The sequence below is a fragment of the Lampris incognitus genome, chromosome 10 (assembly GCF_029633865.1).
Source record: "Lampris incognitus isolate fLamInc1 chromosome 10, fLamInc1.hap2, whole genome shotgun sequence".
Taxonomy (NCBI): domain Eukaryota; kingdom Metazoa; phylum Chordata; class Actinopteri; order Lampriformes; family Lampridae; genus Lampris; species Lampris incognitus.
In genome coordinates, this window is record NC_079220.1 from 29,860,772 (window position 1) to 29,921,719 (window position 60,948).

The following is a 60,948-nucleotide window of genomic DNA, read 5'->3' on the forward strand; positions in this document are numbered from 1 at the left end:
GAAAATCCGCGCCAATAATAGGAACAGTAATGGCGGCCACTACAAAGTCCCACTCAAAATGACGCCCGTGGAAACAAACAGTCACCAACCTTGTGCCAAACGTCGCAATGGACGAAGCTGCACTTAACTGTGGGCCGCCGCCTTCGGTCGACCTGTCTGTCTTAGCAGGAGGGAGTAGGCTCTTTTGCGAGCCTGAGTCCACCAGAAACCGTCTTCCTGACATCGTGTCCTTAATGAAGAGCAGCTCACTACGTCCGCCAGCGCCCACAGCTGCTACTGAGCGCTGGCCCTGGAGTTTCCCGCCGCCTCAAACGTGCACGGAGGGACGCAGCGCCTCGCCTTGCCGCCGAACCGCTGGTGGAAGAAACAGATGCCTCTCCCGCGCCGTCTCCGGGCAGTTACTCCAGCCACCAGCGCCGGGTCCGCGTCCTCCGACGCCGGCTGCAGAGGCTCAGATGCCACACTCTGCACAGAGAACCGTCTGGTAGCCAGCAGGACCCGATCGGCCTCCTCAGCCAAACCTCGGCAGTCACCAGCGGCCAGACACGGGGAGTTAGCCAAAGCCGCGCGCACAGGAGACGGGAGCTGACGCAGGAAAATGCGCGGGAAAAGGAACCCACCTTCGTCCGAGCCTAGCAGCGACAGCATATTGTCAATGAGATTCACAGCCGTCCCGTCGCCCAAACCGGATAGGGAAAGGATTCTATCTGCCCTCTCTGCGGTAGATAGGCTGTACCTCCGGAGCAGAAGATGTTTGAGGGCGACATATTTACCGTGTTGCGGAGGGGCGCGCAACAGCTGCATGGCCCGGCGTGTGGACTGCTGGTCCAGCGCAGCGACGACCAGATAGTATCTGGAGTCGTCCGCGGAGATTCCACGCAGGTGGAGCAGCGCCTCGACATACTGGAACCACGAAGCCGGGTCGCTCTGCCAGAACTCTGGGAGTTTCACAGCCGGGGCGAGAACGGCTCGCTGTCAGAGTTGGGGCGGCGTGGCCGAAGTGGATTCACCCTCATCTTCTGCTCCAAACATGTTCAATTCGGGGGCACCAATGTGGCAGGATGAGGAAAAAACACAGGAGACGAAGGCGAGTTTGCTGTTTATTCCTCAGCTCCAAAACCGAAACTAAAGCAGGAACAACCCTGCACCAGCAAGCCCGGGAACGTAAACCACGCCACCAGCTCACAGTCCTGCTGGGTGAGAGGCATAGCCCCTAGTGTCCGCCACAACATGGTAAAAAAAAGAAGCCATAAAATATAAGAACCATTTGTAAAGGTAAACCCAAGACAATACATAGAGTAAACACAATAAAATAACAAAGGAACAAAGAACAAATCAGTGTCTTACAAGGAGACAGCTACAGTGCTGCTTGAAAGTATCTGAACCCCTTGAGCAGTTTAGATGTTTCTGTTGTTTTACCGTGATTTTCTTATTTTATCATCACCAGTTTTTATGTATGAAATGTCAGATATATGTTTATCAATTGCATGTACTTCTTTAGTGGGACTTGTTTAAGTAGCCCAAAAACTACATGAAACATGGAATTAGTGTATGTGCAAAAGTAAGTGAACCCCCAGCTGCATTGGTTAAGTCAAGCAGGTAACACTCAGGTGAAACACATTTGGGTGCTTAATTAATCATTTAAGCAGACCAATGAAATGAGAAATCCTTGGGAAAGGGTTTGGCCTGCACTAATTAAAAGAGAGAGGAAACCAACCAAACCACTGTGGTCCCATACAAATCAACAATGCCAAGAGCAAAGGAGATATCCGAGGACATGAAGAAGAGGGTAGTGACAGCCCATCAGTCTGGGGAGGGCTATAAGACCATCTCCAAAAGATTCCAGCTCCATCCATCCACTGTAAGACGAATAATTTACAAATGGAGGGCCTTCAACATGACAGCAACTCTGCCTAGAAGTGGACGCCCATCAAAACTATCACCCAGAAGCACCAGAAAAATAATAAATCAGGTAGAGGCCAACCCACATATCACCTCTATAGAGAGTTGCAGACCTCTCTGGTAGCATCTGGGACAAATGTGCATGCGTCTACAATCAGACGAAAATTGAATAGCCATGACATTCATGGGAGGGTTGCTAGAAGGAAGCCTCTGCTCTCAAAAAAGAACAAAGCTGCCCATTTCAACTTTGCCAGAGAGCACTTGGACAAACCAGAGACCTTCTGGAAGTCCATTCTCTGAACAGACGAGTCCAAAATATAATTATTTGGTCACAATCAAAACTAACATGTATGGAGAAAAGCCAACACTGCATATGAAGAAAAGAACCTCCTCCCAACAGTGAAGCATGGTGGTGGAAATGTGAAGGTCTGGGGCTGCTTTTCTGCTTCTGGACCTGGACGACTCCATATTATCCAAGGAACCATGAATTCTCCGGCATATCAACAAATTATTGACCAGAATCTCCTGCCATCAGTCAGGGAGTTGAAGCTGGGATGAAAATGGATTATGCAACAAGACAATTACCCAAAGCATTCCAGAAAAACTACAAAGGAATGGCTTCAGAGAAAGAGGATTCGTACTCTGGATTGGCCCAGTCAAAGTCCGGACCTTAATCCAATTGAAATGTTGTGGCGAGACCTGAAGAAGTTGGTACATACCAGATGTCCCTCCAACCTCTCTCAGTTGGCTGAGTTCTGCAAGGAGGAGTGGGCAAAAATCCCCATAAGCAGATGCGAGAGACTGGTTAGTGGTTACAGAAGACGTTTGGTTGAAGTAATGGCTGCAAAAGGAGGAGCCACAAGCTACTAATACAAGGGTTCACATATTTTTGCACATGTTAAATTTTCAGTTTTTGTGAAATAAACCACCTTTGTTGAATTAAATAATGAAAATATATCTATTTTTGTGTGTGTGTCCATTATTTGGAAGGTGTGCTTTACAAATTGGGATTTGGATGTATGTGTAATAAGCTTATTTTACTGTTTTTTACAAAAACAGTGACCATGTCTAGAGGGTTCACAAACATTCAAGCAGCACTGAGAGCTATACCAGTGGTCCCACTGCCAGGACTGGTAGCATGTGGCGCACCTCATATTTGTTAGATTCATGATGATTACATTATCAGAGTCATTGAGCTGGCAATAAATGTATACATTAGATTTCTTAGAACAGCCTGGAAAGTACTGACTCCTGCAGCCACAAACATGTCACTTGCATGACACCATCTAGGTCTTTTTAGTAGTATTCTCATAGCATCATTATAAGCTACTGTAAACTTGCTTTTTCATAGTTTGAACACAGGTGTGCAGTATAAAGGTGTACAATATGTAATCTGACCACAGGTGGGCAGTATAAAGAGGTGTACAATATGCTCTGAACAGAGACATCTTCCCACTAACTGAGCACATACCAAACTTGCGTAAGAGTGTTTGTGCATACATCATAAGGTATTGCCTATAAATATAGTCTGTCATTTGTACAGTAATGTAATGTCCAGGATATTTCACGTTATTACATACCCCAAGATTATTATCAGTCAATTTAAAATCAGGAAATTTTAGATAACTGACTTCTTTGGTTCTGCAGATCATGACAGCACTCTTACTCGCACTGTATCTGATATCATGCTCCACACCATACACACAACATATATCAAGGAGCTGCTGGAGACCAGCGCAACAGGGACTAAGAAGGTATCATCAGGGTATTACCCATTATGCACCCAGTGTTACAGGCTTTCAGCTGCTTGGACAAATCATCGATATATAGACTGTAGAGAACTGGAGACAGAATCCCTCCTTGTCTGACACTATTGCCAACCACTTACGGGGTGACACAATACCACAGCTGGCAATAACAACATGAAGAACTGCTAGAAGTTTCAAAAGTTCAGTTGGAAGTTTTGAAAACACCTATTTTGCTGTCGTCTGTGACTTCCCTGAAAACCCAGTCAGTGTTGTGTCTGAAAGGGCCATTGTGTGTCGGGTCCTGATTCATAATCTGCCCAAGAGGAACATGAAAATCGGTAGCTGGTTTCACAGCCATTTTGTGACACGTAGAAAAGCCTTTAAATCATGTAAAACAGACAAGAGATATCACTCTACGCGTTTTTACAGTCAGGAACATCAGATACAGACTTGAACAACCATATTTTTCAATTTTTAGTGGAGAAAAGTGATAATAGCGACAGGCATTGGCGTAAGTCCATGAATACAATGGCACCCCGCGCTTTACTTGTGTGCCCGTCCATAGGTTAATGGTTGTGTCAGGAAGGGCATCCGACGTAAAATTTTGCCAAATCAGTATGCGGACTGACAAGACCATACCGGATCAGTCGAGGCTCCATCTGGGATTGCTGAGGCCCGGGTTAGCGACGACCACCATTGGTGCTGTGTGTTCACAAGGTGCCGATGGAAACTGTACAATCCGCTGTGGTGACCCCTGCGTCCTGAATGTCGATACAGTCCAACGCACGGTCCGGTCGTAAATTTCCCCAATGGAGGGTGGCCTGGAAAGACTCCTTTTTTAAGATTTTTAATTGTAAAATTCGTATATCTTTTACCTTTGTAATTTTGTCACTCTGTAAAACACTTTGAATTGCCCTAGTATATGAAATGTGCTGTACAAATAAAATTGCCTTGCCTTGGCCTTGGCCTTGGCCTTGCCCTTGCCTTGCCTTTTCCTCCTCCTTCTTCTTCTTCATCGTCATCTGCTTCTTCTTCTGCTTCTGCTGCTTCCTCTGCATTTGAACAATTTAAAGTAATATAACCCCTGGAATATTGTATTGTCCTATTTTATTTTATTTTCTATTGATTTTATCACTTTTTAATTCACTGTTTCTGTTTCCTTGTTTTGTTCTCATTGTCTTTGACATGTTTGATGTACTGTTCTTAGCTTAATCTGTTGTTAGTTTTTTTGAAATCTGCGTTTTCTGCTTCTTCTCCTTCTTCCTTACATTTATGGCAGTTGTAATGCCAACTATATGGTGCACACCCTACAATACCAGAGTATGTAGAACAGGATTAGTTTACATGTGTAAAAAAACAAAAACAACAAAAAAAGCTGTATTAAACAATCCGGTATTTATTAAAAAAAATTATTACCCCTCTCTGTGTTTCGCACACCTTATCTCAATTTGTTCCTAATATCCCTTCCAAATCCCATTCTCGTCCGTTCTCCCTCTCTCTCCTTCCTTACCATCTCTTCATTATATGTTGTCAGAGTGCATTGTTACGTGTTCTGCTCTGTCAGTCATACTACAGTGTGTGCACATGTGAACTTCTCTCAATAGAAATAGAGTCTTGTTTAACACTAGAACGACCAAGACGGGCATTATGACCGTTTTGGATTTTAAAAGTTTAATAAATTTGTGTGTGTGTGTGTGGGGGGGGGGGGATACAGACCTGCCGCTCCCCGAATTCTCCTAAAATTTCATATATTTGAATTAAAATGAGTTTTAGATCAATTGCACAAAAAAAGTTACAATAAGATCTACCTAAAACAATCCCGGACTGTCAACATGACCGTCTCGTAATTTGTGTGTGATCGTGCGCATAATGTCACTATTTATGACGTGTTTTGGTCGCATCATTTCCTTCGCGAAGTTCATTGCTCTAGAATGACCGTCGTTGCTCTAGGAAAAAAACACAAAAAACTACCATTCCCCAGTACAGAGAAATAGTCTAAATTTGATTTTTGATTATTGCCAACATTTTTTTTCTTTAATGACTAACTGACAAGTAGTACACGTTACATTTTTACAACATGAATGACTACAGTATCAATCAATGAAGTTACATTTTTACAGCGCTTTTCTAGCTGCAGCAGCTACTCAAGGCGCTTTACTTCACACTATTGACTGATCACAAGGCCCTTGAGATCATCTGGAACAATCCCAGATCAAAACTACCTGCCAGAATCGAGAGATGGGGACTGAGGCTTCAGCCATACAACTACAAAGAGGTGTATAGAAAAGGAGCTGACAACCCGGCCGACTACATGTCCCGTCATCCCATACCCACACAGACAGGTGACAGCACAAGGGCAGCAAAAGTAGCAGAGGAATATGTCAACTTCATGACATATCACGCTACACCCAAAGAAATGACTCTCACTGAGATTCAAGAGGAGACTGAAAGACCCGATCCTACAAAAGATCAGTGCACATATCAGAAACAATACGTGGTACAAGGTCACACATGACACACATGACACACTGCCATTCTGAAGCAGTTCAAACAAATTAGCAGTGAACTAAGTGTCACCCACGGACGATATCATATTAAGAAACACAAGAATCGTCATCCCCACAGCCCTACAGAACAAAGTCCTACAGCTCACCCATGAGGGACACCAGGGCATTGTTAAGACAAAAACACTCATCAGGACAAAAGTTTGGTTTCCAAACATGGACCAGCAAGCAGAAGCTACAGTCGAAAACTGTATAGCATGCCAGGTGAATACACCAGTCAAACACTCAGAGACACTGCAGATGTCTGAGATAGCAGAAGCCCCCTGGCATAGCACAAGTGCAGACTTCTATATGGACCTCTCCCCACTGGAGAGTATCTACTTGTCATTGTGGATGAATACACACAGTACCCAGTAGTTGAGGCTGTTAAGTCAACTTCAGCTGACACAGGCATACCAGTTGGTATTCTCCATGTCTGGAATCCCCAGAGTGCTCAAAACAGACAATGGCCCCCCGTTTAACGGTGACCAGTTTATCCAGTTCGCAACCTACCTTGGGTTTCACCACCGCAAAATCACACCCCAGTGGCCCCAGGCTAACGCCACACTATGCACACACTAAGCAAGACCATCCGTGTTGCAGGAATACAAGGCATACCATGGAATCAGCATCTCAACATCTTCCTTAGAGAGTATCGTTCCACACCACACAGCACCACAGATGCTTCGCCAGCAGAGTTTCTGTTCCAACGGAAGATCTACACAAAGATTCCCACAGTCAACCATGCCACTTCCAACAGCTCAGATCATGGAATCCGAGCAAAAGATCTAGAAGCTAAAGCTAAGATGAACGCTCACGTTGTCACACAACACCAAGTACTCTCACCCCAGGAGACACCGTGCTCCGTCGCCAGCCTAAGCAGAACAAGCTCACCACACCCTACAACAGTGAACCATACACTGTGTCAAAGATCAAAGGCTCAATGGTCACAGCAACAAAGGATAGACACTCCATCATGAGGAACTCATCCTTTTTCAAGAAAATCCCTACTGAGCTCCAGAGCATTCCACCAGAGCCAGATGACGATAGCAACGAGACTGCTGTCAACACACCACCTCCAAGATCCTCCCAGCTCTTGTGGGAGCTGTGCTCCCGAACCTGGATGCTGTCTGTGTATGCTGGCCGCCTACAGAGGAAAGCCAGGAACATCCATAAAGACACAACACACCCAGGTCACTGTCTGTTTGTTCCCTTGCCACCATCGGGGAAAAGATACCGCACCATCAAAACCCTGACTAACAGGCTGAGGAACAGCTTCTTCCCCAGAGCTGTAGCCTCCATCGCCCCCCCCCCCACACACACACACACACACAGACAGACACACACCTGCCTATAGCTGCTGAGGACTAACTGGTACTAAAGCCGCTGCAATATGGACAACTATGTGCAATAATAATTTTGAACTTTAAAAGCCGCTGCTATCTTTTATTGTCTCATTATAATTTTTGCTACCTCACTTATTTTTACTACCTCACTTGTTATACTATATGTTGTTTGTCCTTGTTTCTATCTTGTTTTTAATCATTAACCTTGTTTAGTGTTGCTGGTCTGACAGTCTCCAAACGAAAATTCGTTGCGTGCACACAATGACAATAAAGTATCTTCTCTTATCTTATATTATCTTAAGATATCCTGTTCGGCACAACAGATGTCCCCCTCCCTACCTCTGTGAGTATGAGTAGTCTCACGAACCAATATGGACTGTTATGGACTGAGAGATTAGTTTATCTCATGGACTGACAATGTTGTTGTTCTTTGAGACTGTTTACAGAGTATTGTAAGATAGGAGGACACATGGTAGCCAGCTAGGTAGTAAGGCACTTATGTGCAGTCAGGAAGCCACCTGCCATGTGTAAATGTATCCAGTGAGACTTCACTAAAATCGTTAACTCCAATCGTTGTCTGACCATTTATTGATGTTATGAGAAGCACAAAACATCACAGTATGCATGCAGGGCCAGTAGTTGGCGGTGAAACTTTGTAGTAGAGAGCCTTTCCGGTGGACCCCAATACACCACGCGCCTGCGCACAAACGCGTTCTTCTCAGAGCGGCGAGTAAACAAACAGACGATAGCGAGTGTACGCTCGAAAACACATGATTTTGTCTGGACGGACGATGAAGCGGAGTTGTTACTCCGAGTGAACCTGAACTTTAAAGCATCACAATTCCAGAAAAACGTTGATCTTGTCCAAAATCGTCTTTTGGTTGCCCTCCGTCGACGTATAGGTGGATTGAGAATTTGGCACATGTAAATAATGCGTCTGTCTCCCCTGATCACAGTAATGGTGCAGCAAATCTACACTTTGCTGGAGGAGCGATAATAAATTTACCAGGGATAACAGCACAAACACAGCTCGGTAATCCGCCATTAATACGGTCTTACTCGCGCATGGATATTTGACTGAAAACGTAATACGCATGTGCGAAGTGGAGCCGTGACGTCACCAAGTTTGCGTTTTCAGGCCCCCAAAACGCCGTTGTCGTGCGAACGAACGGCCAAAACGCAACAATAATTTACCGTTTTATGTTGAAAACGTCGCCGTGTAAATGGCTCTTCAATCAGTAAAATGGTCGTCTACCCAGTCCAAGTCGAACCCCCAAACAAACAACCACAATCACCAAAATATGAACACTTTGAACACGAAGGTTAACAGTCCCAGTCCCATTCACAGTGACCGCCCTCTCCGGTCACTACAATATTTTGTGCATGCACATGATACCTTTCGGGTCATATCAGCTAATACTAGTGTAAACTACTAAAAAGACTCATTAGCCCATTGGCCAGGTGCTCGGGTTCAGCCTCCCTATACGAGCGGTTAGCGATATCGCCTCGTGGTGCAGTACAACTCTCGTTCGGTTCCCGCATTGGGCGGAAATATGCTCGGTTACATTGGTGACAGCGGTGGGATCCGGAAGCGTCCAGAACGTGCAGATTGTTAAATTTTGTTATTTGATGGCGCCCTTACCCATTGTATTACGGTACATTGGGATGTGACGTCGCCACGTTCTCAGTGTGCGACAGCGTGTGTTGTAAGAGTCGGTAGTAGAGAGCTAAAACCTGCTGTATTTGCCTAAATAAATATGCCTAACGTTAAAGGCTACAGAGAAAACAGTCTAACTTTGCTTATCCTCCATATGCAAAGAAGAAGATTGCGCACCCAGCTCAACACAGATCTTCGTAAATCTCTCCAGAGCTCCCTCCCCGGAGCGCGGGAATAAAGAAGCACGAAGGCGCGCTTCCGGGAGAGGGTGACTGCTGTAAACCACTGGCCGATCGTCAAGGGGTCGGCACCTTTGGTCCAGCGTTTCGCGATGTCGCCTCTGGTCCGAATCCCGCAGCGGGCGGAAATATTCTCGGTTACACTAGCATAGCTATGTGGTAATGTACATGCCATGTGTATGTGATGATTGGATGTTGTTACACGTTCTGCCCACCAGGTGGAACTAACTGTTAGTACTTACCTGAGAGAACGAGATATGAAAAAGACGCACTAAGAATGCACACGGATGTAACTGAATGAGTTGTTTAATAAATGAGTTAAGAGTGAAATAAAACAAGCCTCATCCTTCTAAACCCGAACATAACATCGTACCAGGAGTAAACTGAGCAAGACGACATGGTTTTGAAACCACCGGAGAGTTTGAAACTAACGGGGAATGTCGATGAGAAGAGGCGCGCCTTCAAACAGCAGTTCAATCTGTACGTCGCGGCCATGGGACTGGAGACGAAGCCGGATGGTAGGAAGGTAGCGGTGCTGCTAACAATAGCGGGGCCACAGGCCATAGACTTATTTAACACGTTCGTCTTTGACAGCCCGGGTGATAGTGAAAAGTTGGATGTAGTGCTTGGTAAATTTGACGCTCACTGTGTAGTAGACCAAAAGCGCTACCTAGTGGTGGTTAAGCTAGGCTCTCATATACCCCGGATGTTGACTGCTGCGACAGTCGGTGAGCTACAATAAAGAGGACAAGACGTTGGGAATTTGTCTTCGGCTCAAATCACTGTTATGGATATATTAGCAGTATAGGATACATTGCGGTGACCCACATCTATATATCGAGAGACATTCACCTAAGAGGACGGTGTACCTTTAAGGGAAGAGGCGAGGGGTCAGATAATGCACTTCCGCTTCCGGTTCACAGTCAGTTCAGTGTCGTTGTCGAACGTATGACATGCAAAGTTGGAGCTAGTAAACTACCTCGACTACGTCTACTCTCACGTCTCCTGTCTCGTTGTTTTCTAACTCCACATTGGTGACCCCGACGTGATCGAACTACTAATACGAGTATGTCTGACAACGACGACGCCGGTGCTAACAACATGGCTATTGCTAACGCTAGCATTTACACCGCTACTGTGAAGCTACCCGACTTTTGGCAGCATAATCCACGGCCGTGGTTTCAACATGTGGAAGCCCAGTTCCAGCTGAGAGGGATAACGCAGGATGCAACGCAGTACTTCTACGTAGTGGCGGCGTTAGACGCATCGACAACGGCGCGAGCAATGACGCTGTTGGAAGCTCCGCCAGCTGCTGGCAAGTACGATGCTATAAAGACATTCCTCCTGAAACTATTTGAACTGTCGGAGCTGGAGAAGGCAGACCGTTTACTGTCCCCGAATGGCCTCGGCGACGGCAAACCGTCTGAGTTAATGGAAAAAATGCTGTCTGTGCTGGGATCGGCTGATCCGGCCTTTCTTTTCACACACATTTTTCTGAGGCAGCTCCCCGCACCTGTACGCACAGCACTGGCCAGTTCTCCTCTCGCCGCCTCCAAGGACTACCGTTCTCTGGCTGCTGAAGCAGACAGGGTTTTCCTGGCCAACCGGCAACAGTTTGTGCATGCCCTGCTACCCCACCAGACCACCCCACCACCACCTGTGTACGACTATATGGACACCGCGGCTGCGGTGACAGCCCGCCGCCAACCTGACGACGGGCTCTGTTATTACCATGCCAGGTTTGGGGCAAAAGCAAAACAGTGTCGCAAACCCTGCAGTTACAGGGTTCAGGGAAACGCCAAGGCCGGCGCTCGTTAACGGCTATGGGCGCCGGCCGTGACTGCAAGCTGTTGTTCATCAGAGACTCCTTGTCGGGCCGACGGCTGCTGGTTGACTCTGGCGCTCAACGCAGCATACTACCAGCACAAGCTGTGGACACGATGACCGACAGTCACGGCCCCCAGATGGACGCCGCCAACGGCACGTCCATTCGGACGTACGGTATCAGACATGTGGACGTGTGTTTTGGCGGCCGACGTTTCGGCTGGGACTTTGTGATGGCTGCTGTATCCACCCCGCTCCTAGGTGCGGATTTCCTCTGTGCTTTCAACCTGCTGGTGGATGTTAAAAACTGTCGCGTGATTGATGCCGTCTCTTTTGCGTCATACCCCTGCACGCTTGGGGGCGCTGGAGCGCTGTGCCTCGCTAACACACTCTCCACCGGGGATCCATACCAACGCCTGCTCGCAAATTTCCCCGAGCTCACCACACCCACCTTCTCCTCGGCGGTGGCCAAGCACGGCGTGGAACATCATATCACCACAGTGGGCCCCCCAGTTTACGCCCGGGCCAGACGCCTCGACTCGGCCAAGCTCGCAATAGCCAGGGAGGAGTTTTCGACTATGGAGCGCCTCGGCATTGTCCGCCGTTCTGACAGCCCGTGGGCTTCCCCTCTTCACATGGTTACTAAGGCCGACGGGGGTTGGCGCCCGTGCGGGGACTACCGTCGCCTAAACAATGCCACGACCCCCGACCGGTACCCCATACCGCACATACAAGATTTCTCTACCCACCTGGCGGGCGCTGCCATCTATTCCAAAATCGACTTAGTGCGGGGATATCACCAAGTGCTGGTCCACCCACTGGATGTCCCAAAAACGGCTGTCATCACACCCTTTGGGCTCTTTGAGTTTTTACGTATGCCTTTCGGCCTTAAAGGGGCGGCGCAGACGTTTCAGCGCCTTATGGATTCTGTGCTCCGCGACATGCCATTTTTGTTTGTGTACTTAGACGACATCCTCGTGGCCAGCGCGTCGGCGGAGGAACACATGACGCACCTCACACAGCTGTTCGACAGGCTCAGCGAACACGGCCTCATCATCAACCCAGCTAAGTGTCAGTTCGGGGAGTCGTCCATCACCTTCCTCGGGCACCACATCACTCCACAGGGGGCCGTTCCCCTCCCTGCCAGGGTTGAGGCTGTCACCATGTTCCCCCGCCCCCGCACTGTACAGTCGCTGCAGGAATTCCTGGGCATGGTGAACTTTTATAACCGTTTCCTGCCCCGTGCCGCCCACATCATGCGTCCCCTGTATGAGGCCCTGCGGGGTAAGAAGTCTAAGGACGAGCTGGACTGGTCTTCGGGGATGGACGAGGCTTTTGTGGCCGCCAAGACCGCGCTGGCCAACGCTGTTCTGCTAGCTCACCCGTCGCCTGCCGCCCCCATAGCCCTTACAACGGATGCCTCCGACTACGCCGTGGGGGCCGTGTGTGAGCAGTGGGTGGAGGGGGGCTGGCAGCCGTTGGCGTTCTTCAGTAAACAACTCCGTGAGAGCGAGCGCAAATACAGCACCTTTGATAGGGAACTACTGGGTCTCTTCCTCGCAACCAGACACTTTAGGTTCCTATTGGAGGGCCGACAGTTCACCGCTTTCGTGGACCACAAACCGCTGACGTTCTGTATGGCCAAAACCTCAGAACCGTGGTCTGGGCGTCAGCAGCGCCATCTCGCGGCGGTTTCCGAGTTTACCACGGACATACAACACGTGTCGGGCAAGGATAACTTCGTCGCCGACTGCCTTTCACGGGCAGTTGTTAACGCCGTTCACTTGGGACTCGACTACGCCGCTATGGCAGCGGACCAAGCCAAGGACGCGACCGTTCAAGACTACCGGTCGACCCCTACGGCGCTACGGCTGGAGGAAGTGACGTTCGACGCGGCCAACACCACCCTCCTCTGTGACATCTCCACCGGTCAACCGCGCCCCCTGGTGCCTACTTCCTGGCGGCGCCGAGTTTTCGACACCGTCCATGGCCTTTCCCACCCGGGAGTGAAGGCCTCGACCAAGCTGGTGAGCGTCAAGTTCGTTTGGCCTGGGCTCCGTAAGGATGTTAGAGCCTGGGCCGGCTCGTGTGTGGCGTGCCAACGCGCCAAGGTGCACCGCCATACCAAGGCCCCTTTGGCGCCGTTTGTGGTTCCAGAGAGGCGGTTTGACCACGTCAATGTTGACCTGGTGGGTCCCCTGCCCCCCTCCCGTGGTTATACGTTCCTCCTCACTATTGTGGACAGGGCCACCAGGTGGCCAGAGGCTATTCCCTTGTCCTCCACGACGGCAGCAGAGGTAGCGCGGGCGTTCATCGGCTGCTGGGTGGCCCGTTTCAGCACGCCTGGTGACATCACGAGCGACCGGGGCTCCCAGTTTACCTCGGAGCTCTGGACGGCGGTCTCTGAGCACCTGGGGATGAAGATCCACCGCACTACGGCGTACAACCCGCAGAGCAACGGACTTTGTGAGCGGTTCCATCGGGACATGAAAGCCGCTCTGCGGGCAAGCCTCACTGGCTGCGACTGGATGGACCGGCTCCCGTGGGTCATGCTCGGCCTGCGTTCGGCCCCGAAGGAAGACCTCCAGACCTCCTCCGCTGAGCTGGTGTATGGCCAGCCCCTGCGGGTTCCGGGGGAGTTTCTTCCGGATGCTACGGCTCCCTGGTCGGCCGCCTCTCACCTCAGTGCGTCCCGGAGCGCTGCCGGTGCCTTCGCTCCCGTTCCGATGTCTCAACACTGCCTCCCCCGGTCCTACGTCCCCAAGGATCTGCCATCGGCGAGGTACGTCTTCATTAGGCACGACAGCCATCGGTCCCCGCTGCAGCCCCCATACGACGGGCCCTTCCGCGTCCTGGAGGCGGGGGATAAGAACTTTGTGGTGGACATGGGGGGCAGGCCGGAGCGGGTCGCTATAGACCGTCTCAAGCCAGCTCACTTGGACATTGGGGAGCCAATGCAATTGGCCCTACCCCCGCGGCGGGGGCGCCCTCCTAGGTCGGCCCCGGCACCTGCCTCTGTTCCTGCTTCGGCCCCGCCTATGGCCCGGGTTTCGGCCCCATCCGTTTCCCCTCCTGTGAAGCGCAGCCGTTATGGCCGCAGGGTCCGCCCTCCGACTCGTCACCTGTTTTCCCCGTGACTTTGCACTATGTCATTGACTGTTCTGTTGTAGAGTCTATTTTTATGTTCATGACTTGCACTTTTGCTGTTTTGCATTGTTTTGTTTAGGTGAATTCTGGGGGGGCCTGTGTGGTGACCCACATCTATATATCGAGAGACATTCACCTAAGAGGACGGTGTACCTTTAAGGGAAGAGGCGAGGGGTCAGATAATGCACTTCCGCTTCCGGTTCACAGTCAGTTCAGTGTCGTTGTCGAACGTATGACATGCAAAGTTGGAGCTAGTAAACTACCTCGACTACGTCTACTCTCACGTCTCCTGTCTCGTTGTTTTCTAACTCCACAACATCCAGATAATATAGCGAATATGTTACACACTGTTCCACAAAGAAGAACCAGACGTACGAGAGATATGTGTTTCGGTCTCGTACGCAGCATCAGCGTGAGCCCTTTGATAGCTTTCTAACGGACTTGCGGCTAAAAGATCAGTCGTGCAACTTCGCGCCGCTGAAAGACTCCATGATCAGAGACCAGATCGTCAGAGAAAGGCTACTACGGGAAACGGAGCTGACGCTGCAGGCAGCCATCAAGACCTGCCAGGCGAGTGAGCTCTCCCACAAGTAAGTGAAAACGTTCAGCGAGATGGCGGCAGGCACTGCTGCGCACGTGGGCGACAGTGCAGCGGCGGTTGGTGCGGTGTCGTGTCAGAGGAGACGGCGCTCGCAGACCCGGCCTGCACAGCGGACGGAGGATGTGATGGTCGACTGCAAGCACTGCGGCTCGCGGCACAAGCCAAGACAGTGCCCAGCCTTTAGTAAGCATTGCTCAAATTGCCAAGGGATGAACAACTTAGCTAAACAGTGCTTCTCTAACAGGAAAGAGGGGAAGAAAGGAAGATCTGTAAACTTAGTGGAGGATCCTGACCTCAGTGACACGTTTTTTGTTGGCGTTGTGAATTGTGTCAATGAACCAAAAAATAAGTCAGAAAAAGAAAAAACGTCACTAGATGATAAATGGATAGCCCCACTGGTGATAAATGGGACTGTAGTCATGAGATTAGACACTGTGACAAAAGCAAATCTCATAAGCATGTCGGATATCAAAGAAATGAAAAATAAGCCACCGATAAGGAGGAAATCGTCTGGACTGAAAGACTGCAATGGGCAAGTGTTTAGGCACATGCAAGCTGATTGTCACAGTGAAAGAAAAAATGCATCACCTACTCTTCTCTGTCGTGAATGAAGGACGTGAATCACTTCTGGGTGATAAATCCTGTGAAGACTTGGGGCTGGTGAAAAGAGTGTATCGCCTCAGCACAGCCGTGAACACACCTAATGACACTGCTGACTCACTAGCACAGAATTTTGCAGGTGTTTTCAGGGGTTTTGGTGCACTGCCCTTCACATATAAAATCCAGCTGAAAGAAGGCGCACAGCCCGTTGTGCATGTTGCACGCAGAGTTCCGGCACCACTGAGAGACTGTCTAAAGAAAGAGCTGGATAGAATGACCATGTTGGGTGTGATTAAAAAGGTTGAGGAGCCTACAGACTGGGTCAACTCGATGGTAGTCACAAAGAAAAATAATGGAGAGTTGAGAATATGCATGGACCCAAAAGATCTGAATGAGAACCTGAAACGTGAGCACTATCAAATACCCACACGGGAAGAAATCATCAGTGAAATGGCAGGTGTCTGTTACTTCATGAAGCTCGACGCATTACAAGGCGTCTGGCAGCTAAAACTGGACGAAAGCAGCACCAAGTACTGTACCTTTAACACGCCCTTCGGCAGATATTGCTTTCTCTGACTGCCTTTCAGAATAAAGTCAGCGCCTGAAATATTTCACCGAGCAATGGAGCAGATCATCGAGGGCTTGGATGGAGTTCGAGTCTACATCGATGACATCATCATATGGGGCACTACTGCCCAAGAGCACAACGACAGGTTGAACAGAGTAATGGAGCGCATACAAAAGTATGGACTGAAACTCAACCAGAGTAAATCTGAATTTGGAGTTAAGGAAATGCTTTTCCTCGGAGACAAGCTCTCTGCTCAAGGCGTACAACCCGACCAAGAGAAAATAAATGCAATACAGAACATGCCAAGGCCCACGGACAAGACAGGTGTGCTATGCATCATGGGGATGGTCAACTTCATAGGCAAAGTCATTCCCAATCTGACTGCAAAAACATCATGCATCCTTGAGCTCTTACACAAGGACGGTGAGTTCAAATGGACAGACAAACATGAGCATGAGTGGCAAAAGCTAAGAAACACACTGACCACTTCACCTGTGTTGATATTTTATTACCACACAAAGAGGATAAAATAGTCGACTGATGCCTCAAAAGATGGTATTGGCGCAGTTCTCCTCCAGGCTGAGGGCGAGCACTGGAAGCCAGTGGCTTATGCATCCAGAGCCATGACAAAATCTGAATGCTGATACGCCCAGATCGAAAAAGAAAGCTTGGGACTGACTTATGGCTTAGAGCGGTTTCACAGCTGACATCTTTCACAGTAGAGACAGATCATCGCCCGTTGGTCGCTATCATCAAGAAGAATCTAAATGAGATGTTTCCATGATGATGAAGTTGCAGAGGTATGACTTCGAACTAGTTTACACTCCAGGAAAGCACCTGGTACTCGCCGACGCCCCCTACAACAGGTGAGGGTATTCAATGCCATGTGAGCATGGTGTCTGCTGCGCTGCCTGTGTCAGATGCAAAGTCGAGGCAGATAGCAGAGGCAACAGCAAAGGACACAGCTGCAGCATGTAATTCGAAACATGGATGAGGGATGGCCAGTGGGTTCATGTCCACAGTTTTACCATGTCAGAAGTGAACATAGTATTGTGGATGGAATGTTGCTAAAAAAGGGCAGGATTGTTATCCCACAAGCTTTGAGAATGGACATACTACACAGGATAAATGAACGCCACCTCAGCATTGAAAAGTGCAAAAGGAGGGCGAGAGGGTCAGTCTTCTGGCCCGGAATTAACAAAGCCATTGAAACAATGGTAAGCAAATTTGACATATGCCAGAAACATAGAAACAAGCAGAGCAAAGAGTCCATGGTGGTAGCTGATGTGCTAACTGTACCATGGCACAAAGTGGGAATGGACTTATTTCACCTCAGAGGTAAAGACTATTTAGTGGTAATTGACTACTATTCCTACTTTCCTGAAATAGCATTATTAGCAAATACGTCGTCAACCTGTGTCATAACACATGTGAGATCAATCTTCGCCAGGCATGGCATTCCACACACCGTGGTGAGTGACAACGGCCCATGCTTTAGCAGCAGAGAATGGCAGAGGTTTGCAGATCAATATGATTTCCAGCATGTGACGTCAAGTCCACACTATGCACAGTCGAATGGGCAAGCTGAAAAGGGAGTCCACATTCTCAAGCAACTCCTAAAGAAAGCAGCCGACAGTGACTCGGATCTGTATTATGTTCTACTCAGTTACAGAGCATCACCTCTCCGGTGCGGCCTATCACCTGCTGAGCTGCTAATGAAGAAGAAGTTCCACACTACCCTGCCAAGTCACCCAAACGACAAATTAAGACAAAAGAAACCCTCAAAGTTGGAATACAAGCTGCAGCAGCAGAAAATGAAGTAAAAGTCATTCTACGACAGAACAGCCAGGCATCTTCCTTCACTGTCCAGCAATGACACAGTCAGGATTGAGGATGCTGATGGATGAAAGACAAAAGCGACGGTTCTGCAAGAGGTAGCTCCACGATCGTTCACGGTGAGAACTGAGGACGAACAAATCCTCAGACGCAATCGTCGCAGTCTGTTAAAGACTCCACCAGAGACTGACGGTGGGCTCAATGAAGGCCACAGTGAATCTCAGTCCATCTACACATCTCCTGTGGACTGTAACACAGACACCAACACAAACACTCCGAGTGAACATGGGTTGAGAAGGTCCACAACAGAAATCAGAGAGCCTGATAGACTGAACTTATGAATAAAAGGAAATGCATGCAAATCTAAAAAAAAAAAGAAATATGATGAATTGTATATCGGTCAGTGTTGTTAGAACTGTACATTGGTCAATGTTGTTAATGTGAAGAATTGTATATTGGTCAATGTTGTTAATGTGAAGAATTGCATATTGGTCAATGTTGTTAATGTGTTTTTGCAGGCCTTGGTGTTGGCCTAGATTTATGTTTATGCAGGTTAATTCATGCTATGTATACTGCATATGTGCTTTGAAGTTATGTTGAATGAGACGTGGTTGAGATAACTGACACTAGTGATTTGATAGTTTACCTCTGTTGCATTTTGCCCCAAAGAAAGGGGGGTTTTATGATTGGATGTTGTTACACGTTCTGTCTGTAGCTGTTAGTACTTACCTGAGAGAACTAGATAGGATTAGATGAAAAAGACACACGAAGAATGCACACGGATGTAACTGAATGAGTTGTTTAATAAATGAGTTAAGAGTGGAATAAAACAAGGCTCATCCTTCTAAACCCGAACGTAACAGTGTAGTTGAAGAGATCGCTACAACAGGAAGACATGATGTGGGGGAGAGAGTGAGGGAAAGAGGGAGACGAGAATGCACTGGACTGAGATGGTGGACAATAAATAGACTTAAAAATAAGGATTGTTTCTTTATTGGATGACTCTACATTGGCGACGAGGATAGAAAGGAGAGAATTGCAACGACCTCAAAGCAAGACGTATGAAATGAACTTGGATAGGAGACCACGAGTCAATCAATCAAGTTGCATTTTTTTGTGGCGCTTTTCTCGCTGCAACAGTCACCCAAAGTGCATTCAATTACTTTACAGACTTCTCCGGAGAGTTTTGGGTCGTTAACGTCAGGACCATGGCAGCCTCTCATGGTCAACTATCTCCGCCTCCCATGTTGAACCTTGAATCATCGGATCTGTACTACACGGAATATAAAATGTGGAAAGTATTGTACACAATTTTGAAATATCCAGTGGATCTGTGGATGCAGAGGATGCAGTAAGGAGAACTACACTGTTACACTGTATTGGTAGAGGATCTTTGCTAATCTTCTGGGGAATAAAAGATACATTTGCTCAGACAGTAGCCGCCCTTGACACGTATTTCACGCCACGGAGAAATGTGGTTTTGGAAAGACAAGTTTAGACAGAGCGCAGTGCCCTGAGGAATCGATCGACGCCTTTGTTAATGCTTTGAGAGAACTAGCGAAATCATGTGAATTTGGCCCACTAGAGGACGACAGGCTGAGGAATCAAATAGTGGAAAAGTATGCAATGAAAAGACTGCGGGACAAATTACTGTAGTAGGAATGACATTTTTAGAAAGACCTCTCAAGGTCACTAGACCTTTTGAAGCAGCACACGCCGAGTCTAAAGTGTTGCAGGTAGCAGGCAGCAAGACTAAAGACAGACATGTTAACTTCACTAGAAATGCAAGGGCTGCTCACGCAGACAGAGCCGTAAGTCAAAGCGCAGACGAAGAACAGCGACACCGTGTGTTTCAGGTGTGGACTAGCAACTCATAGAGGAGATGAATGTGGAGTCAAAACAGCGAAGAAAACTGGACGTTATGCACGAGTATGCAGAAAGAAAAATAGCTTGCAAAAAGAAATAAACGTGACAGAAAGTATAAACTAGTAAGAACAGTGGAGGACCCTTCAGACTCAGACTCTGATGAGTTTATACATGCAATCGATCCACAAGGTAAAGAAACAATAATAATAAATGGTTAAAAACATTAAGATGGTAATAGACACAGGAAGTGGAAGAAACCCCATAGGAGAACATCTATATAAGAATGTGTTTTCGCACAAAGCTTAACTGAAACAAACTAAGAAGAGATTATAAATGTATGGCCAGAAAACTCCACTGAAGTGTCTAGTTACTTTAATAGCACAGCTGGCATGGTAACACAATGTCATAACAAAAAATACGTTTTATGTTATTAAAGGAAACGTAGAGACACCGATGGGCAGAATATCATGCTTTTCATTAAAGATACTGAATCCTGGAGGAAATATAAATGCAATGGACCAGACAGATAGATTCAGTCAATTAACACAAGAATATGAGTCACTCTTTAATGGACTAGGACAGATTACTGGTTACAATCACAGGGTAACAGTCGATGAGAAAGTCTCACCTGTAGCTCAGGGTTTGAGGAGAGTCCCTTATCCAATGATCGACGCTGTAAACCAGGAAGTTGACAAAATGCTTTAAGATGGTATAATCGGAGAGGTGAATGAAAGATCTGAGTGGATTTATGATATTCTACTTACACCAAAGAAAGACTCAAGAGATGTGAGAGTATGTGTAGACTTCAGGGAAGTAAACAAAGCTGTAATCTGAGAGAGACATCCAGTACCAACTGTGGATAGTATACTGCAAGCTGTACAAGGAGCAAAAACATTTGCTAAACTGGATGCAAGAAAAGGATTATGGCAAGTAGAGTTAGCCCCAGAGTCAAGACACCTGACTACTTTCACCACATACAGAGAGTGCCCGTTTCAGGAAGCTTCCCTTTGGACTGTCAAGTGCACCTGGGGCCTATCAAAAGGCTATGGACTCGATGCTAACAGGGATGTTAGGTGTCATTTGCTACATGGATGACGCGATAGTACATGCTGAAAATGAGAAAGAACTGGACAGAGACTGTCACAAGTACTGAAGAAATACAAAAACAGAGGTCTAACCTTGAATAGAGACAAATGTGTTTGTGAGTACAACAGATTGATATGCTAGGACATATGATTTCAGCTGAAGGAATAAAACCAGATCCCCAAAAAGTAGAGGCTGTTTGTAATGCACGAGACCTGATCGTGTGCAGCAACTGCTCTTCTTCTTAAGCACGTGGATTTCTGATGAAAATCCTACCAGACTATGCAAATATATCAGAACCACTCAGAAGACTAACATGGAAAGGAAAAGAGGGGGAGTGGACATCAGAGACAGAAAAGTCATTCAATGAAATCAAAAGAGCACTGATAAGTGAACCATGCCTAGTGTACTACAAGATCAATGCACCAACTGTAGTCATAAATGACGCTAGCCCAGTAGGACTTGGAGCAGTCTTGCTACAGGAACAAACAGATGGACAGAATAAACCAATTGCTTATGCAAGCCGCTCACTGACTCCTACCGAAAGACACTATTCCCAAATAGAGGGAGAAGCTCTAGGATGTGTATGGGCAGTCGAACACTTCAGAACATACTTATGGGGAGGCAAGTTCACACTCCAAATGGATCGCAAACCTCTCATATACATGTTCAACCCCGAGAAGGCAATACTCTTACTACCCAAAATTCAAAGACTGGGATTAAGATTAAAGTCCAATGTAACAGACTCACTGTCAAGACTACCCTTACCAGAAACAGAAGAAATGGGTATGTTGAACCACATGTGGACAAAGTGCTTTCAGTAACTATGCATGATTTACAAGCTACAACGCTTGAGAACATTAAACACTCGATGACAAAGGATCAAACACTAAAACAGCTGATGACAACAGCGGAAACAGTAAAATGGCCGAACCCAATTCCAGAAGAACTACAGCCATACAATAGATACTCAGGTGAGTTGTCGGCATATGATGGACTGATACTAAGAGGACACAGGGTTGTGTTACCGAAACAGAAAGTGAAAATCACACATGAGACCTACCAGGGAGTGGTCCACACGAAACAGTATCTGCGGAGCAAATTTTTTTGGCCTGTTGAAAGACTGATCAGAAACTGCTCCGACTGTGTGCTTAACCAGCCACTGCATGATGATCAACCTCTTCAACCACTCGAACTGCCGCCCAGACCCTGGACTAAGTTAGGCGTTGACCTAGTAGGTCCTATAGAGAAACATTACATTTTGACTAACTGATTATTATACTTCATACCCAGAGGCAATGGTCATAAATAACATATCTTCCGCCACAGTCATTAAGGAGTTGACAAAAATATTTGCTCGGTTTGGATATCATCTAGGTTGTCTCAGAAAACGGCAAGCAGTTTGTTGGACAGCTATTTGAATGTTTCCAATCAATGTGTGGAATCAAGCACATACGCACATCACCGTATTATCCAAGATCAAACGGTAAAATAGAACGGTTTCACAGATACCTGAAGAAGGCCTTCAGAGCAGCTGACAGTGAAGGAAAGAAATGGAGAGAGGAAATCCCAAAGTTTCTCCTAGCATATCGCTCAACACCACACAGAGCACCAGGAGAAACACCAGCCAAGTTCATGTTTGGACAAGACATTCGTACCAAGTGACTAAACCTGGTGGAAGAAGAGGAAAAGACAAAGGACATTCAAAAACACCACCAAGAATGCACAGACAAAATGAAAGACAATGCTGACAAGACAAACAGAGCAAAGGAACCCAAGTTCAAAGTTGGAGACTTCGTGTAAATTGCCAGTACAGATAATGGTAAACTGGATTCTAAATTCAGAGACATTTGTTATGTACTCCTGAGAAATACCTCAGAGAATTCCTTTGAACTAATAAACACTGAAGATTGATCCAAGATCCCAAGGAATGTTAAACATCTTCGCCACACTCCTATGGTAATGGACCTTGATGCTGCTGTGCCAGCAGAAGCATGTGAGGATACTGGAGTGCCAGAAGAATCACATGAGGATGCCAGAGTTTTGGACATGCAGGATGTTCTGAGCACTCCAGCAGAGTGCCCACAGGAAGCTGTATCTGTGCCAGACAATCAAAGTGTTACCAGAAATGGCAGAACTATCAAGAAGCCAGCCCGATACAGAGACACTTAATTAAGATACATAGGAGAAAGAAACCAAATCTGTTTAAGTTAGCTTTAAAAAAAAGTGGTTTTATTGAATATTGAGATTTTAGATTGATTTGGAACATGTTTGAAATATGTTGGTTTAAGAATATAGAAATTAGTTTAAAAGAAATGTTCAGGAAATGTTCAAACATGTCTTTATTAATGTTTGAGAATGGGGGAAAAAACAAACCAAGACATTTCATTTATCATTTGTCATTAGTTTTTTTATTATGTTGATGTTAAAGTAACTCTAATGAAGGGAAAGATGTAGTATAGTTGAAGAGATCGCGAGAACAGGAAGTCAGGAAGTGGGGGAGAGAGAGGGAAAGGAGGACGAGAATGTACTGGACTGGAGTGAGAGGATGGGCAATAAAGAGAGTTAAACATAAGGATTGCTTTATTGGATGAAACTACACCATGTATATTCAGAGGGTCCTAATAAAATACTACAGTAAAATTTCATAAAATTCAGGATTTTGGTAGGCAGTTATACAGAGTGTGACGCCACAGTGTCAGATTGTTGAGATTTTTTGATATTTAGGAAGGAGAACCATGTAAGCAGAAATGGTAATCACTTTTATTTGATCATTTAATTATAGTCTAATATGCCATGTTTTATTATTCTGAGCTTATTAATATACATTTTCCACATTCTGAAATACATTCCGTATAAAAATGCAAACTTGACAGTTACTATTTATTCTTTTTTTTTCTTTTGATTGAGGACGTTTACTTTATTCCTGATAAAGTAGTGTCTATATGCATGCTCAATAATCAAGGTAAGAAAATCCCAGAAAGTTGAACCTAGACACAATGTTTACTGGGAGAAATGTTTCATCACTCATCTAAGAGTACATCTGTCACCATCTTACACTGCTGTGATTGCAACCATTCCCAAATCCTCTGTTAATAGTATACATGACCATTGTAACTCTAGTTAATGGTCACATCTCTTTGCATATGAAACTGATTGTTGTTTTCGGTCGTTATGCCGCTGTATTGTTTATAAAGGTGGGGGTACCTGCAGTCAGTTGTGACTTAGATGAGTGATGAAACGTTTCTCTCAATAAACGTTGTATCCAGATGAACTGATTCAATTTTCTGTGATTTTCATAGTAGTCTTTTGAAAAATTACTAAAAATGGCTCCCTATAGGTAACATAACGTCCCTTTTAAGTTGGAATGGCAAATTCAAATAAGAAGCCAAGTTCAACCTCGTACTGAAGAAGGCATTGGAATTATCTGAGTTAGCTTGTTACAGTGCGTGATCTATGCAAGTAGATTTAAAGAATGTAACAGAGTTGTTGATAGTTACAGAATGTTCAAGACGGATGATGGAGAAAGGTGTGCAATAAGATCTGTTATGCTGCATTTTGAATCAGAAATCCTGCTTGACAAAGTTTTCTTGGATGATATCAGTTACCCAGTAATAATAATGATACATTTTATTTGTGAGCGCCTTTCAAAGCACTCAAGGACATCTTACAGAACACAGTAAACCAAACCAAAACAAACCAAAACCAAAACAAAAAACAAAAAAACAAGCAGCACTGTATCAGACAGCATAAAATCAAAACAAAGCAGGTAGACAATAAAAAGTAAATACAAGTAAGATAGATAGGTTAATACAGTAAGAAATGTTGTTCCCAACCCTATTCAGTGCAGACATTGTTGGAAATTTGGACACAGCTCGCTTGTTTGTAGACATAGTTTGGGGATATGTGGCACATGTGGAGATGAGACATGCGACAGGAGAAATTGGAAAAGAACCCAACAGTGTGTGGGAGTCATGAGGCATGGCAAGCAGACTGCCCAAAGAGAAAGAAAGAGATGGAAGTCATGAGGATCAGGTTCAAGATAGAGCTAAGGCACGAGGAAGCATCTAGGAAAGAAAATACTCAAGAAGTAAGGGAGAATAAATCTGGTAGAAAGCATGATGAATGCTGTTTTTGTAATGACATGATTAAGTTCTTAGCATTTCTGGCCACAGTGATAAACGGTTCCACTGAAACAGAGATGAAATAAGAGAGGATAGAGATAGTGGTTGAAGCAGCGAGAAAGTGTTTGGTTATTACGGGGCTTACAGGGGCTGTTGAGAGAGGCTTTCATGCTCTTTCAAGGCCTAGGTTGCGAAGCTACATATATTAGAGAATGGGATGAGGTTCGGGGGGAGATTTTCTTTTCTTTTTTTAAATTAGGTTAGATTAGATTAGATTACGTTATGCATGGTAATTAATCCAGGTAAGAAAATCACAGAGAGTTGAATCAGTTCATCTGGACACAATGTTTATTGAGAGAAATGTTTCATCACTCACCTAAGTGACCACTGGCAGGTGACACTACTTTGTTTTTGAAGGACAAGAACCACTTGAGTAACTCTATTAACTTAGTTAACCAATATACCAATGCCTCAGGTCAATCAATCAATCAAGTTGCATTTTTTATAGTGGTCTACGACTAAATGTGTCCAAATTAGAAATTTTGTCTCAGCATGATTGTAACGATTCTGTAATTGGAAATAAAATATTCCGTTAAGTATTTGGGAATGTATATAACTAAAAATCTTACAGCTAGACAACATCTAAATTTCTCAAACAGATTAAAAAAAAGACCAAGTCTGTCTTTAACATTTGGCTTCAAAGGGATTTATCTATTTTAGGTAAGAGTTCTCCTCCCCAAAGCAGAGGGCCTGTCTTGCTTTGTGTATCCATCTTTATCTTTATTTGTAAATGATTCTACAGCCACGGAAGTAAATAGAACTTTCTTAAATTTCATTTGGAATAATAAGTCACATAAGCTTAAGAAAATTTGTTCTCTCCAAAAGTAAAGCAGAAGGAGGTCTTGAAGTTCTAGATTTTGTTGATACTGTTAACACTTTTAAAGTTAACTGGTTAAAAAGGTGTCTTAAACATCCTGATTCAATTTGGTATTTCATCCCAGATCATATCTTTAAAAAAAGTTGGAGGTCTTTCTTTTCTTTTGATTTGTAATTATTTGCCAAACAGATTGCCAGTTAAATTGTCGAAATTCCATCAGCAAGCCCTTCTGGCCTGGAAGCTGTCTTATGTCCACAATTTCTCACCCCACAAAACGTTACTCTGGAATAACTGTGACATACTTATCAGAAACAAATCCTTATTCTTTCCTAAATTGTTCCAAAGAGATATTAATCGTATTTTCAACATTATTGATGAATTTGGCAATATCTTGTCGTATGGATGCTTTAGTCTGTGCACAGTTTTCCTGTTCTCTTCAGAGAATTTAATTCCTTAACTCGTGCTATTTCAAAAGAGTTAATTCAACTTGTGGTTTTTGACCTAACAGATAGAAAGTGTAACAATAAGCATATTCGCCAAACTTTTCAAAGAAAGAACAAAACTGTACCTAGAGGCAAATTTTTCTGGAATTCTAAAATAGATGACATAGAATGGAGAAGGGTTTGGCAGTACCTTACAAGTACAGTACCTTACAAGTACTGTATTTATAACAAGGCCAAGGAAATACATAAAATATACCCTGCTAACTGTTTTGTTGCCAAGTTTACAGATATTGATATCTCTTGTACCTTCTGTAAACATAATACAGAAACCGTCTCTCACTTATTCTTTGATTGTGAAATATCCCATAAAATTTGGACTGATCTAGAGTCTCATTTTTTTGAAGACGCAAACTCTGTCTACTCCTTTAACATTAGAGATATTATCGGTTACTATGATAATCCAAAAGATGGGGCTGAATATCTGATGAATTTTGTTATTTTATATGCAAATGTTTTTATTCACAAACAGAAATTATCTAAATCACTATACCAAAGAGTGCTCCTTTTCTCCAAGAACTGAACCTTTTACTTAAATCTCTCAGCCTTGTAAACAAAACAACAAAAAAAGAAGTAATAAGCTGTTGAATTATTATTAAACTTTTTTCCCTGAAACCTCTGTCTGATTATTTTAGATTTGTACATATGTACTCCGGTTTTGTTTTGTTTTGTTTTTTGCTTTTGTGTGTGTGTGTGTGTGTGTGTGTGTTTTTTTTGTATATCTGTTCTTTGTTTTTATTATAGTATTATCATTTACTTATCTCTGCAACTGTCTGATACCTTTATTGTATTCTTTTGACGTAGTTGTATAATTATATTGAACCTGATATGTGCCAATACTATATACCTGTTTTTTTCTGTAAAATGTTCTTTTGTTCAATAAAAGTCATGCTGAATAAGAAGAAGAGGACGAAGAAGAAGAAGAAGAAGAAGAAGAAGAAGAAGAAGAAGAAGCAGAAGAAGAAGAAGCAGAAGGAGAAGAAGCAGAAGGAGAAGAAGAAGCAGCAGCAGCAATAGGCGGAGTCTGGTAATCGTAACCCCGCCCCCTCCCGAGCATCAGGAAAATGGCGACGACGGACTACGAGGATGTGAACATGGACCCTGATGTGGATTTGTTAAGTGATGAGGAATTAGAAAGGTACGAGGGTCTTAATGGGCCTATTGTCAGTGACCGATGTACATATGACAATAATCACTTGTTGTCATTGTGCTTAAAATGGTTTGTTATTTTAATATGCTCATCAAACAATGAAAGCTAACTAGCCAAGTGTAAGATATATTTAGCCAGATAACGTTAGCCTTGTCGTCTTCCACTTCTGGCTGTTGGCCTATATTACGATCGCATCCTAACAGCTATGACAAACCTCCGTTAGCCTTCCAACAGAATTTGATGCGATGGGGTAGGCTGTTTTTAATGTTTAATTTTGTCTTGTCGTCGATTGATAAATGTACAAGCTCGCTGCTCCGGCTTGTTGTACTGTTCCCCCATACCATTCGGTCGTGATGTAAAGCCAAAAAAAGCAATCGCAGTTGCCCCGCTATGGTGTCATATGCTCCTGCCTTCCCCTCACCCCAATGCTTTGGCTGTCATAAAGTAACCATGCGTTTCAACTGGAGTAGACACCTCTGTGCTTTCTATGTTTAGCTAATGTTTCCCGGCTGAGTCTGACTGGAGTCCCCTCCATTCACACTGGTTTTCACTATCCTACTTATGGAAAGGGTACGAACGGCATGGCAGTAATCTGGTACTCAACCACTTTTTAGTTGCGCTAATCTTACATAATTGTGGATGTAAATTACCCAGACTGAACACCCTTAGCGACGTGTGCTTCCTGGTTTGTTGATGAATTAAGTGAAATGGCAACGTTCTTTGTTGAGTTTGAATTAAAATATTTCCATTCTCTTCCCCCCAATTTTATCCAGGGAAGCAGAGGGCTTCAAAGAACAAGGCAATGCCTTTTATATCAAGAAGGATTACTCTGAAGCATACAATTACTATACTAAGGCCATAGGTAAATGTATAGTTGAGTAGATTTTTGATTTGTCCTGCTCATGCAAGTAAAGTATATTTCATCAATTATCAAACTATAGAGAAAGCAAATTGAGACTGCCAATGATTGTGAGTGGGTTGTCATCAACTTATTAATTTCCTACAGACATGTGTCCCAAGAATGCAAGTTACTATGGAAACCGGGCGGCCACACTGATTATGTTGTATAGGTACAGAGAGGCGTTGGAGGATGCCCAGCAGGCGGTGCGATTAGATGACACTTTTATGAAGGTAGGCTGTGGAATACTAGCTAACGTATCATGTTAACTATAGCAAACATTTAGGGCCATATATACCTTTATTCTGTTTTTGACCCAACCACGAATCCCCACCTTTGGGGACAACTGAAATTATTACATACAATAAATGGCAATTGCAATAGTGAGCTGTTATGATTTAAAAAGAAAAGAAAAAAGAACAACATTGGTGAATTTGCTATCCCACTCAAACTTTTTTTTTTTTAGAAAAAGCAAGATGAATTAAGTACCTTCCTCCCCAAAAAATATCTATACATACCATCCTCTCCAAAAATACCATATCTTGCCACCCTCTACACTGCCATGAAGCAAAGGTGACGACAAAGCCACAACAGACAGACAAAGACATGCAGGTGAAAGAGACAGAGAGACACACACAAACAGACCAGTGGGGAAAAGACAAGACAGGTCGACAGGACCACATGAAGCCAAAAGAGTTAGGCACAAAAGACAAACTGACGGAGAAACTGATTGGTACATATTTGTCAATATCTCGGCGATCATATAAGGAATCTATTTAACACTAGAATGGCCAAGCCGGTCATTTTGACCATTTTGGATTTTCAAAGTTTAATAAATTTGTGGGGGGGGGGGGGGGGGGGGAGATACAGACCTGCTGCTCACTGAATGGGCCTAAAATTGCATATATTTGCATTAAAAGGAGTTTTAGATCAATTGTACCAAAAAAAAGTTATGATAAGATCTACCTAAAACGACCATGACCGGTCAAAATGACCGCACGTAATTTGTGCGTGATCGTGCGTGTCATTTCACTATTTATGACGTGTTTTGATCGCATCATTTCCTTTGCGAAGTTCATTGGTCTGTTTTAGAAACAAACTAGTGTTCTTCAGTGCAGAGTAATAGTTATAAACTTGATTTTTGATTATTGCCAACTTGTCTGGTTACAGCTGCCATTTCATACGCACCATGACAACCGAGGCATTGCAGTATTTACAGGCGTTGGACAGCGGTGATTTTAAATTGTTTGAAAAATAGTATTAAATTTGTTAAAATGTTAATTTTGGTGTCAGTCATTTCATAACAGACATACTAACATATGCAATGCATTAATATCTCAATTGGGTATTTATCTTGACAGGATATAGAGTTTGAAAAACGGCCCGTGGTCATTCTAGTAGTTTTTAAGTTCCAGTCGTTGTTCGGGAGTGTTTCAATGGTTAGAGGTTTCAGTTCTTTTTTTACATTTCACGTTTTATAGGTCTTGTTGCGTTTGTTAGATTAGCAATGTGTTTTCCGTTTTGGTTTTTGGGTAATATTTTCACTTTTAGGCGGCACGGTGGCGCAGTGGTTAGCGCGGTCACCTCACAGCAAGAAGGTCCTGGGTTCGAGCCTCGGGTTAGTCCAACCTTGGGGGTCATCCCAGGTCATCCTCTGTGTGGAGTTTGCATGTTCTCCCCGTGTCTGCATGGGTTTCCTCCGGGTGCCCCGGTTTCCTCCCACAGTCCAAAGACATGTAGGTCAGGTGAATCGGCTGTACTAAATTGTCCCTAGGTGTGTGTGTGTGTCGGCCCTGTGATAGACTGGCGGCCTATCCAGGGTGTCTCCCCGCCTGCCACCCAGTGACTGCTGGGATAGGCTCCAGCATCCCCGCGACCTTGAGAGCAGGAGAAGCGGTTCGGATAATTGATGGAAGGATGGATTTTCACTTTTTCAATTTTGCTGTTCAAGTTCGACCATGTCTGTCTGAAGTTTAAATTGTTTAAAAATAGTATTATAGTTGTTAAAATGTTAATTTTGATGTCAGTCGTTTCCTAACAGACATACTAACATATGCAATGCATTAATATCTCAATTGGGTATTTATCTTAACAGAATATAGAGTTTAATAACTGGCGGTAATTTTGACTGCCCATTGTTGTTTTAGGTGGGAGTGAAATCCCGGTCGTTCTAGTGTTAAAGGGAAGAAAGATGGTTGATGACAACATAAAATGAATAACATTAAAGAATAAATGTAAAAAGCTTTGTTGAACTTTATCTAACATAAACAAGTTTTTATTCTGTGAGTACCAAACTGAATTAAGAGTAATGGACATTTTTGACTCATTTTTGGGTGGGAAATCATGAATGTTCTTTCATTTACCCAAAGGGCCATTTACGAGAGGGGAAGTGTCACCTGTCCCTTGGCAATGCAATGGCTGCCAGCCGCTGTTTCCTGAAGGTTCTGGAACTGGAGCCCGACAACAGTCAGGCCCAGCAGGAGGTAAGTCAGCCTCAGCTGGAGAGCGCCTGATCTGACAACTTATACTTGATTATCCGCTATTAGACCAGCTCTGGACGAGCTAGCACAGAGTACAAAAGGCTTGTACTGAGCGGTTTAGCAAGAGATTATCTCCGGTCACAGTTAATTCCAAATGAGTAGACCAGTAAGCAAGTTTCAAATTATTGAGATGAACTACTGCTGCTTGCATCATTCTGATTTGACAAGCTTAAGACATGATGAAGACCAGAAGCCAGTGGCAGCTGTCGTTTACGCTCTAACTCGGTACTACTAATTTGATCCTCAGCTGAAGACTGCAGAGTCTATCCTGGAGTATGAAAAGATGGCTGAGATAGGATTTGAGAAGCGTGACTTTAGGATGGTAAGTTATTGTGGGGTTAGATTCTTATCTAATCGTGTTGTTTTTGCGGAATGTCAACAATCATAGCCATGAAATGGGCCAGAGCTGTAATATTATATTATTGTTATCTCCAGGTTGTGTTCTGCATGGACCGTACCCTGGAGTCAGCCTCAGCCTGTCATAGGTTCAAGGTGCTGAAGGCAGAGTGCTTAGCCCTGCTTGGACGCTACCCTGAGGCCCAGACTGTAGCCAGGTAATGGGAAGAGCTCAATGATATCTTAGAGATTCAGTGATTGGATTGTTTTTGCAGTAATAACTAAAGTTGTTTACACAGTTTGTCCTGATTTTTTCAGGATAAAAACAAGGGTGAAACATTTACACATATACACAGTTACACATTTACACACAGAACCACATACAGCACGTGTTATAGTATTCAACTGTGAAATGCACAAATCAGTCAGACACAGCAAGTTAAACATCCAGGGCACAAAACATGCTATATAAATAAATACAGTTACTAATGCATTTAAAAGAAACTAATCTTGTACAATGTGGTTGGGCCACTAGATAAATACATCAGGAATTGGTGATGGGCTAAATCTATCACTGTTGGATTTTTTTGAGCAGCTTTAAAGTCCTTTATTTGGGCTATTTGGATTTCTGCATCCTCGAGTATTGAACGCATCAAGCGTGAGTCAAACAGGTCATAGAGGAACACGCAGCTGGGGCTTCATTCAGGAAATGTAGCCTATGTCGGACAACACAAGCTCCTGCATACCATTTGAGGCATGGTCATCTCCACACATTTGTTAGTGTATCATGGATCATTTGACAACCTAGCAGGTTAGCTCTGTTATTCCTATTTGTTTCTTTTTCAGAGGGTGCAAGCAACGGCAATGCTCATAGGACCAAAGTGCATTTGAAATGGAAAACATATTTTGTGTCTTCTGTCATTCTTTACATGTGTGTACCTATGTTGGTGTAATTTTGAGAATATTTTTCGAGTGACACACACCATATAATCTCGAGTGCAGTAAAGCCATGAGGACTATTTTTATGGTTCATTGGGCCACCATTCATCATAGTGCACAGCAGAACAATGAAGATACTGCAGATGTCAGAGGATAGGCTGGGGCAGATTTCTTTTGAAAATGGCATAGAAATTAGTTTGGTACACAGTAGGCCTATCACACTTTAAAAAAAATAGAAAACAAATAAATACAAAGAAATTGTTGCACCATCTGCTGCATTTATATAGTCCTAAATGTGGAAAAATTAACAATCTTTTAAAAAATTATTCATTCATTTGTTCATTCATTTATTTATTTATTTTAATCAGCGTTCCACAGCCCTGACTCCTGAATACATCAGCAGTCAGCGATTAATGGGATGGGGGATAGGTCAGATATCACCCAACCCTATTGTATAGTTTGAAATGGTCAGATATTTTCTAGATCTTTGGGGTGAGGACTGCCTCAGGACACATGCCATTTCTGAAATTGGTGCATCTGTGTCTCATAGAGTGGGGTTCAACTAGATAGTTATCTGGGCAATAGGTGTTTGCAACTTCATTCATTCCTTTTCACTGGATAGAAGAATGCTGGATTTCAGAGATGGGCAAGTGTAAACCACTTGGGAGTCTGGTGATCCTTAGATGCTCTATGGACACCTCTATCAAGCTGATTTTCCCTCGTGTGGAGAGTTGCCTTACCACATTGTAATAAAGATTGTATGGATGATCTGAATTGTTGCTTTGTAAAACAGACATCCATTACAGCAGTATTCGGCAACCTTTTCCCATGAAGTGCCGGTTTGAAATGTTCTTGTTAATTAGTGTGCAATTTTAATTAATTAAACTATTAGTTAATTGAATTATAATAAATAATATTAATAATAATATTAATAAACAAAAGTATTAATTTAGTAAATTATAATGAATTAAATAATTGTTAATTAGTATGCAAAAATCAACTTTAACATTAAGTTTAATTAGGACACCACATCAAAAAAACATTTCCAACACACCTGGAATTTTATGCCATCCGTATAGGCTACATGCATAGCAACAGCATTTGAAAGAAAAAATTTTTTCTCATAATCCGGACATTGTAATGATCATTTTAGGTCATTAACCCCACCAATCTCCTACCTGTCTGGTTCATCAACAATAAACTTAACTTTAACTAATTCTTGTAAAATTTGTGCCCCCCCCCCCCCCCATGGGGTAACCAATTAATTGCATGGAGCCCATTTAAAAACTGCTTTCAGTAACTCTTTTACAAATACTGCATTGGGAGCGAATGTCAAAAAGGGAAACTAAAGTGGATCAAACAGGAATACCAATACTACACAAAAATGCTGCCATCCTCATGAAAACCTCCACATCTGAGTTGGGGGAAAAAAAAGACAAACGGCTACAAATGCAAACCCATGTGTGCTACAAATAAACAGATGCCTACTGCCCTATTTTCAGGAATCAGGCACACTTTATTTGAAATATTGTTTCCCCCAGCCCACAGCAGTGCAGCACAAAGACAAAAACACATATTCAAGAACTTCAAGAACACACATATTCAAACTAACTCATATATCCAAACTAACAAAATCTTCAAACTAATAAAAAAAAAAAACATTGTCCAATGGAACGAACGCCATTCAGGATGACTGTCAGAACTGCTGGTCTGGGTGGGCTAGCAGTTAGCTTAACCTGCTCCGCTTCCGCATCCTGTCACACAGCCCTCTTTCCTCTTTGGGCATAGCTCCAGGCAAGAGAGTCCTTGGGCCCACCAGAAGCCATCTCCTTTGCTGAGCTCCATTGTCTGGGGGTTGTAGTTAGGAGAAAAGTCTCCTTAATCTATTCGCCATCAGTGAATGGCTTTCTGCATTTCACAATGCAGTGAGCAATGTGATAGCTTGCTTCAGTTGCATGGTTTGTAGCAGTGACAAAGACTTTGAGAGTGTTGGCTTGCTTCCCATAACTGGACACGGCATGTTTAATGGATTCTGCCTTCTCTTCCTGATCTTTGAAAGCTTTCTTGTGATTTGTCTCAAAATGGCGCTTAACACGCCACGTTCGGCAAACAACATTTTCAAAACATTAAGTACACACAGCATGGTCCTTCTGAAAAACCGCATTCTTGTTTCCATGAGGGCTGGAATGCCCGAACCTAGCTAGCGGGGTTGCCATCATCTTCCAAACCTTGAACTGCTGCAATGCAATTCCTGTGGGAAATGTGGGCGTAAGGCCGTATTGTCAGTCAAATGAAATAAGACAGGCGGCAAAATAGCCAGTGGCTGTTCAAGAGGTGATTTGGCATGCAGCTGACAAGGCACTTGAAAATTTCTTGAAAAGTAAATCAATTAAAAATCTTCTCTCGTGCGCTTATCGCCAGTTTGCTAATGATTAGGCTGCTGCGTGCCAATGCTGGCATGCGTGCCAGCATTGGCACGTCTTAAAATAATGGCCTAAGTCATATTTTCAAGTTTTTCAAAAAACAGAATAAACTGAAACAAATTTGGCAATGCAAACTTTTTTTCTCGTAATGCCTACATTTGTGTCTCTGTGTTTTGTTTTAACTGACATTGGTCATTTGTCCATGTTTAGTGATATTCTACGAATGGACTCCACTAATGGGGATGCCTTGTATGTACGTGGTCTCTGTTTATACTATGAGGACTGCATTGACAAGGCCGTCCAGTTTTTTGTCCAAGCCCTGCGCATGGCTCCTGACCATGAGAAGGCTCGAATCGCCTGCAGAGTAAGTTATTCTTTACTGAGTTGATCAAATTCCTATAGCAGTTTTTATTGTTAAATTGTTTACACAGAAATCGCTATTAACACTATCGGTAGTCTGAGGACCAGGTCCTCACTTCTTAAACAAGGCTTCCACTCTGAGATGTGGGAAAATGGCCACAGAAAATTCCACAATGTGGATTTCTTTTGTTCTTTTGTTTCTGTTGCCTCTCTGTGAAGCTAGCTCATAGTAACTTTGTAATTCTATGTGTTATCTTCCCAGAATGCCAAAGCACTCAAAGCCAAGAAGGAAGAGGGGAACAAGTCCTTCAAAGAGGGACACTTTGAGGCAGCCTATGAGCTGTACTCCGAAGCACTGACCATAGACCCCAACAACATCAAGACTAATGCCAAACTGTACTGTAATAGAGGCACTGTTGGATCCAAGGTGAGAAACTAGCATAGGAAATACTTGACTTTTTGTCTGCCGTTACAGGCTATGGTTGCATCTGCAGATTTGTTTTGGAGTGTTTTGGGTTTTTTTTTTTGTGCTGCCAGGTATGGCAGTATTTGAGATAAATAAAGGGTGGGGCCTTTATTTACATCAGCTGCAGAGGGTACCAGGACTTTATTGGAGGCAGGCTTTTATTAGAGGGAGGCTTTTATTTCTAATTCCCTCTGTTTGATAAGTATATTTGCTCATATCTTAGTACGAAGCCTCCTTGTTTTCTGATCTGCTTCTGTTTGCTCTGCTAAGTTTTTGTTCCTACATTAAGCTGTTAGTAAAAACTCAACACTTCCTTTAACTAACAGCAGCTCACTCTTCTGTGCCTGATTCTTTTCGGGTCAGTGTCAAAGTGCTTTGTAACTTTCTACTAAATTTTTCCTTGCATACTGCAAAACTCTCTCTTTGAATTTGATATCAAATTTCCATCTGAGTGCCATGCTGCTCAAGTTCGCTCTCTACTGTGCTGTAGGAAATTCAGTTACTTGTGCGTTTCCCATTGAAATGTAGCCACTGCCATCTTGTGCCACTTGTACATTACTATACATTATATAACAGGCATCAGGAGTTTATCCACCCTTTTTTCCTTGGCCTGTATTTGGGGCTGGCCTTGATTTGTTTGTGTTGACCCCGCCCTGGCCATTATTGGAGACCTGGCTTTTAATTGAGTACCGGCTTTTATTTGAGGAATGCAGTATTTAATTTTCAATACGTGCTGTAATAATAACAGCATAACGGTTCCCACACGTCCTTAAATACCTGGAAAATGTGCTAATTTGTAAACTAGTATTTTTCGACTTAATTTTTAGCTCAGATCACATTTTTGCCGTATTTTTACCACTGAGATTACGCTGAGATTGTTTGGGGGGATATGTTGTTCAATGACCAGCTAAAATGTACACAATCCAGTTAAATACTGCTTAGGTCTCCACTGATAGTTAATACTGGAAAATATTACCTTCTCTAATCAATAGCTGTAATGTATATCCAAGCAAAAGTCATGCAAAATGTCGTTGAAAAATCCTGGAAAATTATTTCTTTAAAAGAGTCGGAATACTGATACAGTCCAGTGGGAAAACGGACCTTGGCATGATGGCAGCCTATATGTGTAACTAGTCTGTAAATCCTGTAAGAAATCTAGAAGAATCAGACCAATTGGACTCACTATTGTCCAAATAGCTATTCCTGAGTGGAAAAGCTGGTATCTTATGTGACTCAGCTGCCTACTTAGGAGACAGCCTGAACACACGCAGACAGTCAGATATTCCAGTTCTCAGGTTGGCACAGACACATAACCTTGCACAGAGAATATAGAGAACATCCTCTGCTTCTTTTCCAGTTGGCCTATGTATTTTTAGCAGTGATGCCATGCTGAACCTCTGTTCCTTCTGTCTAACCAACAAAACTAGGCCAGTATATCTCTCTCTCTTTTTCTCTCTCTGTTCCTCATATTTTTCTCATTTTCTTTTCAAGCTGAAAAAACTAGAACAGGCCATTGAGGACTGTACAAAGGCAATTAAACTGGATGAAACCTATATCAAGGCCTATCTACGGAGAGCACAATGGTATGTCCAGAGATCTTAACTTTGCTTGGGGGGGGGTGTATTTTTGTGTTGTTTTTCATTTCATTGTTGAATCGGGTCAAAGAAAAATGACAAAACTCACATGCATATGTCCTGTACTGCAGTTATATGGACACCGAGCAGTATGAAGAAGCTGTTCGGGACTATGAAAAAGTTTATCAAACGGAGAAGACAAAAGGTACATTAAGATTTCAGTCTCTCTGTATGATGTAGCAGTCATGCTGCTTCCCAGCACTTGGAACATCCCATGCTGGTGTTGCAACATCACTTTTACATAATGTTTCTGTGTAAGGGACCCGAAGGCAGTATCATGCCAATTGCTGGAAGTTTAGTGACTGTGTTGTCCTGAATGAATCCTTTGCTTTCATTCCTGCCATCTAACTCAAGAATAAAAGCTATTTATCATTTTTGATGTAAATACACCCTTAAGTTTAGGAGAGCTCCAGAGCTCTAATAACTGTGTGAGGAACTGCCAGGATAGGGTCTAGATGGCGGCTGTATGGAAACAGGGGCAAGCCCATGCCTTCCTAGACAGGAAGAATGTGTTTAACTTGTACTTTGTTGTATAGTTTCTGAAACGTTTCCATTTACATAGACTTGGTATCAGGTAATCAAAGACAAAAACTAATCTAATAGAATTTTTATTTTCATCCAAACAATAGTTCAATGAGAGGTGGACAATCTAGGCTCTTGCTTAATATGTTATAGTCCATAAATTGCAGGAATGAAACTCAAGTTTTCCAGTGCACCACCACTTGCTAGTCTCTTCTATCCTGGTAGCAAGTTGTTTACAATATGAAATTGGCCAATACTAGCTAGTTCGTTAAAAGTACAACTATCTCAGATGTGGCTGATGTCTGTTATTGTGCAATACCTGGGTGTCAGCCCACCTCAAAAATAAGTTTAATCAGACCTTCCATTTGAACCAGATATGCATCCCTATATAGTGCCCATTTCTAAAGCAGAGCAATTGCAATCTGAATTTTTCTCAGTACTAAACAGAATTCACTGTGTGCGCAAAGTTGAAAGGTGATGCCATTCTTTAAAATAAATAAAAATGAACTAGATTTGGTATGACACCAAAAATGTATTTGCAGTGGACTAGATGGACTAGATTTGAATCTTGCAAAACTTGTCCTATTCTTTTTTCTTTTTTTTTCCTTTTTCTCCCCAATTGTACTTGGCCAATTACCCCACTCTTCCGAGCCATCCCAATCGCTACTCCCACCCTCTCTGCCGATCCAGAGAGGGCTGCAGACTAGCACATGTCTCTTCCGATACATGTGGAGTCACCAGCCACTTCTTTTCACCTGACAGTGAGGAGTTTCGCCAGGGGGACGTAGCATGTGGGAGCATCACGCTATTCCCCCCAGTTCCCCCTCCCCCCGAACAGGAGCCCCGACCGACCAGAGGAGGCGCTAGTGCAGCGACCAGGACACATACCCACATCCGGCTTCCCACCCGCAGATATGGCCAATTGTGTCTGTAGGGACGCCTGACCAAGCTGGAGGTAACACGGGGATTCGAACCGGTGATCCCCGCATTGGTATGCAACAGAATAGACCACCATGTTACCCGGATGCCCAGCTTGTCCTATTCTGTGTTCATTTATGGACCAAGCGTTGGTACAGAGCCACTGTCATCTTGGCCCTTCTGTTGCTAAATGACACAGCTCACCAGCATTGTATTTGTTACCTCTTATCAGTGGAAAGACTGTGTATCAACACCCATGTTTTAGGCAACGTACTGTGCTATATAGTTAACGATGTGCTGTGTTTACATTTTACATGTATTCGCCACTAGTGTTTGATCTGTCATCAACTCGAATGAGCCTTTAAGGGTTATTCTCAGAACTTTGATAAATACAAACCCAGGTATCTCTTTCTCTATTTCCAGAACATAAGCAGCTCCTCAAGAATGCTCAATTGGAAATGAAAAAAAGCAAGCGAAAAGACTACTATAAGGTGCTCGGGGTGGATAAGAATGCCACGGAAGATGAAATCAAGAAAGCTTACCGCAAGCGGGCCCTAATGCATCATCCAGGTGCAGGAAAGAAGAATATGCTACTCAAACCATAATTAATCGTTGTTAATGATACAGGAAAATTTTCACTGCATACTAAAGTACAACATGGTATATTTTTGATTCCTTGGACCAAATAACTTTTTTTTTTTCCCTCCTTGCTGTCAGACCGTCACAGCGGAGCCAGTGCTGAGGTGCAGAAGGAAGAGGAGAAAAAGTTTAAGGAAGTGGGCGAGGCTTTCACTGTGCTGTCGGACCCAAAGAAGAAATCTCGCTATGACAGTGGTCAGGATCTGGAGGATGACGGCATGAATATGGGAGGTAAGCAGCGAGTCAAGCCTTGCAGTGGAAGTTCATGTTGGTAAATGGGTTTGTGGCCAGATACAACTTAATGAAGGAAAAAAAAGGATATGTATTTTTCTCTGGTTTTATGTTTGCCCTAACTGTTTTATGTGTCCATCAGACTTTGATGCCAACAACATTTTCAAGGCATTCTTTGGAGGACCAGGAGGTTTTAGCTTCGAAGGTAATTCATGTATGTATTCATAAATCTGTGGGGAATCAGTACTTATTTTTAACTTTCCAGCATTTGGAACAACATTCATATAAACATGATACAGTCAATGTATTGCCATTTCAAATATGTTTATTGTTAATTTCAGCATCTGGACCAGGAAATTTCTTCTTCCAATTTGGTTAATCGGAGGATACCTGAACCCAAACAGTTGCCACATCAGGACTTCTACTACTATTACTACTACTACTACTATACCAACACAAAATTTGATTTCATTTAACTGTGAAATTTAGACTGAAAAAAATTGATGTGATTTTCCTATAAAAGTGCCTGGTAAAATTAACAAACAAGTTTCCATGTGATTTCTAATGACACAGGTCCAGTGACCTCAGTCGTGAATGGACAGAAGCTGGCACATTTCAAATGCCGTTTGGCCGGAAAGCGTGCGGCCGCGGCAGAGGAGTGCTGACCACCACCACATCTGCAGGCTGTCAAACAGGCTGTGGCACCAGCTTTAAATATGCTGAAAACCATCCTACAAAAAACAGTTTGAAATATAAACACCACACATTGTTTTCTAAACCAAACAGTGGCTGGAATTAATGAAATGTACAAAACATTCAGGAAATACAACACAGTGTAGGTTGGATATTTTGTGTTGCAAATCCCTGCAGATTAACCTTGTGCACTGTCTCACCCCTGAGAGATATTCACAGTCCTCTTGTGTGCCACATAATCTGTGTTTACTGCAATAGTTTATGAAATGGCATTGTTTCTCATCCACCTTCAGGTGAGAACTTGAAATAACAGAGGACCCATCACATGTCCTTCAACCCTATTTGCCACAGTTCCCTCTCAACAGTGTCAACCCCCAACCCATCCTTATTTGCTATTGACTGATTGATTGCTACCCAATGACAACATGCAGCAAATGGACAGTGCCCAGATAATAAGGATACCAAGAAGACTGAGTTGATACCGTTACTGTGTTTGGATTTGGTTTACTTCTCTCTGAATGAAACAAACTTGCAAGGCAGTAATGGGGAGCAACACTATTCTGGTTAATATAGAATGGTTGCTGAATCATACAACAGATTTCTGGGATTTTTTACATTAGAGCATCTGCGCAGCTATGGTATCACAAACCTTTGGGGTGATCCATGCAGGAACACACACCCAGGGAAACAGACAAAATTGGGAAAGCTATTATATTATAGCTCTTACACAGCGCCCCTCGACTCACTACCGAGGAGGTTACTTTTTGCATGAAAGTAAAATAACGTGCCCAATGATTATTAAAGAAAGGAAGGCAACGTAGTGAATTTTGTGTGGGCTGAGACACCCGATTTTCAGTTCTCTCAGACAGGGACTGCTAGCTGCTATAGATGAAATCTGACTGAAAGCTGACTCCTTGTCATAAGCCAATACAAAAAACAAAAAAAAAGTCAATGTAATGCAGTTTATTACACAACAGCCAGAGCCTAGACTTAAACATAAGATACAGTCTAAGCACAGAGGGGAGAAGGCAATGGAGGCAGCCATGCTAGTGCTAGTTTGTCATGCCGGCCATTATCCTCTCGTCACCTTTTCTCACTTCATTTTATGTTTGATGTTGCCATTCACCAATTGCTGCATTGTACATTTTACTGGAATGTAAAGTGTTGATTTGTGATTATAGCTGACTATTTCTTTTAATTTTGATATGTTTATTTATTGTAAATTTGCTGTCTGATAGATTTATCAGTATAAGATGAGGACGCTCTTCTGTTTATATAAGAGGCTAAAAAGGACAACAGTAATTAGAATCCCCTCTAGCACAAACTCTGAGAATGAAATGTTCTTTAACATAATAGACATACTGTACATGTGCTGGCTTTGTTACTTGACTGTCGAAGGATGTCCAGTATTCAGTAGTCCGGTTAGGCATATACTGTATATGTGTTTGCCTCTGAATTACAGTGGTCATGTGTAAGAATGAAGATTGTGGTTCTTGTATTATCTGAGAAATGCTCGTTCTCCATTGGGCTAATAAGATTTTGATATTTTGGCACTGCAGAAGAATGAAACCCCAATAATGTACATTGCTTCCAGAAATAATAAGAGTTTAGTATGAGTTTGCATGATGCACTTGATGAAAATGGAGAGTGTCCTCGTCTTTGTTCTCAATAGTTTTTGTTCAAGGTGAAACAACAGCTCCCTTTTGCCTATGGAAAGTTATCGGCCATGTAAATAAAGTCGGTCTCCTACGAGTTTCCCCTACACTGTTTGTCATGGTGCTTTTTGTTCATAAAAACGTGGTTAGAGTGCAAACTACTGTTTGGTTCATTCAGTTTTGAGAGGCGATGTTTCGTTTACGGCCCTCCGCCTTGCTGCTAGCATGTCTCTCGAATCGGACGGGGGCGGGGTTTGTGCAGTTGACGGTGGGGACCGCCGTTGCTAGGATACGAACGGACGGACGGGACGCTCCGGACGGGTCCGACGTAACCTTAAAAGTTAACTAACGCTGCACCGAAGAGGGAAGTGACCCCAACACTCTAAAATATGTCAGATATAGAGGCAGACCAAGGACCCAAAAGCACTTTCCCCACTTACATGGCCGAGGGGTACCAGTTGTACCATGAAGGGCTGTATAAGAAGGCGATTGAAAGCTATTCCACTGTAAGTACAACGGAGGCTACAGCCTGGCTGACAAAGCCAGTTTAAGAGGTGGGCTAGCTAACAACGCGAACTAGGGGGGGGGGGGGTGAACATGTTACTGAAACATTTGTTTGTCTTCCAAGTCATTTTCCTGAAGTTTGACTCAGGCTAAAAAACAAACTGAGCTCAACTCAGAGGGTGTATGAACTAGGCTGCGGTCCACTGGCCTAACAAGCTGTCAAGTCAAGTCAAGAGTTTATTTAAAGTGCATTATCACACCGAGGTGTCCTAACACGCTGTGACGGGTCTTGCCTGCATAACTGACAGTGGTGCCTAATGCAACGATCAAAGCGTATTTATTTCTTAGGGCAGCCCGCAAACCTCACCTCTGTCTTCTCTGACAGCTAAAGACACGTTGCGTTTGCAGCTGTAGTGTTGACGTGGGTTGCCATTTGCAAAGGTGAAAATAATGTGAGAATGACTTCCTGTTGCCCTCTGTTTAGGCACTGACTCTTCAACCGGATGATAAGAACTGCCTCGTTGCGCGATCCAAATGTTATTTGAAGATGGGGGATACTGAAAATGCTTTAAGAGATGCTGAAGCCTCCCTCAAAGAGGACAAATCTTTTTTTAAGGTGAAATGCAACGTTTACTACATCTAGACCATGCAGCATTTATGTTTCTTTGATGGGGGAAGACAACAAGAAGTTGTGAAAATATGTATCACAGATATACAAAGCAGGAACACAAGATTTAATGTCAGATGAGAAGTTGTTAGCTGGAAAACCCAGAGTCCAGTGATTTCAATTGCTTTCTCCATCTTCATTTCCAAGGGGTTGTACCAAAAGGCAGAGGCATTGTTCACCATGGGAGACTTTGAATTTGCATTGGTGTTTTACCACAGAGGACACAAACTGCGTCCAGAGCTTCAAGAGTTCAGACTGGGTATTCAGAAAGTACAGGAAGCTATTGAAAACTCAGTAGGCAGTAAGGCAACTTGACTTTTTGACAATATTGTCAAAGCATGGATTTCCACTAATGGAAATACCGCCTACTTCAAAACCTCTCCTAAAGCACGTGTTTTTCCATCTTAGGTCCCTCCTCTGTAAAACTGGAAAATAAAGGAGACCTATCATTCTTCAATAAGGGCGAGGAGGTGAGGCAATTTTGCAAGAGTTTCTAACCTTTATTTAACCAGACAAGTTGACAACATACACAACTTCAAATGTTAAATAGAAAAGGAGTGTTACATATGCAATTAAAACATATGCAATTAAAACACTTATGTAGATGCATATCACAATTTCCTTTGCCCACCGAGTGGTAACACGGGATAGTCAGGAAATTGATGCTTTGCTCAAATGGCAAGATTTTTGTAAAGAGTAGACGTGTACAGCACATCCATTTATGCCAGGCATTTTCATCAGAAAACCCCTGGTCACTGGATCACTCCCCCAAATATTAAGTTACACTAATAGACGGAATAATATCCTTGTATACTGTCTTCCACTATAGGTGGTCTTTGATGTTTCTTCATTTTGTTTCTGATTGATTTACAGGTAAGAAATTGGCGGCCAGTGAGTGTTATTCACCCTCTGATGGGGGAGCTGAAGCAGCAGAACCAAAAGACTACTAGGAGTGAGAGGACTACCAAACAGCTGCTGGGAGAACTTTACAGTGACAAAGAATATCTAGAAAAGTTACTAAAAGATGAAGGTAGGGTGTTGATTCACTCAGCCTCCACTTATTACTGTATTCTTACCTTGTGTTTGTTCGTTTTTTATGTTCTTTGATGGGTATGTTTCTGTAGGTGTGTTTCCTGTCAGTGCACTCCCCCTTAGATTTTAGCAAATAATTTCTCCTCTTCTCAGTATTGTTCAGTTGAAATTTTTAGTGTCACTTATGACCAATTATTGATTTTATCGCTGTTATTATTGGTTGGCTATTGAAAGCAGTGTGTTTTAAACTATTGATTTCCAGACTTGGTAAAAGGAAAGATGCGGGGTGGGGAGAAACTGCAGGATCTCATCATAAACTGTATCACCTACCTTGACACTCGCACTGAGCTCTGGCGCCAGCAGAAGCCTATCTATGCACGTGAAAGGGATCGTAAGATTATGCAACAGAAATGGAACAAGACCCGCCAGAGCTCGATCTCTGACCCCACTCGATTTGTGCTTAAGAGCCTTGAGGAGATTGATGCAGGTAAGACAGGGCACAGTGTAAACTCATCCCTCGGTGCTTGAGATTTTCAGCCCTGATCAGTGCTGATCTAAAAATGTCACCTTAGCTTTGACTGCTGGAAACCCAGACGGTAGCCTGAAAAAAGCCAAAGAGGTCATGAAGACAGTGGAGGGATGGTCAGAAGAACTGGTCCCTAATAAGAAAGAGGTGCTTGGCAACCTACACAGTTGCATAGGGAATGCCCTTATTGATCTGGGGGAAATGGATAAAGCACGAGACCACCATCAAAAAGACCTGGAGTTGGCTGCACAGTGGTGAGTATTATGGAGACTCATGAAACTGCAAGGTAATGTTAAATTACTTATATTACTCTTAAGACTCAATTAATGTACTGCTCTTTCTGATTAATAGCAAACTTCCAGATGCAAAATCCCGGGCCCTGGACAATATTGGCCGAGTCTATGCCAGAATTGGAAAGTTTGAACAGGCTACTGAGATGTAGGTGGATAAAAAAACCAAAATGTTGTATTCCAATAGCCATGGTAAAATTATCTAATAATATATTGGTTAAATACTAACTTTGTAAACATCCCATTTCCCTTCCTCTCATTATCCGAGTCCAGCTGGGAAGAAAAGATTCCCTTGGTCCGCTGTGGTTTGGAGAAGACCTGGCTGTTCCATGAGATTGGTCGATGTTACCTAGAGCTGGAACGTCATACAGAAGCCCGAGACTATGGCTGTGGTTCACTTGATGCAGCAGATGAAATTGGAGATGAGAAATGGCAGCTAAATGCCAGTGTCTTAGTGGCACAGTCGGAAAGTAACGTCTGAATATATTATCTTGTTCTTTTGAATAAACATTGAAATTCATTGGATGGAACAATCACCTTTTTTTCTGAAAGCCAGTTTTCTGCTCTTTTCAATTTAGTGAAACTTGGTAAGTTCAACTCCAGTGTCACCCACTTTGAGAGGGCCTTGGACCATGCCAAGGTGCTTCGAGACAACTCTGCCAAAGATGCCATTCAGAAGGTCTCCTCTCGATCTATTGTGTTTTTTTTTCATTTGAAGTTTCATCAATCATTTTTGTTCTTTTATGAAACCCTTACACACTGTGAGCTCTAATTGTGACCTCTTTCAGGCTCTTCATGTGGCAAGGCAGCATTCAACACAATAACTACAACTACTACTACTTTCGGCTGCTCCTATTAGGGGTCACCACGGTGGATCATCCGTTTCCATTTCTTCCTGTCCTCTGCAGCTTCCTCTGTCACACCAGCCACCTGCATGTCCTCCCTCACCACATCCATAAACCTCCTCTTTGGCCTTCCTTTTTTCCTCTTCCCTGGCAGCTCCATATTCAGCATCCTTCTCCCAATATACCCAGCATCTCTCCTCCACACATGTCCAAGCCATCTCAATCTTGCCTCTCTTTCTTTGTCTCTAAACCGTCCAACCTGAGCTATCTCTTTAATATAATCATTCCTGATCCTGTCCTTCCTCATCACTTCCAATGAAAATCTTAGCATCTTCAACTCTACCACCTCCAGCTGTGCATCCTGTCTTTTCGTCAGTGTCACTGTCTCCAAACCATATAACATAGCTGGTCTCACAACCATCTTGTAAACCTTCCCTTTAACTCTTGCTGGTACCCTTCAGTCACAAATCAATCCTGACACTCCACTCCACCCACTCCACCCTGCCTGCACTCTCTTCTTCAACTCTATTCTGCACTCCCCGTTACTTTGGACAGTTGGCCCCAAGCATTTAAACTCATATGCCTTCGTCACCTCCACTCCTTGCATCCTTACCATTCATGCATAGGTATTCCATCTTGCTCCTACTGACTTTCATTCCTCTTCTCTTCAGTGCATACCTCCACCTCTCCAGGCTCTCCTCGACCTGCACCCTACTCTCGCTACAGATCACAATGTCATCTGCAAACATCATCGTCCATGGAGACTCCTGCCTGATCTTGTCCGTCAACCTGTCCATCACCATTGCGAATAAGAAAGGGCTCAGAGCCGATCCTTGATGTAACCCCACCTCCACCTTGAACCCATCTGTCATTCCAATCACACACCTCACCATTGTCCATACTTCCATCATAACAATCTAGGTAAAACAATCTTGGTAAAAACTCCACTGCCATCTCTCCTAAACATCTCCAGGCCTCCACAGGTATGTCATCAGGACCAATTGCCTTTCCACTCTTCATCCTCTTCATAGATGCCCTCACTTCCTCAATGCTAATCCATCGCACTTCCTGATTCACTATCCCCACGTCATCCAACCTTCTCTCTCTCTCATTTTCTTCATTCATCAGCCCCTCCTTCCACCTTCTCAGCAAATTCCTCGCTTGTCAGCACATTTCCATCTATATCCTTGATCACCCTAACCTGCTGCACATCCTTCCCAGCTCAGTCCCTCTGTCTAGCCAATCAGTACAAGTCCTTTTCTCCTTCCTTAGTGTCTAACCTCTCATACAACTCACCATACGCCTTTTCCTCTGTCTTTTCCACCTCTCTCTTCGCTTTACACTGCATCTCCTTATACTCCTGTCTACTTTCTTCATCTCTCTAACTACCTCACTTCTTCTTTGCCAACCTCTTCCTCTGTATACTTTGCTGTACTTCCTCATTCCACCAACAAGTCTCCTTGTCTTCCTTCCTCTGTCCTGATGACACACCAAGTACCTTCCTAGCTGTCTTCCTCACTATTTCTGCAGTGCTTGCCCAACCATCCAGCAACTCTTCACTACCACCCAATGCCTGTCTTAACTCCTCCCTGAACTCCACACAACAATCTTCCTTCTTCAACTTCCACCATTTGATCTTTGGCTCTGCCTTCACTCGCTTCCTCTTCTTGATCGCCAAAATCATCCTTCAGACCACCATCCGATGCTGCCTAGCTATGGTCTCCCCTGTCACCACCTTGCAGCATTCAACACAATAAGAATCTTTCAAATCAAGGTCGGTTGTACCTCAGAGTGCTACAAACAGCAAAAATCATCCAATAAGAATCTTTTAAGTCAAGGCCAGTTGTACCTCAGAGTGCTACAAACAGCAAAAATCATCCAAGGAATGTTAAGAGATCATTACAAAGAAATAAAGTATTGCAAATATTGCACATCATATAGAGTTCTTTGAATCTTGAGTCTACAAAAATGGGTTCAAAAAACCTCATGACCAAATCCACATCTAACTGCTAAATAGCACATCCATGATGTCCTACTCAGAGGATATGGCACCTGTTTTAAGTGTATGAAATGATTGTACAAAAGCAGGAGAAATAAAAAAAAAAAGTCAGATTGAACATCAATATTGGAATGTTTGTGAAACATGATTAGATGTTGTATAACTTTGTTAATACGACAGCTAGATGTTAAGTAATACTTTTGGTGTCCGATGGGTTTTTTTTTTTTTTTGCTCACTTTTTATGGTTAAAAGTATGCAAGACATCCTTTGTTCAGTGAGACTTGGTGCCTGCCTCCTGTCCCAATCATATCTCTGAAACACAGAGAAAGAGATGTGTTTTTCATATATTTACTTTTATGTGGAGTTTTAAGTACTCAATTTGGTTCTTAGTTTAAATTCAAATCATTCATGGAACCACAGTGAAGACTGCTGATTGATGAACTTGACATGGTCCAGGCGAGCTTGGCATCACAATAAATGTTGCGAGACAGTCATTTGCTTCTCTGAAAGGGTGAAAGTTTAGACTGCATCATATTTTCCATGTGTAATTTGTCCCTGCTCACAGACATGGTTATTATCCTCCCTCCTACTGCTCAGGCCTAAAGTCCTCGAAGCCAACCATTTTCAGTTATAGTTAATGATGTGGGGAAACGGACACAAGGATTCGCTCTACAAACGAGTATTCAATCTTACTTTTTCATGGAATCGCTTTAATGTTAAGCATCAGAATTTCTCGAACATGAAGTATCTCAGTGATTTTTTTTTAGTCTAAAAACATTTCTGGAATTGAGCTTTTGGAACAAAACAGACTGGTTATGAGATCTACACAGACCTTGACATATATGCATTACAAGCTGTCAACTTTGGAGTTCTTGCAGTTCCCTATCAGGGCTTTATTTTTTAAATGGCAACTTCCTTATGTTCCTCTTCTGTTATATTACTGGTAATATGTTATAATTCACAAGCAGCTGCCAGCCCTGTTTTAGTTCATGACATTGGAGACCAAAGTACTATAATAGATAATGGGGACATTTTTGGGGTCTGAGGACATCCTTGACACACCTGAGCGGTTTCATATTAAATATGACAAATGATTACCCATGATTTGTTTTTAGGTGTGCTACAAGACTCACATTCTGACTCTCATACAAGCAAGAATAGGAAGATCTATTCTGTACCACATTATTGTCTGTATTGTAAACTTAAAAACTTTATTGAGTTTGCGACATTAGTTATAAATTAATCTGTTGAATTAGGCTGAAATGGTACTCATTCCATTAGGCTTCTAATTATCAAATATGTAGGCAAAATATATTTGAGAATCTTTTTTTTTTGTTTTTTTTGTCCGAGTTGTTTCATTCCATTGTTTGATGCAGTTGCTTTTGAGTCTCTTTAATCGTCTGGGCGTGCCTGAGTTTCTCTGAAAGCCCTGGTTGAGTTGTACACTGCATTATGGTGTACCCATAGACATGGTTGCCATGTCTATGGGTCTCTCGCGACTTTAGAGTTGTCATTCATGAAGGTTTGATTGTTTTTGTCCGTCTTGTCAAAATCGTTTTTTAAATGTAGTTCCCAATTTTTATTGCGACAACTTATTCATTTTAATACTATTGACACACACACACACACACACACACACACACACACACACACACACACACACACACACACACACACACACACACACACACACACACATATATATATATATGTTTAAGATCTTAACTGGAATCCCAATCTCAATGTTTTCTCTACCACTGCACCACGGCTTGGTCCAGACAACTGCTTGGAATGGGATGAGCTCTTAATCCCCCACCCACCCTCTCCCCCGTCTGTCTGTCTGTCTGTCTGTCTGTCTGTCTATCTATCTGTCCGTCCATCGGTCTGTCTGTCTGTCTGTCTGTCTGTCTATCTGTCTACCTGTCCGTCTGTCTAGCTATCTGCCCGTCTGTCTGCTTGTGTGTGTATCTGTCTCATCTTCCAAGACTCAGGGGCGTATCCATGACCCCGCCCTCTTGCGCTTGCCTAGTAGTTTCCGGTTGGTGTCTCGAGGGCCGGGGTGCGTGCTCATGCCCCGCTGTCATTGTTCAGTGTGAGCTTCGTGTGGTCAGCGACTCCCGCCGACTAGGTTTCAGGACCGCTTTGGTAAGCCGTCATTTTTCCAAAACAAAAGCCCGTCAGCTAAAAAAAAAAAATACAACAACAAAAAAACCCGTTAACCTTTTGCAGGCTAACTTCCAATAGAAGTTAGTAGTCGGTACCATCGCCCCTGTTAAATACAGTGGTTTGTTTAGGCTCAGTATGCGGGCGGATTTCGGTAGACGTGGTGTATTGAGCTGGATGTTTTTAGAAGACTGCCACGGCGGAGTGTCTTTTGTCTGGTGTGGTTGGGTGCATGGCATGCCACTCCCCGGCCACATTTCTTAATGTTGTACGTACCTGTGTCAAACTGCCCTGTTTGATAAAGCCAGGCGTTAGCGTTACAACCCTTACTTAGATATTGCTAGCCAAGCGTGTCAAACACTTTATATTTTATGTCCCAGGTTTGAGTTTTCTTTGTTAAATGACAGGGGTGAAACTTGCACCGACCGTAAGATAACCGTGTTCTCCTGCGCCATATCAATTAGAAGCGCAGCTGTTGTTCTTTTCTAACATGCATCGCCAAAAATGATGTCATGTTTTACTAGAAAGGAGTCAAATATTTTTAAAAAAAAATCTCATTTCATTTATGCGTTTGGCGTCCCACGTTTTTGCTTTTATTTTTTGGTCCTTATACATTTGACGCGACTAAATCTTGCTGGCGTTTTCGCCAGATGTTGTTGAGGAAGTGTGCTTTCTGTTTTAACCCATAAAGGACGGTGCAGTTTCACAACTGTCATATCAGCACAGCAATAAATCTGAAGCCGTCTGGGCCAGCTCAAAGGCCATGTGGTAAGCATTCAAGTCGTGATATGGTTACGCCATCTTTTCCTGCTTGATAAGACCTGCCTGTTTACACTATGCCGTGGTATATATGGTTCTGCTTTTTAGCCTCCCAATACTGGCTAGGAGGCCTGGCTCAGTTGGTTTCCGCGCACGGGATTTTAACGTTTGGCCCGGGTTTGTGTTCGTCATGCTTTTTGGTGTACGTGTGTACCAGAGATTCCACAGCATTTGTCTGTATTCGTCATTGACCTGGCATTGTGGTAGAAATAATGTGTGATAGAAATAATGAACATTTTAGGTTGGTTCAAAGAACCACCAGTGCAGTAATGATGAGTGGGGACATGATGAAACATTCACAGATTTTCTGTTCCGGTAGTTTTTGTGCATGCCGCACATGCTTTTCAAGGTTTAGGTAAAGAATTGTATTTTCAGTAGGCTCCTCACTCCAAAATAATATGCTTAGCCCCCTGCAATGCAGAACCTTCATTTGACCAGCATCTCCCGGGTTGCTGGGGTTGGCATCCGCCCTTCCAACTACAGTTCTATAGAAATCTAGTGTTTGCCAATACATATTAGGTAGTCGGTATACGTATATTGGTGGCTCGGGGGATTAACGTCCTGTCACTGCATTCAGAGGATATGAAACCCAACCCATCTGCTTTACTCTCTGAATAAACATGTAGGCCTACTGTAGCTATTCAAAAAGCATTTTCTCATTAAAATATAGTCTGACCTCCTACCAGTTTATTTCAGTCTGTGTTGCCAGTAGGGCATGGACCTGAAAATGTGGGGTACAATTTAGGTATCCTCAGGAACATAATCTGTTTGATATGTGAAAGTCAACATTTACTAACCATTTATGCATCTACTGTCAAACCAGCCTTCAGCGTTCGTATCTTAGCTAAACGTCTTTTATCCTTCCAGCATGATGCTGTAATTTGTGGAGTAGTTCAGTGGTAAAATTAACTTTAAGGAGCTATGCTGTTGAAGAGATCCTACCAAGCAGTATGAGGTTGGGAGGGCAAATGATCATAAGACACCGTTTCAGAGGTTTTACCCCAAAACTAGTTGAACAACTGTCAGTTTCTCCACAGCTGACATAGGCATATATTTTTTGAGAGTCAAGAGGCAGCATTTCTAAACTTGAAGAACTATGTCAAAGGGAAATGTTTTGATATAATGGGTTGCACGTTTCATTAAAACATTGATTCTTAGATTAATTGACAGAGCATATTACCGAACTATATTTTTAAATGACTACATTTAAGTATAATATGTCCAAATGACTACCTGCTTATCCATCATTTTAGTTTGACTATTTACAAAAGTTAACATTTCTCTAAAATCTCTTGACATGCAAAGTATTTATTTTTGCATGTTACATGGTTTTTGAGACATTGTGTATGTGAACAAACCCTCCACTGTTTTGCCAACATTTTAGCTTTACATATGATAGCAAATTAGTTTGATATTGGCTCATAGTTCATGAACTTGGATGAGATATGATTCATAGTTTAAATCTTTTTTTTAAATCTTTAATGAATTTTAGGTACACAGTGGCGTGTACAGTCTGAAAGACACCCAGACATGGATACTGAGAAGACTGGCGAAGTTTTAGATGTTGTGTCAGAAACTCAACAGCAGTCAGAGAGTTCAGTGGAAAAAGTGGTTGTGTCAAATTTGGAGACTTCAGAGAAGTCTACAGAGCCCGAGAAATCCTCAGCTACAGTTGAAGAAACTGAGCAGTTGGCAGTGAATGGCCATGATGCAGAGCTATTGTTCATGAATGACAAGGATGACTCGCCAGAAATTGTGACAGGATCTGTAAAGCCTTCTGAAGAAAAACCAAAAATGACAACCATGGACTTGCCTGAACAAAATGAACTACCAGATGAGTCTCTTGAGAAGGCACAGGAGTCCAAGGAAACTGAAAAACTGCCTGCTGCAACAGAGCAACCACAAATGGGTGGATCAACAGAAAAGGTCTCTGACCCAGCTACAGCTTTGAACACAGAACCAGAAAACATCCTGCTTGAACAGCAGCAGCCAGAGCCAGAGAACAGCCCAGAACATGTGCCTTTGCATGAGCCTCTGGCAGAGAGTCCCTCTGAACCAGAGCCAGAGAAATTGGTAGAATCAGCCCCAGAAGCTGAACTACCAGAGCCAACGTTACCTGATCCAGACAAGCTACCAGAGCTGTTGGATGAAGAACAGCCCAACCAAGCAGATAGAGTACCAGAAAAAGTTGAGATTAAAGCAGAGGCTGTTATGGATACTCAGCCAGAAGAAGCTGACAAAGTTGTGGAAGAAAAAGAAATGCCTTCACAACCTACGAAGGAGATGGAAGAAAAAAAACTAGCAGAGACTGAACCAGCAGGAGTTGGAAAGAAGGCACCGACAGAGTTGGAGGAAGAATTGGGTGCAGAAAAGCCAATGGAGGCTGAGATAAAGTCACCAGGGGCTTTAAACATAAAAGCTGCAGACGCGGGGAAAGTCGAACCTGAGAAGTCAGTAGATGCTGGTACTATGAAAGCAGAAGAAGAGAGAGAGGGTGCATCTGGGCCAAAAGAAGGAGAAGTTCAAAAAGAGCCAGAGAAAATCCCTGCTCCAGGTACCCTGTCCTTTCCCCTACTGGAACAGGAGCAGACAAAAGCTGCCCTGCGAGCCTCTCGTACCCTTGTAGTGCTTAGGGGTCTGCCAGGCAGTGGGAAAACCATCCTGGCACAGGCCATCGCTGAAAGCTACCAGGACCTTTCCTCGGTCTTCAGTGCAGACGAGTATGGTGTAAAACCTGAGAATCCAGAAGCATCTGCAGATGGATACAAAGCTCTGGACAAGGCTGTGGTGGACTGTTGCAGTGCAGGAACGGCATCCTCCTTGCTAATAGTGGTTGATGACACCAACCACACCCAGGAACGTCTGGCCTGTCTGGGGGAGATTGCTGAGCAGCAGCGGCTGGTGGCCATTTTCCTGGAACCTCACACAGAGTGGAGCAGAGATCTGTCACAGCTAGCCAACAGGACTGGACGAGGACTGAAGGAGTCCCAAATCCAAGCCATGAAGGATCCGTTTGAGGAGACATCCCTTCCTCTTTACTTTGGTTGGTTTCTTTTTCCCACAGTCCAGGAAAAGGTCCGGTGCACATCTATGGACTTCCTGAAAACATTGGACACTTTGGATGCCTTCAAGAAACACTTGACTGATTGTGAGTATTTTATAAATCTGTTTCTTTATATATTTTATTATATTATATTATATAAGCGGTTCAGATAAGGGATGGATGGATTATATTATGTATATTATTATAATTTAATTTAATTTATGTATTTAATGATTGATTTTGAATTGTCGAGAAGACTTTCTTTTATTCTGACTCATACAATTGATTTTGCTGTTTCTGCAGTCACAGGGGAAACTGAGAAGGAGGTGGATCTAGAGCAATATTTCCAGGCAAAAGGAAGCCTCCATTGCACCACCAAATTTTGTGACTATGGCAAGGCAGAGGGAGCCAAGGAGTATGCAGAGATATCGGTAAGAAACTCCTAAATACATATAAGGATTGACGGTTAAATTAATCTTAAGGCTCAACTTGTGCATCACTGAATTTTTTTTGCATTAACTTTAGCATTTTCTAAATTGTATAAGGAACATTTTTAAGTCATCTTAATCTTTCAATCAAATCATCTTTAAACCTTGCAATGTTTCCTAATTGTTCTTTTCTTCCTCACTCTGCAGGCTGTTAAAGAACTTTATAGCTCTGTGTTCGAGCTGTCTCTGACTGCTCTCTTTGTCACACCTCGTACCGTTGGCGCCAGAGTTTCACTCTCTGAGGAGCAGCTTGTGCTGTGGCCTGCTGATGCTGAGAAGGAGGCAGAGGCTGCCATCCCCAAAGCCGCCTCTCTGCCTCCAGGCAGCCGTGCCCACATCACTCTGGGCTGTGCCGAGGGCGTCGAGCCAGTTCAGACAGGGCTGGATCTGCTTGATATCCTGGCTTTGGAGCAGCAGGGGGAGGTGTTGGAGGAGATGGAGCTGGGATCCCTATCCTATTACGGTAGCGGAAGGTGGCTGCTGAGCCTGAGAGAGCCCATCTCTGTCAACGCCTGCTTCTCCAGTTTCTATGGGCCCAAGAAGGTTGACCAGACCAAAAAAGAGGCTGAGAAGAAAAAGAAGCCAAAGTGCACCATACTGTAAAGGGTAAAGGTGGGATGTGTAGCTGGGGATGACTGGTGTAATAATTTTAGGTTTACTCTGTGGAAGGTTTGTGTGTTTGTGCTATGTTTAGGGTTTCTGATATGACCACCCTAAATTCACAAGCTGTGTGCCTTTTTCCTGTTGATTTGCACCACAACCCAAGATGCCTTGATTCCATTTAGATCAAGCTTTTCAATATCTTGTTATGCATATCAGTGCCAGAGTTACAGTACCTTGCTATTTACCTAGAAGGGGTGCCATTAGATGCAGGATTTGACAAAGGTAGTACAGCTTCCCGCACCTCAATTTTTGTCTGGAACTATTAGATTTCCTCCTCCATAAATGTCAGTGTTCAGGAGCGTGAATAATGCACTAGGTATTTTCATTGCATGCATCCCAGGTTTAACAGTATATCGGCTTTATCATAGTTCATACATTTTTCTCATCTAATCATAAATAGCTTAGCCTCTTCAATGGGCTTCAATTTGACAGTTTTCTGGGGTTAAGTAGGGAGTTGATAGGCAGCTGTCATTTCTGTGCAAGTGTGTGTGTGTATATGTGTATCTTAGGAAATTGTCATAGTAGTATATGGTCTAATGTTATTCATCTGGAAGTGTATTAGAATGAATGTCATTTGTAGAGGTCCTTCCTTAAAGAATATTTGCATTGTGAAAAAGGGAGAATGCTAATGAATTTGGCATTTGTTACATTAGTTTGCACTTAGTATTGATCAAATGCTGTGAATTCAAATCACTTTTTGCAATCCTTTTCTACTGCGCAAGACTGCGCTATTGATCCCTATCACCCGGTCTGTAAAACCTATTGTTTCTCAATTTTAAACTTGCATACACTTTGACTGTCTTTTTTTTTCTTTTTTTTAATACAACACCCACAACTTTATTCTTGCATGTCAACCACTCACAGCCTTTGTTCTTTTGGAGTGCAGAGGTCATAAAAAAAAAGGTCAACTTATATAAGACAGTATCCATAAAAACCAATGTTCTGAGCTGAAATTGGCTTCCATGACCAGGTGAGCACATTGGATTGTTCTACCCAAAAAGCTTCAGCTAGAATTAGACCATTTTTAAAAAAAAAACTAGTTTGCATCATGTCTTTACGGGGAGCACTTTAGGGCACAAATAAAAAAAAACATATATAAGTACAGAAGTCACACCTATGTAGATACTAATGACTAAGCGATTTTTAAATCACAAGAGGTTAAGATATAGATATATTTCTAGCCTTTGCAGGGGAAAAGCTGTTGCCTTGAGAAAGCTAATTCGGATCCAAGTAAACCCAAGAATCAAGCACAATCCCAGTTGCTCACCTTCTCAGCCTCATATTCATTCAGGTAGTCCTGCTTCTCCTCAGCAGTCAACTCCCTCCACATTCCTCCAGTGATCTTTCCAATCTCCCACAGCTTCAGTCCTGGGTTAGATGCCTTCACCTGGTCCCAAACCTTCCGGCTGTACTTTATGTAAGGCATCAGGAGCTTGTCTGGAGGTTTATGGGGGCTTTGGGATGGTGATGCCCAAGGAGTTCCTGCTGGAGCCTCCGGAGCTCCTTCCCAGCAGACATTATTGTAGGCCAGATGGCTGTGAGGGTTGTAGCCCACAAACCCTGTGGTGGAAGGCCTTTGTGTTGTGGGGGCTGGAGGAGGTAGAGGGGCATAAAATGGCTGTTTTGACATTTTTGAGGTTGGTTTGAGGAGTTCAAGCTATGATCATCAAAGGAAGTCTGATTTCATTCAATTGAAGAGGTTATCACGGCTGTAAAACCGGGGGTGCAACAAAATTAACAATTTTACACTAACATGAGGATTTAAATATCAATATTCCCTGAATCCTACTTTGTTCCCTGCTCTGACTGTCGGTTTTTTTTGGGTTTTTTTGAATGAGTCCTGCTTATGTAGCTCTTATGAATCACTATTTTTGCACTTGTTTTGTACACTTAATAAAATGTTACGCTTTGCTTCAAAGTCGTGTGGTATGTAGTCTTGTCATAGTAGTATATGGGCTAATGTTATTCATCTGAAAGTGTATTAGAATGACTGTCATTTGTAGAGGTATGTAGGCACATGTACTTTTAGTTGTACACTTAATAAAATGTTACGCTTTGCTTCAAAGTCGTGTGGTATGTAGTCTTGTCATAGTAGCATATGGGCTAATGTTATTTATTTGAAAGTGTGTTAGAATGACTATCATTTACAGAGGTATGTAGGCACATGCACTTTTAGGTTTCTGCTTTGCATGCCGATTATGAGCGTAGTCAACATGACCTTTTTTTCTCAGACCAGTTTCTAGTCACCAGATCAGTTGTAGTTGCACATGTGAACCAGCAGGTGGCCCATCAGCGCTGCTCAGATCATTTTAAGAACTTTCCAGCTCCTTCCCAGCACGGTCCCTCTGTCTGATCGGCACAAGTCCTTTTCACCTTCCTTCGTGTCCAACCGCTCATAATTTTAAGAACGCATACTGATATGCAGCTACTATACGACTTCCTATGAGTTTGGGAACTAAGCAAACAAGCATAACCTAGATGTATGACACAAAAGCGTCATCTATTAAACGCCTTTTCTCTTCAAGGTTTGCGGTGACCTAGTTGCCTAGCGGGTTTATCAGTTCCAGAGGTAACTTGCCGTTGCACAAGAGTCTGGCACATCGAAATGGTGCGATTTCTAGATTTTTAAAAAAAGAAGTTCATCTGGCAATTACCAGACTGTCAGGTTTGTACAGGGAATACAAGGAGACAGTATACGGGTCCTGATTGACCAGTCCCCAACAAGTCACTGAATTTCTAAGTGCAGCTTTTTCAATCTAGAATTATCATTACACGTAATTATTATACTCATCACTTCACCGTAATCTGTGACCACCGAAATGTCACTGCAGGGGTCGCTGTTGCACATTTTCTGCAGGTACGTTGGCGAGAACGGGCATGAAGTTGTTCACGTGCAGAAACATGCACGAGCTTTAAACGTAGACTGAGTAGACTATTATAAACGTTGCAACGGTGGTGGATCATACTAGACACCCCAACCATAGTATGTTTCTGTAAAATGCTAATCAAATCAATTTAGAATACACGTTTAATAACGGGGGAATCTTTCTTCTTGTTACGAGCCCCTCTGTGATTGCTCAAACTGTTATGTTTGTCATAATTCCCACATTAGGTAATATAAAACTTAAAATATTTTTTTCAAATTAAGTTCTAGAAACAATTGCAGTTTATGAAATAAACTATAAACTAACATTTTCTAAAAATGTGTTTATTTGTGCATGCATACATATAAGTGACATTTGCATTATCTAATATTACATTTCTTTTGGAATAGGCCTACATAGTCTCCTAAAGGTCACCGTTTCTGACAGCAGTCGTCCGAATATGACCACACTGTACCCATGCCTGCGCACAGAAATGTCTGGGCCCCTGAAAACGTCCAGTGAATGCCCCCCCCCCCGAAAAAAAAATGACACCACACATTTCTTGGTAGAAAATGCAATTTCTTACCTTATGGCCTCAGTGTTGCCTCTTATACAGCCATCTTCTTTGTCTCACTGGATATAACGTCATTTATAATGTCGTTAAAGACCATCTGTTTAACCAGTTCACACAATGGCAAGTACAGCCATTATCCTTGCTTATATTTAGCATGAACATGATTATTGCTGTCCTCCATGGGCCCCCCAGTGGCTGGGCTCCAGAAAGCCCCCCCCCCATGGGCAGCCCTGACTGTACCTGCACAATAAATGAGTCAAACACTAACCAAATGCTTTTTGGTGATTTGCCGTCCTCTGACCTTTTTCTAATGAGGTGGGTGATAAGAGCAAGACAGTCAGGCCGGCGGCCAAGGCGTTGGCCATTTGTCACATAACTTCTGCAAATCTGCAACAACACAAAAAAAAAACGAGAGAAAGATGGCACACACAGGATCAGACAAGCTCACAAATGCATCGCTGAGCATCAAGAAAAGTAGGTAGTTTGTGTCACTGGATCATTTTAGGGTTTTATTGGATAATATTGAAATAGAAGAGTGATCCTGTTTTGGTTGATTTGTAGACATAAATGTTATTTGTACACTACCGTTCAAAAGTTTGGGATCACCCAAACAATTTCGTGTTTTCCATGAAAAGTCACACTTATTCACCACCATATGTTGTGAAATGAATAGAAAATAGAGTCAAGACATTGACAAGGTTAGAAATAATGATTTTTATTTGAAATAAGATTTTTTTTACATCAAACTTTGCTTTCGTTAAAGAATCCTCCATTTGCAGCAATTACAGCATTGCAGACCTTTGGCATTCTAGCTGTTAATTTGTTGAGGTAATCTGGAGAAATTGCACCCCACGCTTCCAGAAGCAGCTCCCACAAGTTGGATTGGTTGGATGGGCACTTCTTTGAGCAGATTGAGTTTCTGGAGCATCACATTTGTGGGGTCAATTAAACGCTCAAAATGGCCAGAAAAAGAGAACTTTCATCTGAAACTCGACAGTCTATTCTTGTTCTTAGAAATGAAGGCTATTCCATGCGAGAAATTGCTAAGAAATTGAAGATTTCCTACACCGGTGTGTACTACTCCCTTCAGAGGACAGCACAAACAGGCTCTAACAGGTACTATTTAATGAAGATGCCAGTTGGGGACCTGTGAGGCGTCTGTTTCTCAAACTAGAGACTCTAATGTACTTATCTTCTTGCTCAGTTGTGCAACGCGGCCTCCCACTTCTTTTTCTACTCTGGTTAGAGCCTGTTTGTGCTGTCCTCTGAAGGGAGTAGTACACACCGGTGTAGGAAATCTTCAATTTCTTAGCAATTTCTCGCATGGAATAGCCTTCATTTCTAAGAACAAGAATAGACTGTCGAGTTTCAGATGAAAGTTCTCTTTTTCTGGCCATTTTGAGCGTTTAATTGACCCCACAAATGTGATGCTCCAGAAACTCAATCTGCTCAAAGAAGTGCCCATCCAACCAATCCAACTTGTGGGAGCTGCTTCTGGAAGCGTGGGGTGCAATTTCTCCAGATTACCTCAACAAATTAACAGCTAGAATGCCAAAGGTCTGCAATGCTGTAATTGCTGCAAATGGAGGATTCTTTGACGAAAGCAAAGTTTGATGTAAAAAAAATCTTATTTCAAATACAAATCATTATTTCTAACCTTGTCAATGTCTTGACTCTATTTTCTATTCATTTCACAACATATGGTGGTGAATAAGTGTGACTTTTCATGGAAAACACAAAATTGTTTGGGTGATCCCAAACTTTTGAACGGTAGTGTATATGTATACATTCTTTCTTCATTTTGTGTTTTTAGTTTTTGTTTTAAGTGATATTTTAGTTCTCTATATTTGTGTAATTTTCTATGTATCAGGGCGTAATGTTAATGACGATGAAGTTTAATATGTTTGGTTGGTCTGCTGTCTGAAATGGTGACTTGTGCATTGCTGGCTCTCTGATGATCCCAGACAAGACATGAATACGTTTGTCCAAATAAAGGTCAGAGGATGGCAAACCACCTGAAAGCATTTGGCTAGTGTTTGACTCATTTATTGTGCAGGTACAGTGTGGTCACATATTCTGACAGCTTCTGTCAGAAATGGTGGCCTTTAGAAACAGACTATGTAGGCCTATTCCAAAATAACCTTAAGTTTAGCAAATGCAAATGTCCCCCATATACATGTATGCACAAATAAACACATTTCTAGAAAATGTTAGTTCATAGTTTATTTCCTAAACTACAGTAAACGGTTGCTTATAAAACTTAATTTGAAAAAAAATGTTAAGTATTATTTCTTTACATAATGTGGGCATTATAACAAAAACATAACCACAGTTTGAGCAATCAGAGGGGCTCGTAACGAGAAGACAGATCCCCCTTTATTGCTCCTTCCCCTATAATAAACAATAACAATCAGTGTTTGAATACTTGGACAGTGAGCGATGACGATACAGTGTCCATTAGCAGTTTATTCAGTCTATCTTTTAAACTCGTGCATGTTTCCGCAGGTGAGCGACTTCATGCCCGTGCTCGACAATATACCTGCAGAAAATGTGCAACAGCGACCTCTACAGTCATACATTTCGTCGGTCATAGATTACCTGGCTGC

The 60,948-nt window shown here is 43.1% G+C and overlaps 3 protein-coding genes across 4 annotated transcripts; all 3 read left to right on the forward strand.

The window, feature by feature from the left end:
- The first annotated feature begins 27,507 nt into the window (after positions 1–27,507).
- dnajc7 (DnaJ (Hsp40) homolog, subfamily C, member 7) lies at positions 27,508–41,966 on the forward strand. 2 transcript variants are annotated; one of them, XM_056287519.1, is made up of 14 exons: positions 27,508–27,599; positions 28,385–28,473; positions 28,618–28,742; positions 30,879–30,992; positions 31,297–31,371; positions 31,485–31,603; positions 34,958–35,111; positions 35,370–35,534; positions 37,065–37,156; positions 37,279–37,352; positions 39,071–39,217; positions 39,365–39,517; positions 39,660–39,731; positions 39,859–41,966. In XM_056287519.1, exons 1-14 carry the CDS (start codon positions 27,526–27,528, stop codon positions 39,894–39,896), a joined length of 1,491 nt encoding a protein of 496 aa, XP_056143494.1. In that variant the 5' UTR covers positions 27,508–27,525; the 3' UTR covers positions 39,897–41,966. The 2 variants fall into 2 exon arrangements, with proteins under 2 accessions (XP_056143494.1, XP_056143495.1); XM_056287520.1 differs by having other exon boundaries at positions 39,660–39,722.
- A 288-nt stretch (positions 41,967–42,254) lies between these two features.
- On the forward strand, positions 42,255–45,708 carry odad4 (outer dynein arm docking complex subunit 4). Its single transcript, XM_056288385.1, has 11 exons — positions 42,255–42,371; positions 42,854–42,985; positions 43,184–43,337; positions 43,445–43,506; positions 43,910–44,066; positions 44,331–44,555; positions 44,641–44,848; positions 44,946–45,032; positions 45,158–45,354; positions 45,463–45,563; positions 45,673–45,708. The coding sequence occupies exons 1-11, from the start codon at positions 42,255–42,257 to the stop codon at positions 45,706–45,708; spliced, it is 1,476 nt and encodes a 491-aa protein (XP_056144360.1).
- A 4,066-nt stretch (positions 45,709–49,774) lies between these two features.
- Positions 49,775–56,969, forward strand: cnp (2',3'-cyclic nucleotide 3' phosphodiesterase). The gene is made up of 4 exons (XM_056287566.1): positions 49,775–49,873; positions 52,203–53,858; positions 54,057–54,184; positions 54,389–56,969. The coding sequence occupies exons 2-4, from the start codon at positions 52,241–52,243 to the stop codon at positions 54,842–54,844; spliced, it is 2,202 nt and encodes a 733-aa protein (XP_056143541.1). The 5' UTR covers positions 49,775–49,873; positions 52,203–52,240; the 3' UTR covers positions 54,845–56,969.
- The last annotated feature ends 3,979 nt before the right edge of the window (positions 56,970–60,948 follow it).

What these genes read in the sequence shown, in the direction of transcription:
- odad4 (XM_056288385.1), top strand. Translation starts at nt 42,255, where the DNA reads ATGTCAGATATAGAGGCAGACCAAGGACCCAAAAGCACTTTCCCCACT. An exon ending in CGATTGAAAGCTATTCCACT is followed by an intron (nt 42,372 to 42,853) that starts GTAAGTACAACG and finishes CCCTCTGTTTAG; the next exon opens with GCACTGACTCTTCAACCGGA. An exon ending in CTGGAGTTGGCTGCACAGTG is followed by an intron (nt 44,849 to 44,945) that starts GTGAGTATTATG and finishes TCTGATTAATAG; the next exon opens with CAAACTTCCAGATGCAAAAT.
- cnp (XM_056287566.1), top strand. Translation starts at nt 52,241, where the DNA reads ATGGATACTGAGAAGACTGGCGAAGTTTTAGATGTTGTGTCAGAAACT. An exon ending in CAAGAAACACTTGACTGATT is followed by an intron (nt 53,859 to 54,056) that starts GTGAGTATTTTA and finishes CTGTTTCTGCAG; the next exon opens with TCACAGGGGAAACTGAGAAG. An exon ending in AGGAGTATGCAGAGATATCG is followed by an intron (nt 54,185 to 54,388) that starts GTAAGAAACTCC and finishes CTCACTCTGCAG; the next exon opens with GCTGTTAAAGAACTTTATAG.
- dnajc7 (XM_056287519.1), top strand. Translation starts at nt 27,526, where the DNA reads ATGGCGACGACGGACTACGAGGATGTGAACATGGACCCTGATGTGGAT. An exon ending in AGTGATGAGGAATTAGAAAG is followed by an intron (nt 27,600 to 28,384) that starts GTACGAGGGTCT and finishes AATTTTATCCAG; the next exon opens with GGAAGCAGAGGGCTTCAAAG. An exon ending in TGACGGCATGAATATGGGAG is followed by an intron (nt 39,518 to 39,659) that starts GTAAGCAGCGAG and finishes TGTGTCCATCAG; the next exon opens with ACTTTGATGCCAACAACATT.